General features: G+C 47.5%; 1 protein-coding gene across 1 annotated transcript; it reads left to right on the top strand.

The window, feature by feature from the left end:
- Positions 1-219: 219 nt before the first annotated feature.
- SDC1 (syndecan 1) lies at positions 220-26,007 on the top strand. The gene is made up of 5 exons (XM_050893060.1): positions 220-450; positions 21,207-21,288; positions 22,338-22,831; positions 23,053-23,182; positions 23,743-26,007. The coding sequence occupies exons 1-5, from the start codon at positions 394-396 to the stop codon at positions 23,907-23,909; spliced, it is 930 nt and encodes a 309-aa protein (XP_050749017.1). The 5' UTR covers positions 220-393; the 3' UTR covers positions 23,910-26,007.
- The last annotated feature ends 34,941 nt before the right edge of the window (positions 26,008-60,948 follow it).

The following is a 60,948-nucleotide window of genomic DNA, read 5'->3' as shown; positions in this document are numbered from 1 at the left end:
CGCGGCGGCAGGAAGCGGGGGCGGGCGGCAGGGCGTGCCGGCCGGGCCGGGGCCGGGGCCGGGGCCGGGGAGCGGAGCCGAGGGGAGGGGAGCGGAGGCGGAGCCGGAGCCGGCCGGGGGTGGCCGTAAGGTGAAGGTTGTTGCAGTGGGTTCATTAAAAGACAGAGTTCAACTCGCCGCCGCCGCAGAGCGCTGCTGGGAGGCTGGGTCGGCGGCTTGCGAAGGGGGGAAAAGCGGAAAAAAAAAAAAAAGAAGAAGTAAAAAGAAAAGAGAAAAAGGAGAAAACCCGCAGCTACCTAAAAGAATACTAAGAGGAGCGGGGCGAGGGCGGCGGAGGGAACCGCGGGAAGAAGGGGCAGGCTGTGCGCTCCCGAGGCCCGGCGAGGAGGAAGGATGATAAACGTGGTGGCCGTGTGGCTGGTAGCCCTTTGCTTCCAGGCTGCTGTCCCGGTGAGCCCGCTGCGGGGGGGGGGGGGGGGCGGCGCGGTGCACGTGGGGCGGCGGGGCCCGGGCGGCGGCGCGGGGCCGGGGTCGGGGGGGCGGCGGGGTGGGCTGGGCTGGGGGCCGCCGCGCCCCGTGAGCCGCCCGGCTCCCCGCCGTCCGACGGGTTCTTGCAGGGGAGCGGTGCCCTTGCCCTACCCTGCCCTGCCAGGAGGGCTTCGGTGGCCTTTTGTGCTGGCGGCGGGCTCCAGCCCGGGCTGCCCCGGCAGCCTTAATTCAAACCAGACCCGCTGCGGCTGCTCCCGACCTGCCGGCGGCTCCGCCCCGGTGCGCTGCGGGGCGGGCGGCGCTGCCCGGTAACCCCCCGCCGGGGCGCGGGAGCCCCCTCGGTGCGCCCAGGGAAAGGGGGGGGGGGGGGGGGAGATGCTTACTTCCTCCCTCCGGCGTGGTGCGCCCCGGAGCGGGGTGAGCGGTAAGTTTGGGCGAGCGCTTGCATGTGGCCCTTTGTGGTTCAGCTGTGGCCGGGGAGCCCTCCCCCGCGTTCCGCGGTCACGGGTGGCTTCTGAAACGGGAGCGCTCCTGCCGTGCCCCTGGCACAACCCCGCTCTGAAGGGAGCTCGGGGTCGGCTGCTCCCCGACCGCCTTTGTGCCCGGAGAGCATGGCCAGCAGAGGGTACGCCCGGATGCCTTTTATTTCTGCCCGCTAAAAGAAAAATCCTGGTGGTCGACTCGGCGCAGGAATCCTGCGGCTGCCGCGGTGCCTGTGCTCGGCAGCAGCCCTGGGAAACCAGCCCCGCTTCCCCTCCCTGGCGGCGGCGGCGGCGTGCGGGCGGCCGTCCCGGCGCCTCGCCGCTGCCCCCAGCCCACCGGAGCCGCCCGGGCAGGGCTTCGGGGCCGTCCGCTTTCTCCCTCCTCACCGCCTTCCTCAGCTCCGCACTCACTGGTTTCGTGCGCTCCCCCTGAACACGGTTAACACTGCGATGGTGAGGCTTGCACTTTCTCAGAACTCCGGTGTTGGGGGAGAAGCTCCCGCTCCCTTGGGCTGCGGGGCAGCCTTTCAGCCTCGGAAAGCTCTGCTTCCGCGCTGCAGCAGCCGCCAGATGTCATCCATGAATAGAGCATGGCTCTCCCACCGCTCCCTGCCTCTGCTCTGCCTGTGGAGGGCCTTTCCACGGAAATCTGGCACCGCAGCCTTGTAAAAATGCTTTGCTTGGTGCTCCAGGTCTGTGCTGGGGGCCTGGGCTCTGCGTTGTCCCCTAACCTCTGTGTGGGGTTAGCGAGGGTGGGATAGGAGGCCTTGTGGCCACCTGTCGAGGGGCACAAAGCCCGAGTCGCCATCCCTTTCTCCTCTGGTGAGGGACACTCGCTCCCTGTTTCCCGTGTGCGTGCACCAGACCTGTGTGCGTGTCACTCGTGGAGTCTTCTCCTTTGGATGAGTTAGAAAGAAAAAGTGGAACATGAGGCCTTGTGTGAGCAGGCAGGATCATCAAAATCAAAATGGGCATTTTTTTCTTTCTGAAAGGGAATAATTGATTTGAAACTTGTCTGGATATGAACTACAGCAGTAGTTGGATAAGGAGTGGCAGAACAAAGTGCACAGCAGGATCTAAGCTGCTCAAAAATACCTCCAGTTTTGCTGTACCGTTTTGTCTGTGAACTCTACCTGTAGAACTGGACACGTACCTTCTAGCCCACGTGGTAGTGAGTAGTTATGAGGTGGCTAAAAATGACAAGCATGTGAGCATAATCAACCCTGTTTCATGCGGAGAGGGCTCTGCTTACAGCTTCTGAATAAGCTTTCTACTGAATAACGTGGAAAACCTGCAGTTAATTTGCAGCCTCTGCAGTGCATTTGGATAAAATTCCCCTATGATAAATAATCCTTACTAGAAATGATAAGGACATGAAGTAAATGCTTGTCTGGAGTTTTCCTGTGCGTAAGAGACACGCAGGCCTGGATCACACCAGATTGAGGGGTTTCCTGGGTGAACACATGGAGGAGCAGAAGTCCTTGGGGCTCCCCGTGGTGACTCAGTGCTGAGGCTGTTTCCCTTCTGGTGATCACGTGGCCTTTTTCCCATGTCGAAATGTCAGTGACATGGACTAAGCTGCCTTTCCCACCCATCTGGAATAATTATGCTTTTGCATCAAGTGGCAGAAAACCTCTTGTGTTGGGCACAGAAAGCAGAGTGACCTTACACAGTCCTTTGCATATGCCAGATCACAGTGCTATGGGCACTGGCATGGTTGTGTTGCGTTCTTGGTGGTCTGATAATTGGAAAGCGTGCCACTGCTGCTGGCACATCACTTGACCCCTTGGCTATGGCTCCATGACTTGACTCGTCCATGCATGTTGTCGTAGAAGTAATAAGCAGGAACAAGAAAGTGGCCAAACGATAGCTGTTTTCTTTCTGAGTACTCTAACCCACAGGAATGGTTGGGGAGGTTCCTGTTCTTCTTCAAGGTGACACTTTATTGCTCGAAACACCATGTATGAGAGTAATTGCCCTCTGTTGTTATGATGGGGGCATTGATTTCTTTGAAATAAGAAGGCTGATGCATCTTAATGGATTAACCTAGTTATTCTCTCGAATGGAGACTTTTGGTATAAAGACCAAAACATGGTATAACCCTGCCATGAAGCCAACTGAGCCAAGATGCATAGCCTGCTGCAGGAGGGCAGTGGACAATCCAGCCTGTATCATGTGGGAAAACAGGGTTTTGATTGTTTCATCTGGTGTAGGTGCATACTGGTGGTTAACACAAGCTTAGCAGAGAAGGCAGAACCTTTTTCCAAGGGTGATGTCATTCCTATCTGAATGTAAACTAATTAGAAGAAATTAGGTAGTCCAGCTTGCTTATTAAACATGTAGGCAGTGGATAAGGAGGAAACACTTCATTCTATAGTACATGCAGGGCAGTGTCACATTATTTATCAAGCACTATAAACAGCGCTTCTCCACCTGAACACTTGCTGGTGGCTACCTCGCAGTAAAATGGTGACTCTGTTGTATCTGGTTGACTCTGATTAGAGCAGAGACAAACAAGCTGTAGTTTATATCTTGTAACGGGGCCCTGGTGCAAGTTTGTAGTCTTTTGTTCCAGGTTTCTCTCAGTTTCAAGTGGCCAGAAGAGCTAACATTTTTAATGGCAGCACTCTGAAACTTCTGGAAACCCAACAATCCTCTCTAACAACCCGAGACAAGTTACAGCAAGTGCAAGAAACCTGTAAGCCTTCTAAAATTAAGCTAGTGCACTAACCTGAAATGTAGGCTGCTGTTTTAGCAGCAAAATTGGTCCATTTTAAGTATGTGTTTTGCATTGCTAGTGCTTAGATGTCTCCAGGTGGCCTGTATAGTAGCACTTGGTCCTAACCTTGTTTGAAGTGGCTCTTGTGTCCAAGAACCATGCTGATGCCTCTGGGAGGGACATTCCACGCTGGTTTGTGTCATTTGGCATCTAGGGAGCTGGGATTTTAGTAGGGCCTGCTACAGGGAGGAGGGAGCTTCTTGGGAGAGAGAAGATAGGACCCCTTTCCTGAGGAGGTGCTGTCAATGATAAAATTGCAGTGCTTCAGCATTGCAGCGTTAGTATTTTCGTCTTAGATGTCTCCTGCTCTTTATTAACTCAGAGCTAATAATACAGCATTCCAGGACAGCTGGAGATTGATGCACTCGCTGAGACATAGGGTACTTCAAATGGCACTGTTCCCTCAGGACAATGTTCAGGTGTTGTTAAGGCACCTAAATGTAGGTGTCTGTGTGTGTGCTAGGTGCCTAAGCTCTCATTATAGTCATGGTGATGATGTAATCAGTGGAGCCAAAGAGAGCGATTATCTGACCAGCCCCTGCACGTCTGCTTCAAGGTGAGTTGCTTTGTCGGGGCTTTGTTGACTAGATCTCATTTTGCCTATAAGGGGAGCATAGACACCTTTACTTTAGTGTCTTTATCTGAGAGCAATTTAGCTCAACGTGGTAGTCTTTTTATTTGTTAAACTTTTATGGTAACTCTCTCCATAAACAAACAGGACTGGACAGGTGCTGTTTTGTGCCAAGAGAACTAGCAAAGCAGTGGGAAACATCAGCTTTCAGCTGGAACAACAGCTCTCTCCTGTTCTAGTGCAACTGGATCAGTGCCTCCAAACAATACCATAGTCTTGCTTCTGCTAAAGGCTGTGGAAGAAATTGGGGAGTATAGTTGGGTCCGGTATCAGCCTTCTGAAGTGAGGAATATGAGCAGAAATGTAAGTGGTTGTATTTTGGGGGGGGGGAGGGGGAATTGTGAGCTGTTGAGGAGGCATCAGAGCATTTTAGTATTTAAAGGCACTGTTTATTTGTGGATTAGAAGTGAGGAACCTTTGTTACTCCCTAGACTTTGATAGAGGCAGTGAACTTGCAAAGTAGAAGTTGTTTTGACCAACAGTGCAAGGACTTCTGGTGTTTCTTATAGGTTCACTTCTCTTCTGAGAAGATACCATATGCTCTCTGCATTTTAGAGTGTCTCCTTAGGAGTGCTGAGTGTCAATTTTGTTAACAGGTCTCTAAGTTAGAGTTGACTAGCGTACTTCATTTGAACTACTGCTCTGCTAGACTACTGGTGTACCACAGAAATGAGCTTTATCTGGCCTGGCTAAAAACCTGGGATAGTGCATTTTCTACTATGGAGATGCTAGTGGAAAAGTTACTGCACTGTGAAGCCTTACCTTAAGGTGAGATAACACTTGGACCTCCTACAAGCAACTCTTGTGGAGCAACATCTGCTAATGTGGTGGTTTCCCAACCTCTCAGTTTCTCAAGCAATGCTTGGCTGCAGTCGACGTTCTGGGTCTCGTGGAACCGGCATGGGTCCAATGGAGTCTGTTAGCTTGGGCTCCTTGCCATGCTTGACTGTAATGTTTGTATCTCATTCATGAGACCAGTCTCACCAGTAAGGCTTGCTTTGCTGGATGGGAACCAGTGTGTTAGTGGGATTTGGACGGAGTTGGTAATAGAACTTCCCGTTGAGTCACTGGAGCTGCAGTTACAACTGAGTCACAGAGGTGTTGGAAGTCATGGCTTTCCCTGCTAGGCTTCTAGTTTGAAACTCCTTCAGGTATTGATCAGTTGAAGAGCTCTTGCTGCTTCACTTCTGCGTCTTGCTGCCGTGCTCTCTGGCAGAACTATCTTCTCCATAGCCCTTGTTTTTGCAATGTGGTTCTCTTTATTGTCCACTCATTTTGCCTCTTAGTGTTCAGGGCTTTTCTAGTAACTGAAATGTCTTCAGGATTGCTGTTGCAGAATGACTCCTGACTAAATCAAAGGCACTGATAAAAGATAGGGAACTGCCTGCCAACCAGCTTAAAATACTCATGGGTATCTTGCCTTTCATGGAGGCTCTGTGTTCTTGTCATACTCCACCCTGTAACTTTTCTGCACTGCCTGTGCAGTAATAACAATGTCTTGTATGCCCGTCATGGAAACAAAAGCTGCCAGTCTTGATTTTTGGCTGTAGGCGGTCCCAGGCACATACTCCTGTCAACCAGCCTTCTGCAAAGTACAGCCAGCCGGTTCATGCAACAACTTCTCTGAGTGCCCTGGCTTCATCACCTGAGTGTACACAAGCCATAGCTAGAGAACAGGGGTTGCTCTTTGTCTGCCTGTGCCACGTGATGAGGAGCTTATTGCCTCTTAAATGGAAGGAAACTTGAACTCCATTCCAGTTGTAAGGGGAGTGTGCTGAATGCTTTCTGGGCAGCACTGCAGACCATGACTGTCCTGTGCTGTACACAGGAAAGCTCTTCTAATTAGTTTCTAATGCTGATGGCAGTACACATCCTGGTCAGAGACAGTCAGCAGCTCCAGTCCAGCCCCTTGCATCTAGGGACTACTAGACGAGCAGACTGTATATTGAAGCCGGAGGTGGGCAGGGGAGAGTGGAGCCAGTCTACCATCTGGAGAGCAAGCAGTGATTAACGTAACGATTTCCAGATGAGAGCTCTTGTGAAGCTCCATGTCGTAGCAGTGGTACTGCTGTGGCTATGTTGGTAGGGAGCCTTTGTATGTTCCCTGGGGATCAGAGCTGGCAGCTGTAGTGCTGTAGGAAGAGACTACCTGGCTCTTTCTTGTCCCAAAACAGGACCCTATTGCTGCCTTATTGTATGCTTTGAGACCAGTAGAGTGGAGAAATATAAATATAGGTATGTATATATTTATAGAGAGAGATATCTATCCCTGTCGTGCTATTTGTTGACTAGCTCACAGCAGGGTTTGGAGGCTGTGTGCCCTGACCCCAGGATGGTGATCTGGGAAATTTGATGCCTGTGCTCTGCGCAACTACAGGAGCTCAGAGCAGCCTGTCTATCTACCAAAACATCAGTCTTGGGTAAGAGCATCTCTCCAGAAGAGAGAACCTGTTATCCCATTGACTAGGTAATAGGTATCTTCTTCAGGGACAGAGCCCAGGCTTTCTTTGGTCAAGAAGTTAAGGGGTAAGAGGAGTAAAAGCCCAAACTAGAGGAACCACAAAGCTTGCTTGAATTAATCTCTAACACAAACACTAATGTATGTGATATTTTTCACTCCCCTGCTGTGCTGTGTGCTTATGAAACTGTAATAGAGACTCTCACACGGGCAGATTTGATGGCCAAATGAGATTTGCCCACCTCACTGGCTCTAACAGGGTGTAAGTGGCACCTACGTGCAGTGGAAAAGAGGTAGTGAGGCTTGCATCGAAACTTGCCTAACAGCCTGCAGCTAGACAGCTTTGACTTCTAAATCTCTTTCTGTCCTAACGGAGGAATCATCTAGATCGTGACTACTTTCCCATCGGTGAACAAAGCACCTGACAAAAGAGGCTGACTCTGGCATGTCTGGGCAGTGGCAAAGGAGTGCTCTGCTATCGTGCGCTTACATCAACTGACTCATGGCCTCGAAAAGGAAAGCTGCTAGCTTAATCCTCCAGCAGCGTCGGCTCTGCTCTGAAGCGTGTTTAACTTGCAAAAAGTTCCTCAGCCTGCATCTGGAGTCGCACTGAGCTGTGAAATGGTGGTGAGCATCTCGCTACAGAAACTGGAAGATGCGATTGTGAATAATTAGAAGTTATTAAAAGTGCTAAATGCTCAGTATGCCCCCACCTCCCCAGCATGCAGGCAGAAGGGGTTAAAAAGATCCACCAAACCTCCTTACACTGATTCTAGTAAGTAAAACAGGCTGGACACGAGTTGTCCTGTGGCCAACTTAAATGCTGGAGTCCCAATCGTATAGCAAACCTTATTTTCTGACCTATCCTTTAACACTCCCCATCCCACCAGATTGCCTGCTGGGGAACCTTCCCATGCGTTATTTGGGGGCATACCAGTTTACCAGTTGGCAAGGCGTGAAACTGTGCCAGAGATCATTCTAATAATTTGATGGCATAGATTGTGTTCCAGTGCCCGGGGACGTTCCCTGATGTTGTTTAATTTACTAGTACGGATGTAGCCAGTGGGTCTCTGGCAGCAGGCCCAGAATGCTATGAAATTGTGAAATTGTGAAAACTGCAGTATCCAGTAAAAGAGTGAAAGTTCATAATAGGAGATCACGACTCTCTCATTGAAAACTGAACCTTTTTGGATGCTTCAGAAGGATAAGCAACTACAGTTGCATGAGAAGTCTTGTGTAATCAATCAGCAGAGGTTTATGAGGTGAATATTACAAACCTGGAACAGCAAAGCATTCAGTGTAGTAGTGATGGTGCTGGTACATGCCAGTGATTCAGCCTGTGCTTTTAGAATTGGCCCATAAGGTGGTCCTTCAGCATTTTATGCTCTACTTTCTTTAGAGATATATTGTGCTGACTAGAGTTGGTAGTCAGTGAGTAGACCTGGAAGTTTAATTGTATATGAAATGTCTTTAACTTAGTGATGTTTGAACTGTGTCTTACAAGTTTGATCTATTGTTATGTAGCATTTAGCTATCCCAATGGTACTCCTTGCCAGAAACTTGTCTGGACTAAGGGACGTGTTTTGCTAGGAGTAACTTGGTACTAAAGCACTTCACCTTGCGTTGCAATTTTTAGTACTGTTTTATTGACTTGTCTTAATGCCTGACAGTCCATCAGAGGTGGCATTAGTGATGTCTCTTGTCTCTTCACGGTATTGATATGTAAAACGCAGGAATGTCCAAATCACAACTTAAGTCCTACAATTGCCCATATGAGGCAGGAGAGCATCTAGACTCCACAAATATGGTAGCATCTCCCCCTAAACTCTAACTTCCTCAATTGATTTGGTGACTGCTCTGAAACAAGGCCATGGGGAAGACAGGTGAACAAGCTGTATACCCAAAAATGAAGGCATGAGGTAGCTGAAGTTAGTATCTGTTACAGTGAGACTTGGATAACAGCCTGGATCAAAGGGAAGCTCTCTGATTTATCCTGTCTTTGTAACAGCCCCTTGTTCAGGGCTCCGCTGTACAGATGTGGTACTAAACAGTGCAACTGGGTGACTCTAGGTTAGAGTCGATTAGTTTAATCCACTAGGTGTTTGGTCAAGAAACGCCTAATGTTCATTTCTGAAATGAGTAGAACTATAGGTGACTCGAGTGCAATTGCAGCAGCAGTTTTTTTAAGACTGTTTCTGATAGGAGGATTTCATTTGATGCTTCAGCATTGAAATGATACTTCAACACCCTCATGACTCAGCTTGGAAGTACACCAGCCAGCTTCCATAATTTCATTGAGGTGTTGCATAATTTAACTGTAAACGGGGCAGTAGTAAGCAACTGCTGTCAGAACTTTGTCTTACATGCAGGATTACCAATGCTTTTGTAAACCTGAACACAGGTTTACAACATTAGTGTCCTAGGAAGAGGCATTGAGAGCTTGATCTCTGCACCATTTTATATGAGTAGATCACTTGTTGCAAGCTCCAGTGGTTATGAGCACGCATATTTCTCAAAGGGAGTTCATGCAGTCTGAACTGTGTTCTGCGTTAGAGTAATTCAGTGAAATGTGGTCCAGTCTGTGCCCAAAGACCATGTGGCCTACTGCTGTTTATTCCAAGGAGACTAGCGGTACCCGAAACACTTACATGCTGCTTTTCTTCGGCACCTGCACTCAGGAGCTACTAAGACTATGTGGAAGGAAGGGGTGATGCTGAAGTGCCTCTTCAAGAAGACTCTTGGGATGGGGGAATAGGCTATTCGTGATCTGAGATGTGGCTCCTGCATGTGGTGGGAGATGTTTGAGTCCTTTTGTGCATGGCTTAGTCATGCTGGTGTAACTGCATCTGTTTGGCAGGGATGACTTCTGCATTATAAACAATCTAGGCTTAGTCAACACTGTAAGATCCTGTGGATAAAACAGACCTGATAGCATGCTTCATAATGTAGGGAGAGACTTGATTTCTTCACATCCATGCTGATTTACTTGAAACTGGAAATGGTGAGGCATAGAAGCAAATGCAAAAAGTACACTTAACCATGTGTGTTAGTGTAAGACCTGCCCAGGCACAGGAACTGCCCTGCAGAACAAGAACAATCTAAAGCTGCTTGCATGGTCTGTGCGAGTCCAGCAACTGGCTGCTGATTGAGACTCTCAAGTTCCTTCTTAACAGACCGGCGGCTGACTGGTGTGAGTCCTGCTGTGCAAGAACAGAGTTTCTTAGAACTGGTTAAAGCTCAGCTATAGGGAGTGTGACCAAATCAGAAGGGAGCTGCTGAATGCCAACTGTTGGTTCATTTTGCTGCCCAAGTCTAACTTGCTTCTGCAGCTCCCTTGCAAATAGTCAAGGTCTTCTGTAGCAGACTGACAAATAACAGCACCAAGGGATCAGTTTGTGTTGTGTGACCGGTCCTGCCATCTGGTGTGCACATGTGAGATGGAGATTGGGACAGTGTCTGTTCAAGCCAGGCAACTCTTTCTGGATGCTTCCAATTCCCTGATCAGTCAGCTCTTCAGTGGGGCGTTTGCCTGAAAAGAGTTGTTGTTGGTGCTGTAACTAAGAAGCTGGGTATGAGATTTATAATGAAATACAGCATTCAAAGGTAACAGATTACTGGCATGTGTGTATGGAAAATACAGATTGTTAGCAAAAAACCATTTCAGAAGCCTTGGAGACTTCATCGTGTCTCCTTCTGGAGAAGATGTGGAGTTTACAAAAGCGATCAAGAAGGCCTTTTCTTGGATTGTTGAGTCTTGGGCTGGTTGTCATGATATGAAGGACTTGATATATGTCCTGTAGGGTAAACCACGAGCAGATCAGCTGGGAAGCTAAAGCAGAGTTTGATAGCAGCAGGCCTTAGAGCTGGCAGGTGTTGCTGACACTGAAGTGTCAGCAAATAGAAGGTAATTTTTGTTGTCTTGTGCATAGGCAGTTGCTATAGGATATATCCAGTTGCTATAGGCTATATCCTCCTATAAAACCTTAAGTCTGGGTGGTTCCACTGTAGCTTTATGTAACTAATCAGAATACCTTGTCATCTTTTTTGTTGTTGTTGTTAGGCTATTTGTAGATTTAAGTAGTCTCATTAATTTTACCAACTAACCTGCTTTAGCTGAGACCTTTAGTACTCCAGGGTTGTGAGTTCATCTTTCTGCTGAGGTTTAAATAACTTCCTATCTGCTAGGAACCAGAAGTACTGCCAGTAAACCCTTAGTTTGATGATACACTAGGGATTTTTAGCTGAAACTTGGATTTCACTAACCTAGCGTAGCACTGCAAGCAGTTTGCTCAAATTAGAAACATACATATGTATCACTAATAGAGTGAAAATGCTTCTGTGATCCTTCAAGAAGATCTTACAGCTTCGTCTCCTGGCTCCTTGGCATATCTTGCACTAGGTAATTGCTAGAGTTCAAGGAGGAGAAGAGGGAAACCCCTAGGATTGAGATAAGAACCTGGGTCTTCTCCTAGCCATGCGCCTGGATACCAAAGGCTGTTGCACTTACTCTTGCCTGATACTAATTCCTGGAGGCAGGAAGTATTCCTGGCTGCATGTTGGCTTCCCTTCCTCAGGTGAAGCAGAACAGCTTCTTTCCCCCCCAGAATACTGTCTAGCATGGTGACGAGGTTGCTTCTGACTTCTGGGAACGCATCTGCTCAGGTCACAGCACTTGTGCAGCTGTAGTGTTGCTTGTGGTAGTTTGCTGATGACACAAAAGTTGGCATGGAGCTCATTTGAAATGGGTAGTAGTTCCACCAGTCAAGTTGTATGGCATTTGTCTCCAGGAAACAGGCATCCCTAGGACCAGAGGCATACAGATGTTTTCCTGATGCTGCTGAGAGGCATCAGTGATTCATAGTGTGCCACTAGCCTAATTTGAAGACTTGAGACGCCATAGACCACATCACACTTTCCTCTGAGCTGGGACTTCCTGAGCTGAATGGCTGAAGATGAAAAAAGCAAGTTGTGCTCCTGTGGGACCAAAGTCCTTGAACTGCTTCTCTTGTGTCCTGACGTTGGTGTGCTGCAGGCTTGCACTCTGTTCCGCAGTGATGGCCTCCGCAGGAGGAGTGTGCAGGGTTGAGCCGCTTGGCATCCTGGCACATGGCCTACAGCTGCATGCTGGCCAGTTTGAGCTAACAGGCCTACTGGAAGAAGACAGTCTCAAATGGGACAATTGGAGACACTAGCTGCTTTGCAGCTCTTCCCTCAAACCCAGTCTTGGACTACGTTTATCAGTCTCAGGGCTGTAATGCTAACTGATCTGCTTTACTGGGAGCTGGGTTGTTTCTTAGCTTTATGGGGAGAAGAGACTGGCTTTTCCAACCCATGCGTGCTGTGAAGGAGCAATCAGGCGGTCTGAAGCCCACTGTTGCACTTGCCAGGAAGTCTTGGTGGTTCTGTAGCGAGTTTCACTCCAGTGACAGTCCTCAGTGCTGATCCTGTAAGACAAGGGGAGTGGGTGGTAAGAGATGGAGCAAAGAAAGGAATTTGCACCCAGATGGAAGCAAGACTGTTTGTTCATGGCAACAGAGGTCAATGCATGGATGGGAATAATTGGCTAAGGATAGGGACTGGTTTTGCAGGGACTGCTGTTGAAGACAAAGTCAATGTGTTTATATGTGTTGGAGGGCAACACTACAAAGTCCGGTCTCCATTTAAGTGGCTATAACTGCTGATGACTTGTCTGAGGTGAGTTGCTCAACTTCACCTGCCTGAACTCCACAGCAGGCGCTGTGTGTATGCTGCTGTCATCTTACATGTTGTGAACTAGCCATGTTGGAATACGTGGTAGCCAGGGGGCATGTGGCTGTGCTACTGCAGGGGGAGGAAGAGGCAGCAGGGACCTTAGATCCTGTCACTTTTAGTTTCTTTGTCTGTCAGAAGGGTCATGTTTATCTGTGTTGCAGTTACTAGTATGCATGGGTGGTGGGTTTTGGGCTACTAGAGTCCTTTGCTGGATGGGTTTCCGTTTCATGAAGATTTTCTGACCTGCAGGATACTCCCCTCTTTTAACCTTACTTTGTCATGGTTTCTGCGATTGGCAGCCCACCACTGGCTTTGGCTGAAACTAAGCAATTCCCTGTCTGTGCTTTTCTAAACGAGCAGATGAACTGGCTGTTGCTGTAAGACTGAATCTCCTCTGCTGGTTTCACTACGCTAGAAAGTAAGAAGTGCTCGTGACTTTAAGTCAGAGGGTTTTAAGACAAGTTAGGTTTGTCTGGTCTTGGCTTACGCAGCTCATCTCTCAAGCCAGCTGAAATAGTTGAAATTAATTCCCCAGGATGAACTGGAGCTGTTAGCTGTATGTATGGCCTCACTGAGCTGCACCTACTTTGCACAGCTCTTTGAGGTTATACATTGACTGTGGCTTTCTCGTGCTAGCTGAAGAAATGAATGCCTGAACTATCAATATGTTAAAAAGCTGCAGAGAAGGCTCTTTAAAGAAAAGCAGTTATAGCATAAAAGTGAACTGGCTGCTTCTCATGAGATTAGCTGCAGGGAAAAGAGCTTTCTCATTAGACTGCATCTTCAAAACACAGGCTGCCTTGAACGTGGGAGACAAAAGGTACCCCACTTTTGGCCATATTGTGACAACCCGCACCTGCCACTGATACAGAGTTAAGTTGAGTGCTTGTTGTGTGCCATGTCTGTGGATGTGTTGACCTGTCAGTGACATTCAGTCATTGGCCTGGGCTGTATTGCTTGGCTGGAAGGAGCAGGTTGGCATGAGTGAAAGCAGTGTGTAGTAACTTACTTGTTTGATATATCCTCTAGGTGAAAAAGCAGGAGCACAGACTCTAACTTGCTTCTCTGTATTGCTGAAGGACTGACCAGTCTTCTAGTGGAGCTGGCTGAGAGAGAACTGGGAGGCAGCTCAGCTCTTGTGCATGAGAACTGACGTGGTGCTCTGTACACTCCTAGCAGTGCGCACGAGTGATGTGTCGTCACTGATGCTGTGTATGTTGCATGGCCACAAGCTTCCCTGGCGGCAGCATCGATAAACCTGTTAGACTCCTGCTACCCCTGGCTTTGCTCAGCTCTCTCTTCTGAAGGACGTGCAATATACTTCTTGTCCAGTACTAAACTGCAGTCGCACCGGACCTCCTGTAAAGTTCAGGTGGCTCAAGACAAAAGCAGTACTACTGCTTTTCTGAATAAGGCATCTATCTAGCCTTTGCTACTGTGTTTAGGAGATCAGGGAGGACTCAAAAGCACTGTTGTCAGACTTCGGAACAAACCTTATCCATTGTGAACAAACAAACTCTCTGCAGAAGAGAACTCTCCCTACAACCCCTCTCCTTGCTCCCTTTTGTATAAACCTGCGTGGCTCTTTGAATCAGCCTCTGATTTGCATGTTGCCCGCAGTCTGAGGGTGGTGATGCGCACTTCCATAATGCATGGTGGTGGCAGGGTATTTTAGCTGCCCCTCTGCCGCAGGGTAGGTGAATGTGTGTCAGCATCCCGGGAATCCAGGCTGTGATTCTCTGTGAATTGCTTAAGCAGCCCTGGCTGCCGCGCTCTGCCCTGTGCCAATACAAACACTTGTGCATTCATGCACTGAGCAGGATTGGGGAACTGGTCCTGCTGGAAAATTCTTTGCATGATGTTTTCTCCCCACCCCCCACCCCTTTTTTTTTTTTTTTACCAGACCAGTTCCCTAATCTGGTTCACCATGAGACTGCATGAACAGCTATGCAGGAGATGGTCCAGGAAGCATGAAGTGACACGCTCTCGTGGGAGGTGGTAGTTTAAAGGTCCCCGCTGCAGAATGCAAAACCCAACCTGATGGTGACAGGCTGGTTCATTTTCACTCTTGGCATGTTGATTGCTGTGTTTCAGCCTTACTTAATTAAAAAAGTTGCCCTGTCACAGTAAGGAGAAAATGTAATGCTGGTTGGGCAATAGTGTGGTACTTATCAGGTGAGCCTCTACAAGTATTGGGACTGTAGCTGCTGTGCGTATGGAGTAGCTGGATGCTCTTCTTCCTCGGCCACTGCATCTTATTCAGAGGATCAGAGTATGCTTCTACAGCTGTGGCCACAAAACTTGACAGAAAAGGAGGATCAAAGCGTAGCGGACAGTGGGCAGAGTTTACAGTCTTGTCTAGTCTGCCCATAGCGAAACAGATCCTAAAAGCTCTCATCCTATTTTGAGGAGGCGTTGGAAGGTGTTTTGCTGCCTCGAGAGCCCGAGTGTCAAGAGGTAGCTACTGTGTGATGATCAGGTGGTTCATGCTTCAAACAAAAGCAACTGCTGTTGCAGCTAGGACCTCTCCCTCAAAGATAGTCCCCTTCTCAAGTCACCAGCCAAGAACAGAAGAGGGGGCCAGTAAGAACTCAATTAACCAAGACTTTCCAGATTTCTTTATACTAATAATGACGTGCTAGAGAAGCAGCCAGATTAACCGGCATACCTCTTGCTGCTAAAATGGTGCTTGCCTTGCTGAGCAGAAGAGCATCCTTTACTTTCCACTTGAGAGCTGCCTGACCGCTTCCCTTTGGAAGGAGCACCCTGTGAGCCACTAACCAGCCTTAATCCAGTTGATGTAAATTGATGGATGGAAGGGTGGGGATGCTGAAGCCTGTTGGTATGCAGCAAAAGCTCATTGAGGGAGGGGGGAAATGACACCATCTGAAATAGGGAGGGCAGACAGTTGTAATGCTTTGAATAGCCTTGATGGGAACACTAGCCAGGGATAAAAGTACTGCTTAAATGTAGGCTGTCCAGTCCATGAGCTGTTGTGGGACGGTTTGTAGCTGTCTTTCTGCTCTTTGGCCTGTGCTATTAGTCTGTATCTTTGGCTATTCTAGGAAGATAACTACTTCATTAACCTGCAGGGTCACCAAGCAGCACTGGTGCTTATCTTGAGCAGTGGAGTAATAGGAGAAACAACTGGAAGAGCCATTAGCCGAGATGGTGCCACACTGCTACTGACTTCTGATGTAGCAGACTTGCATGCAAGCTTCACTTCTGACTTGCCACATAAAAGCATCAATTCTGTTTCAGCTACTCCACAATTTATGGCTGACTTAAAATTGAAGGTGTGCATGGTCAACTTAATACTAGCAGTCTGTATGCCTACAGGAGGAGGGGGATAGGTGAGGATGCTGCTGTTTTGTTGTTTTTTTTTTTTTCCCGCCCCTTAACCATTTAAGCTGTCTGAAGACCATGGACATCTGGGACTAGAGTTAATCATGTGTGGGCTATTAACTGCAGAATATCAAGGTTTAACAAAGCTAAAATGTCTTTCAGCAGGTGGTTTTGTCTTCCCACACACTAATCAGTATTTTGAGGTTAGAAGCTCTTCAGGCTGCTCTGCCTCAGATAGCATTTCTGTTAGAGGAACTAGATCTGCTCTTCAATATATAGCAAAAGGTGAAAGACAATCCTTTTTGTTTGAGTTTATTTTAGAGCTGTTCAAATCCTTGTGAAAGTCTCTTTCTGGATGCTCCAGTGTCATATTTAGTAGGCAAACCAGAGAGCAAATGCTTGTCTTGTTCTTACATGTTTCTCTAAACAAGAGCAAGCCATTGGTTTTGCTTCCCATAAAGTTGGAATAATCTTGTAGGATGCTCAGGGAGGTATTTGAGGTGGGAAAGCTCATTACAGCTCATTCCTTTTCAGCTGAATAAGAAGGATTTATTAGGAGAAACAACTGTGCAAATTTAACAGCATTATTCAGATAATGCAGGATTTCAAGTGTTTTTGACACTGCTGTAATAGGTTGATCACTGACTAGGATTAATAGGAGTGGGATACAAATCATCCTTAATTTAGTTTAGGGCTTGTGGCAAAGCCAGTGTTTTTGCTTACCTCAAAGAGAAATTTGAAAAAAGCTGGTTCCTTTTACATATACCATGGCTCCAAATTAAAGAAATGTGGTTTCCAGTTTGGGCGGGGTGAGATCAACTAATAAACTACAAATCTCCCCTTCATCATGACAGAGTACTTCAGGTCTGTGCTCTAGCAGGAGGGAACTCTGTGGCAGCTGACAGGATAAGCACAAAAAGATTCATGTATTGACACTGAGACCAAGATGAAGACTGAAGAATAGTTAGAAATGATGCTTTAAAAAAAAAAAAAAAAAGGCTGGAGTATGTCAGGCTTCTGGAGCCAATAATACTGCTAATGAGTTGTGAAAGCCTAGCCCATTCTTGATTAAATTGAAGATGCCACTAAGCAGCTTTCTGGTTGTCCCAGCAGAACTGAATAACTATTGTTCTGCAACAATACAGTGCTCAGCAAGAGCAGAGGCTAACGGTCTCCCCAGGGTTTCCCCTAAACAGGCTGCTTTGATACTTGGGGAAGGGGGTCTTCCACTAGTTAATGGGAACTGGTTAATGCATATCAAAAATGCTGTTAAAGATTTTGCCCATCACATGCAACTGAATTCAGTGACACCAAATCAGAAGGGCTAGGCAAGTATTTCTAATCAGTTGTCTGAGCTGCTAAAAAAAAAAACCAACTAAAAAAAATGAGCTTGTTAAATGGTAAAAAAGCAACATGTTGTAGGTGCAGTATAAGAATTGAAAGTTTTTTGACTAGAATACATGAGATACCATCAGAGATCCTTCAAAAGATCCACCGCCTGAACTTAATGTGTTCATCCAGCCTCTCTGGCATCAATTACAATGTGAATGGTCCACAAATAGTCTCAGTGGATGGAAAAATAAACTGGATGATGATGGAAGTAATTTCTAAAATTATCCACATGAGCTAAAATATCCACATTAGCTGATTATATCTAACAGTCTGATAATAAAATTTTGAGCTAAAGTAATGCAAAGTTGTTGGTAGAGTAATCTTGCTTTAAGCTGATTATTTTCAGCTCTTTCGTATGATAGCACAACCTGGTGATTCAATCTGTGTTCTGCACCCCTAATCCTCTTGACTAATCAAAACCTTTCTCATTGGTGTAACTCAGCTGCAATGAAAGGTCATGGAAGAGCCTTGACCATGAGGTGTTTGTTGTCTGAACAGCACGGTCCATCTTCCTGATGCAAACCCAAATTAGTTCAATCCCTTCCGATGCTGTCCTGAGTCAGTGTTTTATGTTAACCTTGCTGTATCTGAAATCCTTCAGCAGCAGATCGTTATAGAAGCATGACCTTTCTGCAGTACTTGTATTGTGTGGTGCCATAAGGAAAGGTTACTGCCTTTCATACCTACTGAAGCTGTAGTCTGTGGAGCAAGAAGTGTAGTCTTTATATAACTGTACAGTTAGATAAATTAGGGGAATGTTCCTTAATGCTCATGTGTCATGAAATTGGATGATGCCATGAAGCTACATCACTCTGTGGACATTCTGACTGGTATCCACATCTGCATAATCCTATACTGTCCCTTGAGTATTTGGGGCAAAGAAAGTCCCTCTCAGATCCCAGGCCTCAAACTACCTGGTCAAAGGGAGATGCTGCAACTCCCAGAGGAGCAGCTTGGGACAAGACCCTTTGGGACAACTTGAGTGGAAGGACACATTTAGTGCAACTTCACTAAGTTCTCCTATAAAGCTGTGGAAAGCAGACTTTATTAATCCTGAATCATGTTTTCTATTATTCTCTTGAAGTACAGTAGCCAAGCGCAGGGGACAGGAACCAGTCTGAGTCTGCCTTCACGTTTGCAGGGTGGCTGCTGAGCAGCAGCTGGGCAACTCTACACTGGAACAGCGTGGGTCTCCATTGGTTTAGACTGGGCTGCACTGGACTTTCCTCCTGTGAGGAGGACCTAGCTATCCCTGCTAAGATACAGAAATCAAACTAGGAATTAAACAAGTACGTGACAAAGGCTGTGGAGAAGCAGAACATGCAGCAGCCTGGGAAGAGGCTAAAAGCTGAGGTGTGAGGGGAAATGTATAGGTAGGCTGGCTGAACACGCTGGATAACAAGGAAGCATGGCATGACTGAACAAGCCTCATCCGTTAACACCACAAAGGGAAGGGGTGCTGGCTCGGTAGTCAAGATCAAGAGTTGCTATTTCATTTCCTGACAGTCTGTGATCCTTTCAGGAGTGTTGCTAAGGTCTGCAGACCATCAAATCTATCCAGATGTTCTTGGAAATCCTGTATGAGCTACCCCTGAAGATTCAGTTTTGGGGGGAAGTTAGTCTTGATCCTAGATAAAGGTGTATGGTGACATGCCTCAAACTGTATTGGCAGTCCCTTTCTTCAATAAAAAGCTGGAGAGATTGCTTTCTAACTGCTTCAAGGCAGAGTCTTCCCACTGAGAGAACGCACCCCCCCTTTTGCACTCAAAACCAAGCTGAGTGGGAGAACAAAGGATTGTGCTGGCCACTGCTAGTGCAAGAAAGGAGGGAGAAAAATGGTCCCCAACCCCCCCATCAACCAAAATGGTGCAATTTCTGAAGTCTGACTTCATTTCTGAATATCCTGGAAAGGACGCTCAAGGGAGCAGAGTTGGGGAAGCCTGGCAGTTATTTCCGTATTCTTTATGCACCAACAGTTCGTACTCTTTAATATTTGAAGTGTAGTGAGATCAGCTTGTGTGAGTCGCCGACCTTCGACACAAGAAGGAGAACATACAGGAAGTACCTATCTGACCTACTTTCCATGGATGAGTGCAAAAGCACAGTGCAAACAAGCAGGGACAAATCTAAAAATCCAAATTACCTCATGAGATGCAGCTAAACAAAAGATTGAAGGGCAATTTCTTCTTGGAAATTACTCTAGAAATGTGCTTGCAGAAGCTTGAGGAAGTGATGTGTTTTATTTTGGTTTTTTTTCCAGTAGAGAAGTGCTAAAAAGTTTGATGTTTATATGAGGGTTTTTTTGTTCTTACTTTCTTGTTATTTTAAAAAAAAAAATATCTAACTACAATGATCACCTAGAAGGGGTAAGATCTTGGGCCTGATTAGGTTGGTGGCAGCTTGCATACTTGTCTTCAGAGAGGTGGAATCTAATGGGCTAGTTAACCACCCTGGAAACTAGTTGTTCTCTGGAAATGTGGGGAATGGATAAGGTATTAAGGACGAAAGAGAAAACTGGATAAACCTGATATCTTAAAAGAATGAAAAGGAGATAGGGCCAATAAATACAGCCATGTAAGTAATAAAGTGACAATGAGAGAGCTCAATTGCTTTGTTTGACAGATCATACTAGTGCTGGCTAACTTCTTCCTAGGATGAAAATGAGTGTTATATTCATTTTTAAGTGACACTGTGTTAATGCAAGCTAGAGAAATACAGCAGGCCTGGTTGCAAAGCTGGCAAGAATGTATGTTCTTCTTTTGACATAATAAAATGAGATTTCACGCTCCCGATAAAACCATGATCAGCTTGGATGATGCAGTGCAATATCTCCTAAACTTGCAGATGGGGTAGTGCTGGAAAGGGATGACGAGGGCATCTTGAGGATGGGATAGAAGTCAAAATTCTGGAAAACGGGGAACGTAGTTGGATGGGGAAAGATGAAATTCAGAAGAAGTGACTTACAGGGCTTTGGTTTGAAATCTGAGAAGGGAGAATGACTGGTTAGATAATGGTAGCCCTGCAGAAATAAACCTGGGGCTAGTCATGAGCTGAGAGTCAAGCACGTTGTACCGATAGCAACAGAAAGCATATACCGCAGAGGCCAAGATGCATGAAGTAATCACTCTGCTTTATTTAGTGTTGTCGTCTTTGGATATCCTGAACAGCTTTGAATGTTGTGTGTTATGACAAACAGGTGCAGTAGAACAGGGGTTTGGCCTCTTGTTTCAGCAACTGAACTTCTGTGCTGGTTAGTGTACTCCTTGAAGGACAAATGGAGAAAGCTCAGGGCTGTGTTCTCCTACATGGAAGGCTGGCTTCTATCTCAGGACTTAGTCTGAGTGCCCACACTTATAAAAAGGGAATCTCATTCTACTTCCAGTTAGATGCTGTAGTGTCAGATATGTCAACAGTGCTGGAAGGGCTCAAAATGGCAGAGAAGCCAAACTACTTTGTCTCCCCTTCTTTTCTGCTCGTTAGAAGTAATGCAGTAATTCACAGATTAAGTGGTTGGTAGATAGCGAAGACATGAGCAGTCAGAACCTGAAGCAGAATGGTTATGTTGTGTAACGACTGAGCATTGGCTGCTACCAGGATGCAGCTCTGAACGGATTCCTTGCTTTCTTCTTTCCCAAAGCAAGTGCAGCCTGGAAGCACTGCAGAGAAGGGAGGCAGCAAGACTGACGTTTCCAACACCAAATAGACTAAATAGAACTACTCTTTTGGGGAGGAGGGATGGAGTGAAGAAAGATGAGAAAATGCAATCTGAACAAAGAAAGTTTGTGTAACCTTCAGGAGCCCTTAGAGGACTCTGCGCAAGCCACATGATAACTTTAAGTAATCTCATCACTAACACACCTTTTCCCCTTCTCTTTAAAGCAAACTACAAATCTGAACCTTCCTCCTGAAGATCTTGATTCATCTGGTGATGACAATGATGCATTCTCAGGTTCAGGTGCAGGTGAGTTATTAGCACTTGTACTGTTAGTGCTTGATCCTTCCAGAATGTGGCAATCGAGATCTTGACGAGCATCCAAGCTAAAACGGGGGGAGGGAGGAATAACACACACACCCCCGCCCCAGAATATGAGAGCTGGGAACAGAGAAAGAGCCTAATCTATTCATCTTGTATTGCTACAGATACTAACAATTAGCAGAAAATGAGTTGTAGGAAGGGAGCAGAAGCAGGTATACTCCATGTGGCTGCTGATATGAGATATTGCATGAAGAATGTTATTAAACTGGAGTGATTCTTTACTCATGGGGAAGAGAGACTGTAAGAAGGGCCTTTGTCCTCTTTTACAAGCTGGTAGAGATACTGTTTGAGGGTTTGTACACCCCAACCTGCCAACGTACATCAGGTGCAGATTTTATCTGTCATCAGATGTGCAAGTTCCCATGGGCCGTAATTTTTTAAAAGCGGAATAAAGGGGTTTTAGGGTGGGGAAAAAGTCTTATCAGAATGATTACTAAACTGCATGATAGAGACCTTTGGTGTTCAGTGCTGAAGTTGAGGAGATGCTACTAAGGAAAGAGCAAGCTATTGAAAGCTTGGTATCCTTCTGCTTCCTTCCAGCCACATGCTTGTATTTTAGATTAAATTCTGCAGGAATAAGACCCTGAAATGAGCGCCAAATGTGCCAGTGATTAAAGATGTAGAGTATATGGGTGACTGCTCTGAATCAAATAAAAAATATTTATGGGAAAAGAGTCAGATAACCATCCTGAGCAACCAGTGTACTGAAAGCAGACATCCCCCTTGTTGACCTGGCTGCAGACAGACTAGCACTTGTGCCTTGGGCATAAGCAGATGACTAACAAAGTATTGCTGAATAGCGCATTGGTCTGTCCCTTCCTTATTCCACTGAAAACGATAAGGAATTACAAACCGAACTGCTGTTACTACGAAAATTGGCTATGCAGCTTAGGCATCCTCCTTAGACCAGCGTGCTGAAGATACTATTGATAGGTCTCTAAACTGGCTAAGGATAATATTTTTTTGTTTTGCAGGTCCCCTGACTGACCAGTCTCGCACCTGGAGAATCCCAGGAGAACCGACTAATTCCTCATTACTGGCAACACCAATGGATTTCAACGAACAGGCATTTCCCGGGACTGAGAGCCGAACTGAAAAGGAAGTAATATCTCCTTCTGCAACTAGTAATGTAGTGACAGAGGAGCCAGTTGTAGCTGTGAAGGACGAAGTACCCATTATGGGCTCACCTGATGAGAAACCAACAAATGATGCAGTTACAACAACAGTGAGAAGCCCCACTACTCACTTTCCTTCAGTGGTTCATGTAACTCCTTCAGAAGCCTCAGGCACAGTCCATGAGCTCAAACCTAAAATCCCTAGCTCTGATGTGCCAGACACTAAGGACGTGCCTGAGCCCCACTCTACCATCCATCATGAGGGAGACATCACTGCCACCCTCACGACGACAGCTCCAAAGGACATTGTTCCTACACATGAGGAGGTTTCTGAAGACGGCTCTGGAGACCCGGTGAGGACTAATAGCTTTGAAACCCTTTCCAGGGAGATGGCTTTAGTAGTACATAGTAAGTTGATTTTGCAGGCAAGAGTGGTAATTTGTCAAAAACAATGATTGATTTTAATAGGTTATATTGGTGGAGGGTTTTAGATGAGAAAAAACAAAGCTGTGGAAAGTCTCCAGTAACAGACATGATGAGAAACATGAATAACCTGCCTTGTATGTCCCAACAGGGAGACTTCATCTTGACTAAAGATGAGGATTTGGTCCCCACCCAGAACTCAGAAGTGCCAGCTGACTCTGGGAGGAATGCCAAAGCAGCAGGAGCCTCAGGAATTATGGACAGAAAAGAAGTTCTTGGAGGTACCTGATATTCTGGATTTCTAGTTGGTAAAAGCAGACTTATAGGAGTATTCCAGGCAGCAGAAGCTGCAGTTCTGCAAGTACATCTCTGAGCGTGAAAGCCAACCTTTTACATTAGACCTCTGAAATGAGGGTGGTGATTCATGACTCTGTGTTGTCAAAACCCTAACGGGGCAAATATTAATCTGCTAATAGCAAAGCAGCCACTGCTAGTTAGCTGGAATTTTGTGTTTAAACCTATTCCTTCCCTTCTCTCAAAAATTACAGTAAAACTGCTCTAATGCTGCCTGGGTCAAATTACTAGAGTTGAACAACGTAGCCTTGCGTGCTTTGCAGCATGACGCGGTGGGAGATCTGTTTCTCTAGGTTTACCTCATGTAGATGAGCAGGCTCTTGGTAATGGCAGGATGACTGGGCTGGGAGGGGGCAAAAGGACAAATTAATTTCTGGAAGTCATGAAGTCAGGGACCGCACAGTAAGGAACAATCTGGAACTTACAATCATACTAGCATTATCTGGTGTGGCATGTAGAGTAATTTGTGGCTTTTTCCCCCTTCTAGGTGTTATTGCTGGAGGATTAGTAGGCTTGGTGTTTGCAGTGTTTCTAGTTGCATTTATGCTGTACAGAATGAAGAAAAAAGACGAAGGCAGCTATTCACTAGATGAACCAAAACAGTCTAACGGAGGATACCAAAAACCACACAAACAAGAAGAATTCTATGCATAAACACTGATCTTCAGGACACTTCTTACTCCATCTTTCTTGGACTCTTCTCTCCCTGCACGTGGACCTCCTAGTGTGCTTTGCATTAAACTTAAGCCATATGATCATTGGGTTATTTGCCCTTACCACTTTGCCATTGGAAATTTTATAACTACAAAGTAGATCTGGATTCATGGAAGATTCCCCGCTTTCTTGCACAACTTTATTTTATTTTTTTTAAACAGAAGTGGGACTACAAGTTCCTAAACTCACTTTGGTTTATCTAAAGACTGCTGGGGCAGGCGGTGGGGAGAAGATAAGGGAGCACTGTATGTGTAAACCTCTTGATATTTAGGGAAAGGGCTAGCAAGAATAAACAATTATCAGTGCTCGAATTCTGTATAGCAGGGATCCTTCCTATTTAACTCATAGATGTGTTTTAAGTGTAACAAATGGCTGCACTGGGCAGACGTTTGGTACACTGCAATCCTGTAGCTCTTTCTAACTGCCGTATTTGGAGCACTTAATGCCTATGAAACATCAAGCTCAACGTGGTTTCTAGTGAAGGGAGGTGTGAGGGGCAGGGTAAGCAAATGACTGTCACGTGGTTTAAAATAACTTATATTTTGGAAGCATTATCCCATACTCAGAACCAGCTCCTAAGCAGTTGGTGCATACACTAATACAAAACAAACCCCAAAGACCCCAAAACTAAGTGGAGAGTTCATTTTAGCAATAGCGTTGGACTGTGCCACTACCCTCTTGCTCTTTCTAGGCTTAGGTAAGAGATAGAGTTTTCTAAGCAGTCTCATCTCAGACATTCCCTCTTCTTAGGTGCTGAATCTAGGCTGGACTGTCATGCTGCAAATACTCTTATCCCATGCTACTGTGTAGTCGCCAGGTGACTGATGGCGTGTTGTAGCACCTACCTCTCTGTGCACTGTTTACAGTGGTTGTCTCGGAACGTGGTCTGCCGTCTATGCCACAGAATACCTTGGCACACAGGGGTGGAAGGTAGAAAGCAGCATATCATGACTTCGCAGCTAAGGAGTAGAGAAGCATAGCATCTGAAACAAGCCTGTTGAAGGCTAAGTGTAGGTGGCCTTAAATACATACAACAGTTAGTGTGCTTGACTTGACTCCGGAACAGCTCTTCGGAAGCTGTTCCTGCACTTTGGAGAGAAGCAACTCCAGGGATGTCAGACTAGTAAGGGCCGAAAAGCACCTCCTGAGGAAAGTCTGGATGCCTGAAGCTGTTGGTGGTCAACGTGCTGTCAGATGCGAGGCACTGAGGCCTCATTGAGGGTCTGGAGTTCTCCAGAGTATCTCAAACCGAGTGAGAAGAGAAGCGTGGTGTTCTGCACAAGCCTTACTTCTGCTCTGCCTTTGGTTAGCTTGTTGCAAGTTCAGTTCCTCATCACTCAGTGCAGAAGGTATGGGGTAGGTGGAGGAGTGTTTACAACTGATGTAAATATTTGTACTGTTGAGCCAGAGGGAATGATTGGAGAATATTGGAGAATATTGCAACAGTTGGTACAAATGTTGCACATTAACAGTAAAACTTAAAAACCTGTGTAATTTAAATGAAGTATAAAACACTCCTGAGCTGCTACGCAGCTAAAATTGGTGCCTTCTCTGCAAACCCAAGAAAAAAACAAAACACTTCTTGATTCCAAACTCTTCTTTTGTGCACAAGGAAAACTTGTGCATACGTGTAGCTGGCTGTTTTAAAGTAAAGCTGCAAAGTCCATTATGTCTTTTTTTTTTTTTTTAACTGAATTGAATTTTTATAGGTTAATGCAATGACCAGATGGTGTTAATTTCAGCTGTAATTCTTTGCTTTGTATAGGAATGTAGAAATGTTGTTCGATAGGTTTATCTATGAAAAAGTTCTTGTAAAGCACAGGAAGATAAAGTGGTAGACTTCAGTTGTACCTCACAACCTTGCTAGGGGGAAAGGAAAAAAACTGTATATTTTGGTAGTCTAAACTGACAGTTTGTGAAACAAACATGACATTCTGTGTTATTTAAGTGGTACAAATGAAATACGAGTTCTAACAGAAGATGCAACATTTGGTTACCTGTATGCCATGTAAAAGTATACTGCAATAAATGGCATTTTGGCAAGGATGTGTCTGATCTGTGAACATTGCTCTGTATAATATTTCACAAAGTAGATGTGGTTTTTAAGACTGCCCAGCTCTTTAAGGAAGTTGGATTCCAAGTATGAAATGTGAATTTTGGTGCTAGACATATGGAGGTTCAGCTCAGAATTTGAAGGGTATGAGTGTGGCCTGCTTCCCTCTTACCCTGCCCTGGATGTCTGGGTTGCAATGAGCTGTTCTACCCTGAGGCAGTGGTGTGGGATATGAATGGGCTGTAGTGGAGACTTAAATGAAATCTCTTTGTTAGAGCCCTGCAGCATTTCCTGCTGGTTCTGATTTTGGGAGGTCTCCTTGCTTGTGTAGTATGTCATCATCCCCAAAAAGGTGAAAAAAGTTGTAAATCTTCCACAGGGCTCCCTCTTGCTACTTGTCTTCTGCCTCCAGGAGTTGGAGAGCAGGGAGGGCTGCAGGAGGGGCAGCTCCAAGTCTTTCTATTAAAACATGCTTCCCAAGACAAATTTGTAGATTGTACCTCCAGGGAGGGAGAATAGAGCAGGCTGGTCCTAAGTATTCTGCTGTACAGCATCAATTACTCTGGGGTGCTACAGCTTGTGTGGGAGGAGACGGAGCAAAACAGAAGTAGAGGAAAATGTCCTTCACAAAATAGGGAAGTCAAAAGCTGCTGCCTGCCTGGGTGGGTCTTACTGCAGCTTATACAATTATTTTCTTCTACAAGGCTTTGAGCTGTAAGAAATTTACTTTTTTTGTTCTGTAAACTAGCCACTGTATTTTTAGTTTATAATCTCCTCTTGCTTACACTGGAACCATGTGGGCTGTGTGTTTCCCATCAGAAAATGTTTGGACGAATCTTGGTAATCGGAAGGTTTTGAGATCAGGCAAAAGGATCGAAGGATTGAGTTTAGAAGACTTCCATAGCTTCCATAGCTAAACAAAGCTGGAAAGTGCTTTCTAACTGCATGCCAGCTTTGCCAGTCCCTTAAACTGGGTAAAAGAGTTGTGTAAGATCAGAGTTGACTGTTTTGCAGAGCAGTGTCTTACCTGCTATGAATTCTCTTCCTTGGGGGTTCCCGAGACTTTTGCTTCCACCTTTCTAGTCAGTGATAATGTGGGAAGTTAAGGCAGCAGGGAGGGAAAAAATGAATTGCTGAGGGAAGTGGGAAATTTCTATGTGAAAACCCTTATAAGTGAAACACAGTGTCTGATCCTCAGTGTGCACTTAAGAGAATACTTGTACTAAGAGAGAATAATATACAGAAGGGACAGTCTGCCTCTATTCTGGCACAGGTTTTCCTGAGTCATGTTTCTGTTCACTGTGCTTCCTGACTTTCTTCTTCATCCATGCTGGAGCAATTATCACATTTGCTCTTGTTCACAAGTGAGTTGCACAGAATGTGGCTGGCAGAAAATCTGACCCCTTCTTTGTTCTGCAAAAATGAGCTGGAGGGTGTAAATGCACCGAATATCAAGGAAGGCAAACTATGAGAGGAGGAGGACTTTTCACAATTCTCGCTTTGTCAGGTTGCATTAGACCCTATAAAGGAAGCTAAAGCAAATCTAAAAGGCTGTATAATCTTGTAATTTAAATAGAGAACAGGAAAAAAGGAGGGCCACTCTACGGGGGTACTGAGAAGAAGAGCTATTTCAGACATTTCATAAATGCCTTATCTGAGTCTTCATCAGGACTAGTACGTATATTGATGAAAATGAGTAGTGGAATAAAGGTGCAGGGTGAAATTTGCTCCATTTGAGGTAGCAGCAAAACTCAGAAAAACTTTAAATATGCAGATGAGATAGAGGCTCAAAACCAAATAGTTACTTGGCATTCTGGGGTGGTGGTTAGCTCATGAAACTGGAAGCCTGATGGAGAGCATTTTTAATAAGCTTGTCAAATTAGAGGACAGCAATTTTACTGCAGAAAATGAAGTGCAGTATCTGTACTGAGGAAAGAGGGGAGAAAATATATGGCCTCAGCATTATGCAGGATCTTAGAAAAGGATCTGACGGATAGAAAAATTGAAAGATAGGATGCTGATACATGGGGTAAAATATAAAATAGATTTACCAAAAGTAGATTGTGCCAGACTAATCAGATCTCTTGCTTTTTGATAGCAGTTTTTTTCAGTCAAAGGCAATCTAATTAATTGAACTTCAGTAAAGCAATTTATCAGTGCCACACAGAAAATGAATAATCAAAAGGAGGAAGCTGGGGATTAGTGGAAGAACTGTGAAGTGGTGAGGCATGGGCTAAGGAGGAGCCTGCAGCAGGCTCTGCAAGACAGGAAGTTAGTAGGAAGAAAAGACCTCATTTTGGGGACATCTTTCTAAATATTGTCTGAAATGGAAGGGAATACATGGAATTACATTTGCTGTTGGGAATTTGGGCAGCCTTAACAGCGTGGAATATCAAGAGCAGAATGTTTTAATGTTCTGACAAGTAACAATTAGGATCAACTTCAATAGGACAAGGTCAGGTGTTGGAGGGGATAACAGGAATTTCTGCTCTGACGTGGGAAAAAGAGAGGGGAAGAAAGGGCTAGGTGAATTAGTTGATTTTAGGATAATTACGTGTGATTCAGCTGTAAGAAAGGAAAAAAATAAATACAGGATGTCATAGCCAAGACATTTCCAGCAAATAGAGGGCATTTTCAGCATCGTGGGTATCATTATACAAAGAACTAGTGAGCCCTTCACTTACCATCACCTACATGCTCTAGGATTAATTCATACTGGGAAGGAATAGAGGAAAAACATTAAAATGATGTGGGAGTACAGAGTCTCTTCCCACAGTAAACTAACGGTGTTTGGTTTGTTCAGCTTGGGAAAACACAGACTGACAGGTCCTACAGTTGCTGTCTGCATGCTTGTCATGGTACAGGACAATACAAAAGATGGAGATGAGCAATTTATGCTAAAGAATAATATGGGAGCAAGAAAAACAAAGAAGAAATTGGCAAGTATAAACATTGAAATAATTAAAAACCGTGAGAATCCTTCCATTAATGGTGGGAGCAAAAGATCAAAATGGATTGAATAAAAAGTTTGATGTTCAGGAATATTATGGTATGAAATGTTCCTGAGCCAGTAGGATGTTTTTCAGCCAATAGTCTATGCAAAGAATACAGAGACCAGTTAAAAACCCTTCCTCTCTTACCCTGTTTTTCCTCCTAACAATCTCTAGATCAAGATTGGAGTTTTTCAGGCCACCTCATTATGAGCTGAGAAGAAAGTTCTTTGTCTAATACAGACAGGATCAGCTGAGCCACGTTTCCAGGTGGAGGTTTCTGGAAAGCCACCTCTTTTAAGAGACTAGACTAATTAGGCAAGTCAGTGTCACTTCTGTTAGGAGAAGATGTGAAATAGGTCTTCCTCAACCTGTTTCCTCAAACTGTCTATCATTAAACTTTCCAAATTACACCTCTCTGGAAACACTGCCTGAAAAAAAATCCTGATTCAAACTTCAAACCATCACGTTTCTACACTTATCATTCCTCATAGCATAGTGCAGATAAGCCAGGCTGGGATTCTAACAAGATTTAGCCCCACTAGCATAAAAGCAGCAAATGCAAGAGGAAAATGTGGGGACAGAGAGAGGTGATGCAACATGTAGCCATCTGGAGCAATGTGCTTCTTCAGGTATCAACACTGCTGGGTTTCTGAATTGCCCTTTAGTGTGCTCTGTTGTTCCACACATAGACAGTCTCATCTTACCCCAGTGTCAATGGTCTGCTCTTACTTGTCACATATTTTATTTACTCTAGTTTACTACTCTCCTTCCCCTAGTGTGCTTTAGCATGGGAAAAGCAGATGGGCAGCCTTCTGGACCATTCTTTGAGATGATAACAAAAAGTAATTGGGACCAATGTGCTCTGCTTTGTGTGTGCAAACACACGTGTATATATGTACAAGTGCTTCTGTGTATGCATGCGCATGCACACAGAAGTATGTGCTAACTAGAAATCAAAACAGGAACTAGGTAAGGGCAACCACTAAATTTAAAAAAGTCAGAAAATATGAAGTGCTTTTAGAAGTAGAAAATCCTACTTCAAAATGGCATAAAGCAAAGAATAAATAGGCACAATTTAAAAATAAAGATTAGCATTTGGATAGATAGTGGATCTCAGAACACAGCCGTTCCAGTTTAGCTAAAGCCACGCGACTGTTGTATAGGAAGGTCCTCAACATGAACCCCTACTTGGCTGAGCCAACCATGAAAGCATTCCTGACCCCCGAGAACCTGTGTATGGAAGAGCTGTACGCTTAAGATGCACGGCCAGTCCAGGTGTCCTCAAACTGTGGCACACGTACCACTGTGGTATGCAATGTATTTCCAAATAGTATGCAGAAAAAAACCAAAAAACCAGCCTCCAAAAATCCACCATCAAAACCTGTCACACCTGCCTTATCTCTGGAAGTGATAGGCAGGAGCCAGCTAGATCCCTCCTTCCGTACACAGAGCTAGGAGCTGCTGCAGATGATTAAGATGTCAGGGGGGACGTTGAGGAAAGGACTGGGGCAGCATGGAAGAAACTTCTGCTGATGCCACCAGTGCATTTCTCCCTATAAACAAAGCCTGGGAACTTGTGTCTTAGGTGACTGGCTAGCTGTTTTCCTAGGGTGGTAAAACAGGTTGCATTCCTTTCTGAAAGGCGAGGATTTGAGTGCCAGCAGAAGCTCAGCAGTAGCTAAGAAATGCAGCTTATGAATAAGATATCTTTCTTTTCTGCAAGGCAGTGGCTCCTGACTGCCATCAGATTTGGAATTAGTAGGTGCTGAGAGCAAGGGGCTGCTCCTCCGGGAGATGCTCCAGGCTTCTGTGGCTCCCTAAGCATGAGCATATGCTGTTCATAAACCTGCTGCTGCCCTGCTTAGGTGGTGTGCTGGATGCCATCCCCCGCTGCATGAGACCAGCCAATGTGTGACCTAAAGGAATCACATAGGTTTTTTTGTTTTTCTAACAGATACACCCAGACTTCCTCATGCAAAGCTTCAGCTGAGGAAAGCTTAAAAGTGTTAAAACTTAGGATATTCTCTGTGCAGAACAAAATCAAACCAACCGGAATTAAGGCTGAAATAATTTCAAAAGGCCATAGAAGAACATTATTGTCTTTTCAAAAAAACCCCACAGATTAGAAGCCCTCAAAATAAAGTAGAGATTGCATAAAAAGAGAAAGTTTGCCTGTATCACAATCGAGTGAGCAGATGGCCCACCTAATTACTTATCCATCCATACCTGGAGGGTATCTGAAAAGCTACTTTTGCTGGCAATCAGAAATCATCTTAATCATCCATCCTCTATGGTCAGAGGCCTTCACAGCCCACCTCTGAATGGACACCACAGTTTGGCCAGCCCTTCAGGGACTACCACGTGAAGTGAGCAGGACTGCACGTGCAGCTACATGCAGCACACAGCCCGGCTGGTGGAGGAATCAGTCCTTTCTCATTCAGTACATCCAGACCTGAAGTTGACTTTATGAATAACTTCAACTAGCAGTTGAGTGTTCAATCTTCATGACCCAGAGCAATGGGTCAAGAAGGTCTTCTTGGAGTTTTATTGTTCTCAGGGTGGCACAGGGGAAAATAGGGTTGTTTGGGAGCTACATTACCTGCCTTTTATGCAGACTGAAAATGTGGCTTTATTATTATTGCTATTAATGTACCTCTGGAGGAAAAGACAGTTTGCATATGCTCTTGAAAATGTTGGTTGAGTCTGCTCTTCCTGCTCAAATACTGCTGTTAATGTTTGATAGCAGCTGCCTGAAAACAGAAGCCTTTGAACTGTTTATTGTTCTTGGGAGGTGGTTTGTCTTTTTTGTTATATATGTAAACTGGAGCCTAGCTGCAAGTTTCTTGGGCATGGCATAAATGATTAGAGCCCTGTTCAAAAGTGTTGTTGGTTTTCAGTATTCTTTTCGGATGTTACCATTTCTACTTTCAAACAAAACCCCTACTGCTGAAGCACAGCTCTGTGTGCTTGCACAGCTCTAGGAGTGGTTGTGTGGTTACTCCCCAGTAACGATTAGTCACACATTAACCACAGCTGTAAAAACATGTCTATGGGAAAATCACATCCAAACACTGAGGGCCTTTGAGTCTGCTGCTTATTACTGAGGAGGTGGGTTTCTGTTCGATTTTTCTTCAGCATTGTGCAACATACATCTGGCCTGTTTACTTTGCTATCATGATGCATCATAGCTTTTCCTCTGGCAGTCTTCTACCTCCCCCACTTCCATGGACCATGGTCTACTGAGGTGTTACAGGTATTGCTGAGTCAGCCAATGTTTCTAAACCAGCAGGTCTTGGCGTGGGGGGGGGGGGAGCACTCACACTGTTAACCGTGCTTAGCCACACTATTTCATTGCTACCTGAGGCAAAGCAGGTGGTGCCAAATGATGACTTAGGGCTCTGTGATTATAACAACTTTAGGCCCATAAGGAGCAAGGATACCCTTGCTCATTGCCAAGATGACAGCTAAAGGCTGTAGCAACTTCTCTTGCTTTTTACTCAATAGAAAACCGCCATCCATTACTGTCCTTCTCTCTACATGTCCCTACACCTCATTCTGCATAGGCCTTCAGCAAAATATGAATCCTGCACTCAATTTCCAAGGCCTCCTCTCCAGATCTTCTCAGAGGTAGTAAAGCTGAAGAGCTTAGAGGGGAAGGAGAAAGAGGACAGCATTCCCCCTTGGAACATGTGACTTGGTAGGGCCACTCTGCATCGAGCTTTGGCCTCTGACAACTGTTGGTGCTGCAGTACACACTTCAGGGCTTCCAGGAGAGGGTCCCAGATCATCATCAACCAAACATGGATTCTGTTATCCCCCCACTGCTGCTGAATTCCCTTGAAAGAATGACAAACCTTCTTAATGTGAATATTTCTGGGGGGGGGGGGGGGGGGGGGGCGGGGAAAGGCAGTGCAAATGAGAGATACACAAATAGGAATGCTCTCTCAAAAGCTGCTTTGGGCAAAGGAAGAAAAGCAGCACTCATGAAGAACATGTAATTACCATGTCCTCTGCCCCACCCTTGCCTTCTTAAGAGAAAATTCTCTCTTTATACATTATTCTGGCTTCTGAATTTACTGATTTGCTCCAGGCCTGTGTCACATGGCCCACTGCAAGTCAGCAACCAACAAAGTCTCTTTCACATAAATAAGTGAGGCTCCTTTAGACTCAAGCTGCTTGTTGAGTACATCAAGGAGAACTGAGCATTGGGAACAAAGCAGTGCAGCTTTCTGGTATTGCTGGAAGTGATGTCCCTGTATTTGGGGACTGAAGGTGGGAATCCTCAGCCTGCTTCTGTGGTTCCATTCTGCTTTCTGAAGCCATGTCCTCATCCTGGCTCCTGCCTGGAAAAGGCAATTTAGGCTGGGGTAGGAAGTTACGTATTACCGTAATGTGAGAAGCTGAACTGCTCTGAGAAAGTGGATGTTTTCTGTGCATTGAGCTCATTTCCCTTCTTACCAAGCACCACTGCCTCTAATGCCTGCTCCAGCTTGTCTTCCTGTTACCCCAGTGGCACATGTTTCAGACCGTCCTTCCCCTTCACTACCTACAGTGAGTAATGGAAGGTTGCCTCAGGCTCCTCATGTTTTCTTTGCATGGGGCAACATAAACTCCAACTTTGCCTTGAGCAAGGAGCCATTACTATTTATCTAGAAAACCCCTTAGAGAAAAAGGAAATCTGAAATTATCCCATGCAGTGGGTTCCTACACTGATCCCCAGTTTCGTAAATGGGAAAATAAATCCTGCACAACACAATTCCTCTGGCCAGTTAGGACACTTTGCATGTTATTTTACAACTGTCTCTTGAGAAGTTTGCTTGTGTTCCCATCAATCCTCCAGCACCTTTCCATTGCATTCACGCATGTGAAATGACATAAGACCAATGAGAAACACCACGGCACAATCTTCACAGGGCACTGCTACCTCTTCACCTCCAAAGGCCAGTTACACAGCCTTCTGTGCTGTGGTTAATGCCCAGCTCTTGCTGCTTTTTCTTCAGGCATGCAAGGACTGTATCACAGCTAGGGAGCCAGAAAGTATACTGAAGTTTCAGGAATGAGTGTTTAAACCTCCCCCCCGCCTTAACATTAATGACATTCTTGGAGCCAAATATTCCCTTGTTTATTCCAGAAAGCAAACATATGTTTTCAGAAGTCCTTGTACTATATGTACATGGGGTCACTGGCCCAGCTGAAGCAGAGAGTGCCACAGTCCCACTCCAGGGCAGGCCTGACCCTGGCCCAGCCCAGAGACACTGCTCCAGGACAGCTTTGACTTGGGGCAGGGGCAGGCACTGGCCCAGTCCCAGTTTGGGCCCAGGTTGGAGGGGGAGGTATCCAACTAGGTGCTGGTTGGGGTGGACAGTGCCCAACTGCCAGCATGGATGGGTCAAGGCTTGGGACATCCCAGGCCACCCTCCTGGAACTAGCATTGCTACCCAGCCCCATTCCAGGCACGGGGGAAGCCCCAGGTCACAGTTAAAATGGTTTTCTGCTGCTCTCCTCAGTGTTCCCACCCAGCACAGGTCATCCATAGCCACAGTCCCTTAGGAATGTGGAACACCATCATGGTTCTCTCCACTGAGACTGCCAACACAGGTGCCCACCTTTCCCATGCAAGGAGGACTGAGAAGTGAACAGGGGATGAAGGCGGACCTGCAAAATTATTCTTGCAGAAAAATGGTACAGGTATTGGGAAACAAAGATGACAAACATTTAAATGCTGAGCGAAAATGCCCCCCACCCCAGGCTCAGCCTGCACTTCTCTGCAGACACCTCTCAGCCCTGCTTCCTGCTTGCCACCCCCACAGGCAGTGCGGTGGGCTGCACGCCATCCTGCCATTGGGCAGCCCCTGCTGCTCCTCCCTCCTGCTGCTGACCGCCCTGCCTCAAGCCTGTTCTCTAGGGAACGGATGGACTCCGCTCATTGGCTCAGAGCCGCCAAGGTCTCCCCTGACTGGCTGAGCTCTGACAGGCCTTGCATCCATTGCGGAGCCTTCTGGAAACATCTGGAACCGTCTGTGACCGGCACAGGGCAGCCCCGGCCTCCCCTCACAGAGGCCTCCCCAGCAGCCCCACCACGGCCAAAACCTTGTTGTTAATGCCCAGTGCAGGCCACCCCTCGCCCCTGCAGAACAGAGATCAAAGACCTGCCGCTGGAGCGGTCGTTCGTGACAGCCTCTGCCCTCAGCGCCATCACCACCTCCACAGACTCGTGCTGTAAGCGTGACCCGTCTCTTGTGGGGAACAGGGGTGGCCGCAGGGAGAAGGTGTCCCTGCTCCCAGCAAACCTTACCCCCTGCCCTTGCAAGGCACCGAAAGGCAGAGGGTTGCAGCAGGTGGATGTATTGGGTTTGCATGGCAAGGTTTTGGTAGGGGGGGGGGCTACAGGGGTGGCTTCTGTGAGAAGCTGCTAGAAGCTTCCCCCATGTCCATGCCAGCAGGCTCCAAGACAGACCCACTGCTGGCCAAGGCCAAGCCCATCAGCAACGGTGGTAGTGCCTCTGGGATAACATATTTAAGAAGGGCGAAAAAAAATCTGTGGCAGAACAGCAGCTGGAGAGAGGAGTGAGACTATGCGAGAGAAACAACTCTGCAGACATCAAGGTTGGTGAAGAAGGAGGGCGAGGAGGTGCTCCAGGTGCCGGAGTAGAGATTCCTCTGCAGCCCATGGGGAAGACCATGGGGAGGCAGGCTGTCCCCCTAGCAGCCCATGGAGGTCCATGGTGGAGCAGATATCCACCTGCAGCCCGTGGAGGACCCCACACCGGAGCAGGGGGATGCCCAAAGGAGGCTGTGACCCTGGGGGAAGCCTGCACTGGAGCAGGCTCCTGGTGGGACCTGTGAACCTGTGGAGAGAGGAGCCCACGCTGCAGCAGGTTTGCTGGCAGGACTTGTGACCCCGTGGGGGACCCATGCTGGAGCAGTCTGTTCCTGAAGGACTGCACCCCATGGAAAGGACCCACGCCGGAGCAGTTGTGAAGAATGGCAGTCTGTGGGAAGGACTCAGGTTGGAGAAGCTCGTGGAGGACTGTCTCCTGTGGGAGGGACCCCGTGCTGGAGCAGGGGAAGAGTGTAAGGAGTCCTCCCCCTGAGGAGGAAGAAGCGGCAGAGACAACGTGTGATGAACTGACCGCAACCTCAATTCCCCATCCCCCTGCGCTGCTCAGAGAGGAGGAGGTAGAGAAATCGGGAGTGAAGTTGAACCCAGGAAGAAGGGAGGGGTAGGGGGAAGGTGTTTTAAGATTTGGTTTTATTTCTCATTATCCTGCTCTGATTTGATTGGTAATAAATTAATTTGCCCGAGTTAAGTGTGTTTTGCCCGTGACAGTAACTGGTGAGTGATCTCCCTGTCCTTATCTTGACTGACGAGCCTTTTGTTTTACTTTCTCTCCCCTGTCCAGCTGAGGAGGAGGAGTGATAGAGTGGCTTGGTGGGCACCTGGAGTCCAGCCAGGGTCAACCCCCCCCAGTGAAGCATCTGTTCATTACAAACTTCACCTCTTCTCGCTACGAAACACGCATCCCAGATCACCTCCAGCCGTTTGAACAGTCCAAGATCAGAGGTTTCACGCTTTGTCCCTCCCAGGGAGCAGCTTCTTGGCAGAAACTGCAGGATCGGTGCATGGCTCCGCACACCCCTCTCTTAGCCGATGCCAAAGCCTCGCTCCCTCCCACGGGGCAGCATTGACGTGCGGCAGAAGCCCCCAGTATACCACAGCCAGGTTGTCTCCAGCCATCGGTTGCACCCCAGTGGCTCCAGGTTCCCAGCACCACCACAGGCGCTGCGAGGGCATCTCCCTGGGGCAGTGGCTGCAGGCAGTCCCGAGGGGCTCTGTTCCACCTTGCTTGGCAGAGAAGGCTCACAGCACAGGAACAAAACCACTTTCAAGACAGCTGGAAGGTGTTAATTGAAAGGCGGTAAAAGGAAAAGCTGCATTTTCACTGGCACAGGTCATCTCTGCGGCACCCATGGTCCAACGTCATCTCTGGTGTTCCAATGTCCTGTCACAGTCTGTCTGGACCTCTTGATTTTACAGGACAATGAACTCTGTTGGTAAAACTTTATTTTATGAGCTCATTACAAAAGAAAACAACCAAAGATGGCAAACAAGGACTCAATCCCCTTTACACAGGCAATCTAAAGTGAATTCACTGATTCGTCACTTAATTCACGAGGTTTCTGACTCACAATTCTGTAATTCATAACTTGTAACTGTAATTCATAACTTGTAACTTGCAACTTGGAACTTGCAGCTCCCAACTCGCAACTCCCGACTCCTGACTCCCAACACTCAACTCCCAGCTCTCACCTCGCAACTCCCAACTCCATCACCCGACTCCCAACTCCTGGACTCGCAACTCGTGACTCCCTGCTCGCAAATCCCGACTCACAGCTCCTGACTCGTGACTCCCAACTCCCAACCCCTGACTCCCAACTTGCATCTCCCAACTCACAACTCATGACTTGTGACTCCCAACTCTCAACTCGTGGTGACCACCTCCCAGGTCCCAGCTCCTGACTGCCAGCTCAAAACTCCCAACTCATAACTCGCAACTCCCAAAACCCGACTGCTGACTCCCGACTCCTAACATTTAACTTGCAACTCACAATTCATAACTCGCAGCTCCCAAATACCGACTCCCGACTCCCAACTCCCAACTCCCAATTCACAACTCCCAATTCACAACTCCCAACTCCCAAACCGTAACTCGCAGCTCCTGACTCTTGACTCCCGACTCCCAAATCCCAAATCGCAGCTCCCGACTTGCAACTCCCAGCTCCCAACTCCCAACTCCTGACTCGCAGCTCCCGACTCCCAACTCCTGACTCCCAACTGGTGATTTGTAACTTGTAACTTTAACTCGTAACTGCCAGGCTTAAGAGGAAAATAGTAACATTACCTACCGTGAGAGAGCTCATCCTTCCTCCTCCATGACAGTGAGGGCATCCCCTGGGTCACACCGGCAAGCCCAACAGCCTCAGGAGTCCAGCTGCTGTTGGATCCACTTTCTGCGTAACCTGACGGATTTATACCTTCCAGTGTGGACCTGCAGACTATACCATTTCTATGAGTTCGTACATTCTGAAGCACCTACCAGACAATCAATACGTAAGCGTGATGGCTGCAGGACACAGCAAGCTGCAGGTGATAATGGCTGCATAACGACATTTAGCCCTTCCTGGACACTGTGTCCTGCTCCCGTGTTGCTCTCGCTTTGACATAATGGCGCTATGCCCAACATCATACATCAGGCCTTAGCATGACCTCCACGTTAGCCAAAATCAGAGAAGGACTTCAGTGAACAGTCACATGCCCTCATGCCAGATGCTGGGGCTCTCAGACACCTGGCCTGATTGCCCCCGGGGAGCTCCCTCGCTCTGCAGCAGTGCCCACTCTGCCTGGCCAGAAGGGGAAGGACCGTGCGCATCCCCTTGTGGCCCAGGGCCCTGCTCCTTCCCATCAGTGCCCAGCAGGGTCTCCTTGATGGCCGTGCTGCTGCCGGCCGTTCTCCCATACTCCCTTTTGCATGCCTCCCCATCCTCCTGAGGCATCTCCTGTGCCGCTGTCAGGAACGCTGCAGGCCCAGAGTGGACTGGAGCCTGCGTCCCTCGCGGGCATGTGGCCACAGGGTCTGCAGACTCTTCCTGTGGGCCAGGGGGCTGCTTGTCCCCAGGCAAAAAAGGCTCCCATGGGCTCACTTCAGAAGAAACACATTTATTGGGAGAGCTCTTGCTCCTGGTAGGGCCTGGCGGGGATCTGCTGCTCACTGGGTCCATACCCCGCTGGGCCCTGCTGCCCCTGGACACCTGCAAGAGGCAGAGCATTGTCATGTTCCGAGGGTTGGGCTGCTCTGCATTCCCAACTAGCAGCATGTGGACAGGCTCCCCACGGGCAAGAGGAGCTGTTGTCCCCAGGACTGCTGCCGCCACCTTGCTGTCCCCTGGCCTCGCTGGCACCATGTCCGGATGGCACCTGTCTCTCCCACGGAGCAAGCTTCACCCCGAGATGCCACCGAGTCCTTCCCCATCGCCTCCTAAGCTGGTCACAGGCTTCCGCTTTCCCCTAGGAGCCCAGACCATCCCCAAGCCCCACAACAACCTGTGACCAGCCCCACCCACCCAAAGAGCATGGTGCCTTCAGCCTGGCACCTGGTGGGCACTGAGGCTCTGCTTCCCATGCCCTTTGTCCTCTTCTCTTGTGTCTCCTCACCTCTCCTCTCTTCTGCCCCAGGACTCCTGTGTCTGGCTGCTCTCACGAGGCCATGAGCCTGGCGGGAGCACACTACGGCGGAAGCCACGCATGCCGAAACAGAGGGATCCGTATGGTGGACCCACACACACAGACCCGCTGCGATTGCTGGGCAGCAGCAGCCCTCTTCTGGCCCTGCTGCCTCTTGGCCCTGTCCTCAGCTGGACACCTTTCTCCCACTGCCCCTTCCCTTCCTGTGCGTGGGGCTGCAGCATCAGGTGGAGCCCAAGTCTGGGAGCCTTCACTGCCAGGCAGGCTGTGGCGCGGGGCTTTGCTGCACTTGGGGCAGAGTCTCCTGGAGCCGGCTCTGTCCTGGGCACTTCCCTTGCCCTTCTCTGCTCCTCTCTGGCCGCGGCGCTGCAAGGCACCGGGGAGCTCCGCTGCGCGGTCTGTCTTAGGGCGCCATGCGTTGCCTGGGTGCTGCTCCAGCCGTAAAGCCAGCAGCTGGTTCTGCAGGTCTTCAGCAGCTTGGCTGGCCCTGGAGTAGTCAGTGAGGGCTGCGAGGAGCTCTTCCAGATGGGGGAACCTGAAGGCCAGTCCCCGCAGAGTGTGGAGACGGTGGCAAAGCTGAGGGTCACTCCTCACAGGAGGGGCGTTACATCTGTGGGGAGCAGCTGCTTGCTGGCAGAGCTGCCAAATGTGATGACAGCTCAGGTGTCCCCACGGCCTCACTGGAGCTAGTCTGGCCTTCCAGGGGGCGGTCTGCTTCTCCCATGGGGACGCTCTTCTCCCAACAGAAGCTCTGGTGGCCCCATGTCCCCGTAGGAGATGCTGGGGCTCTCAGACACCTGGCCTGATTGCCCCCGGGGAGCTCCCTCGCTCTGCAGCGGTGCCCACTCTGCCTGGCCAGAAGGGGAAGGACCGTGCGCATCCCCTTGTGGCCCAGGGCCCTGCTCCTTCCCATCAGTGCCCAGCAGGGTCTCCTTGATGGCCGTGCTGCTGCCGGCCGTTCTCCCATACTCCCTTTTGCATGCCTCCCCATCCTCCTGAGGCATCTCCTGTGCCGCTGTCAGGAACGCTGCAGGCCCAGAGTGGACTGGAGCCTGCGTCCCTCGCGGGCATGTGGCCACAGGGTCTGCAGACTCTTCCTGTGGGCCAGGGGGCTGCTTGTCCCCAGGCAAAAAAGGCTCCCATGGGCTCACTTCAGAAGAAACACATTTATTGGGAGAGCTCTTGCTCCTGGTAGGGCCTGGCGGGGATCTGCTGCTCACTGGGTCCATACCCCGCTGGGCCCTGCTGCCCCTGGACACCTGCAAGAGGCAGAGCATTGTCATGTTCCGAGGGTTGGGCTGCTCTGCATTCCCAACTAGCAGCATGTGGACAGGCTCCCCACGGGCAAGAGGAGCTGTTGTCCCCAGGACTGCTGCCGCCACCTTGCTGTCCCCTGGCCTCGCTGGCACCATGTCCGGATGGCACCTGTCTCTCCCACGGAGCAAGCTTCACCCCGAGATGCCACCGAGTCCTTCCCCATCGCCTCCTAAGCTGGTCACAGGCTTCCGCTTTCCCCTAGGAGCCCAGACCATCCCCAAGCCCCACAACAACCTGTGACCAGCCCCACCCACCCAAAGAGCATGGTGCCTTCAGCCTGGCACCTGGTGGGCACTGAGGCTCTGCTTCCCATGCCCTTTGTCCTCTTCTCTTGTGTCTCCTCACCTCTCCTCTCTTCTGCCCCAGGACTCCTGTGTCTGGCTGCTCTCACGAGGCCATGAGCCTGGCGGGAGCACACTACGGCGGAAGCCACGCATGCCGAAACAGAGGGATCCGTATGGTGGACCCACACACACAGACCCGCTGCGATTGCTGGGCAGCAGCAGCCCTCTTCTGGCCCTGCTGCCTCTTGGCCCTGTCCTCAGCTGGACACCTTTCTCCCACTGCCCCTTCCCTTCCTGTGCGTGGGGCTGCAGCATCAGGTGGAGCCCAAGTCTGGGAGCCTTCACTGCCAGGCAGGCTGTGGCGCGGGGCTTTGCTGCACTTGGGGCAGAGTCTCCTGGAGCCGGCTCTGTCCTGGGCACTTCCCTTGCCCTTCTCTGCTCCTCTCTGGCCGCGGCGCTGCAAGGCACCGGGGAGCTCCGCTGCGCGGTCTGTCTTAGGGCGCCATGCGTTGCCTGGGTGCTGCTCCAGCCGTAAAGCCAGCAGCTGGTTCTGCAGGTCTTCAGCAGCTTGGCTGGCCCTGGAGTAGTCAGTGAGGGCTGCGAGGAGCTCTTCCAGATGGGGGAACCTGAAGGCCAGTCCCCGCAGAGTGTGGAGACGGTGGCAAAGCTGAGGGTCACTCCTCACAGGAGGGGCGTTACATCTGTGGGGAGCAGCTGCTTGCTGGCAGAGCTGCCAAATGTGATGACAGCTCAGGTGTCCCCACGGCCTCACTGGAGCTAGTCTGGCCTTCCAGGGGGCGGTCTGCTTCTCCCATGGGGACGCTCTTCTCCCAACAGAAGCTCTGGTGGCCCCATGTCCCCGTAGGAGATGCTGGGGCTCTCAGACACCTGGCCTGATTGCCCCCGGGGAGCTCCCTCGCTCTGCAGCGGTGCCCACTCTGCCTGGCCAGAAGGGGAAGGACCGTGCGCATCCCCTTGTGGCCCAGGGCCCTGCTCCTTCCCATCAGTGCCCAGCAGGGTCTCCTTGATGGCCGTGCTGCTGCCGGCCGTTCTCCCATACTCCCTTTTGCATGCCTCCCCATCCTCCTGAGGCATCTCCTGTGCCGCTGTCAGGAACGCTGCAGGCCCAGAGTGGACTGGAGCCTGCGTCCCTCGCGGGCATGTGGCCACAGGGTCTGCAGACTCTTCCTGTGGGCCAGGGGGCTGCTTGTCCCCAGGCAAAAAAGGCTCCCATGGGCTCACTTCAGAAGAAACACATTTATTGGGAGAGCTCTTGCTCCTGGTAGGGCCTGGCGGGGATCTGCTGCTCACTGGGTCCATACCCCGCTGGGCCCTGCTGCCCCTGGACACCTGCAAGAGGCAGAGCATTGTCATGTTCCGAGGGTTGGGCTGCTCTGCATTCCCAACTAGCAGCATGTGGACAGGCTCCCCACGGGCAAGAGGAGCTGTTGTCCCCAGGACTGCTGCCGCCACCTTGCTGTCCCCTGGCCTCGCTGGCACCATGTCCGGATGGCACCTGTCTCTCCCACGGAGCAAGCTTCACCCCGAGATGCCACCGAGTCCTTCCCCATCGCCTCCTAAGCTGGTCACAGGCTTCCGCTTTCCCCTAGGAGCCCAGACCATCCCCAAGCCCCACAACAACCTGTGACCAGCCCCACCCACCCAAAGAGCATGGTGCCTTCAGCCTGGCACCTGGTGGGCACTGAGGCTCTGCTTCCCATGCCCTTTGTCCTCTTCTCTTGTGTCTCCTCACCTCTCCTCTCTTCTGCCCCAGGACTCCTGTGTCTGGCTGCTCTCACGAGGCCATGAGCCTGGCGGGAGCACACTACGGCGGAAGCCACGCATGCCGAAACAGAGGGATCCGTATGGTGGACCCACACACACAGACCCGCTGCGATTGCTGGGCAGCAGCAGCCCTCTTCTGGCCCTGCTGCCTCTTGGCCCTGTCCTCAACTGGACACCTTTCTCCCACTGCCCCTTCCCTTCCTGTGCGTGGGGCTGCAGCATCAGGTGGAGCCCAAGTCTGGGAGCCTTCACTGCCAGGCAGGCTGTGGCGCGGGGCTTTGCTGCACTTGGGGCAGAGTCTCCTGGAGCCGGCTCTGTCCTGGGCACTTCCCTTGCCCTTCTCTGCTCCTCTCTGGCCGCGGCGCTGCAAGGCACCGGGGAGCTCCGCTGCGCGGTCTGTCTTAGGGCGCCATGCGTTGCCTGGGTGCTGCTCCAGCCGTAAAGCCAGCAGCTGGTTCTGCAGGTCTTCAGCAGCTTGGCTGGCCCTGGAGTAGTCAGTGAGGGCTGCGAGGAGCTCTTCCAGATGGGGGAACCTGAAGGCCAGTCCCCGCAGAGTGTGGAGACGGTGGCAAAGCTGAGGGTCACTCCTCACAGGAGGGGCGTTACATCTGTGGGGAGCAGCTGCTTGCTGGCAGAGCTGCCAAATGTGATGACAGCTCAGGTGTCCCCACGGCCTCACTGGAGCTAGTCTGGCCTTCCAGGGGGCGGTCTGCTTCTCCCATGGGGACGCTCTTCTCCCAACAGAAGCTCTGGTGGCCCCATGTCCCCGTAGGAGATGCTGGGGCTCTCAGACACCTGGCCTGATTGCCCCCGGGGAGCTCCCTCGCTCTGCAGCGGTGCCCACTCTGCCTGGCCAGAAGGGGAAGGACCGTGCGCATCCCCTTGTGGCCCAGGGCCCTGCTCCTTCCCATCAGTGCCCAGCAGGGTCTCCTTGATGGCCGTGCTGCTGCCGGCCGTTCTCCCATACTCCCTTTTGCATGCCTCCCCATCCTCCTGAGGCATCTCCTGTGCCGCTGTCAGGAACGCTGCAGGCCCAGAGTGGACTGGAGCCTGCGTCCCTCGCGGGCATGTGGCCACAGGGTCTGCAGACTCTTCCTGTGGGCCAGGGGGCTGCTTGTCCCCAGGCAAAAAAGGCTCCCATGGGCTCACTTCAGAAGAAACACATTTATTGGGAGAGCTCTTGCTCCTGGTAGGGCCTGGCGGGGATCTGCTGCTCACTGGGTCCATACCCCGCTGGGCCCTGCTGCCCCTGGACACCTGCAAGAGGCAGAGCATTGTCATGTTCCGAGGGTTGGGCTGCTCTGCATTCCCAACTAGCAGCATGTGGACAGGCTCCCCACGGGCAAGAGGAGCTGTTGTCCCCAGGACTGCTGCCGCCACCTTGCTGTCCCCTGGCCTCGCTGGCACCATGTCCGGATGGCACCTGTCTCTCCCACGGAGCAAGCTTCACCCCGAGATGCCACCGAGTCCTTCCCCATCGCCTCCTAAGCTGGTCACAGGCTTCCGCTTTCCCCTAGGAGCCCAGACCATCCCCAAGCCCCACAACAACCTGTGACCAGCCCCACCCACCCAAAGAGCATGGTGCCTTCAGCCTGGCACCTGGTGGGCACTGAGGCTCTGCTTCCCATGCCCTTTGTCCTCTTCTCTTGTGTCTCCTCACCTCTCCTCTCTTCTGCCCCAGGACTCCTGTGTCTGGCTGCTCTCACGAGGCCATGAGCCTGGCGGGAGCACACTACGGCGGAAGCCACGCATGCCGAAACAGAGGGATCCGTATGGTGGACCCACACACACAGACCCGCTGCGATTGCTGGGCAGCAGCAGCCCTCTTCTGGCCCTGCTGCCTCTTGGCCCTGTCCTCAGCTGGACACCTTTCTCCCACTGCCCCTTCCCTTCCTGTGCGTGGGGCTGCAGCATCAGGTGGAGCCCAAGTCTGGGAGCCTTCACTGCCAGGCAGGCTGTGGCGCGGGGCTTTGCTGCACTTGGGGCAGAGTCTCCTGGAGCCGGCTCTGTCCTGGGCACTTCCCTTGCCCTTCTCTGCTCCTCTCTGGCCGCGGCGCTGCAAGGCACCGGGGAGCTCCGCTGCGCGGTCTGTCTTAGGGCGCCATGCGTTGCCTGGGTGCTGCTCCAGCCGTAAAGCCAGCAGCTGGTTCTGCAGGTCTTCAGCAGCTTGGCTGGCCCTGGAGTAGTCAGTGAGGGCTGCGAGGAGCTCTTCCAGATGGGGGAACCTGAAGGCCAGTCCCCGCAGAGTGTGGAGACGGTGGCAAAGCTGAGGGTCACTCCTCACAGGAGGGGCGTTACATCTGTGGGGAGCAGCTGCTTGCTGGCAGAGCTGCCAAATGTGATGACAGCTCAGGTGTCCCCACGGCCTCACTGGAGCTAGTCTGGCCTTCCAGGGGGCGGTCTGCTTCTCCCATGGGGACGCTCTTCTCCCAACAGAAGCTCTGGTGGCCCCATGTCCCCGTAGGAGATGCTGGGGCTCTCAGACACCTGGCCTGATTGCCCCCGGGGAGCTCCCTCGCTCTGCGCGGTGCCCACTCTGCCTGGCCAGAAGGGGAAGGACCGTGCGCATCCCCTTGTGGCCCAGGGCCTTCCCATCAGTGCCCAGCAGGGTCTCCTTGATGGCCGTGCTGCTGCCGGCCGTTCTCCCATACTCCCTTTTGCATGGGGGTGTCTCCCCATCCTCCTGAGGCATCTCCTGTGCCGCTGTCAGGAACGCTGCAGGCCCAGAGTGGACTGGAGCCTGCGTCCCTCGTGGGCATGTGTCCACAAGGTCTGTGGGCTCTTCCTATGGGCCAGGGCGCTGTCCTGCTGACTCCCTGGTCCGAGCATGCCTGTCCCAGTTCCAGAAGGGGGTCAATAGGGCAGATCAGTGCACGTCTGTGGAGGTGGAATCTGGGCAGGTTTTTATCCTGGGAGAGGGTCTGCAAATTTCTTTTCCCCAGCCAGGACCCTTGCTGGCAGCCCATATCGCTGTTGTATCTGCATTTTTGCAATGTGATGCTGCGGCTGCCTTTTCACAGCCACTTCCAGGAGGTGCCTGTCCTGCATGATGGGAACCAGCATCACGTCAGGTTCTGCTAATTGCTGAGGTGGTGGAGGAGCTGAGGCTGGGATATCCTGCAGGGTTCGTCCACTTTGGATGACAGGCCCAGTTCCCGCTCCTGCTTTGTTTTCCGTTCGAGGCCCTCCAAGGTCTCCTGGCCTTTGTGGTGGTGATGAGGCATCTCCATTTCCCTAGAGCGGGCATTGGGCACTTCTGGAGGTGGGGTGGGAGCACCCAGCTGTGTCTTGAGATGTTGCTGGTTCTGCTGCATGCTGCCCACCCTGAGGCAGCTGTCTGCCTCTTCCCCCAAGCTTGGATGAGTTACTGGGCCTTGCTGCGCCTCCAGGAGAGCCCTGGGATGCCCCAGCCAAGGCTGGACCCTGGAAGCGTGAGCCAAGTCTACTCCATCCACAAGAGAGGGGAGAGATGTCTCTGGAGAGGAGCTGGCTTCCCTCACCAAGATGGAAGAGAGGGAGTCATCTCTCCAAGTGGTCAGAAATATCTCTGGAAACAAGCTGGCTTTCCTTGCTGAGATGGAAGTCCAGGAGTTGTCCCTGCCCTCAGGTGTCTCCCAGTTGAGCCTGAGTGGTTGCTCCCAGCCATGCCCCCCCTTCCTGTCCCCATCCCCTCCTCAGTGGCATCTCATGTCCAGGTATCTGATTAGGTTCTCAAGGCTCCTTTTGAACTGATGGGCTGTTTTGTACACACCATCCATCTCCAGGTGTACGGGGCAAGTACATCTATATTTATTGGGTAGTACACGACTAATCCATTTTGGATCTCCTATGCGGTAATGCTGTTCTCCACCAGGGTCATCACCTGTGTATCTAAGATCTTTCTCTATTAAGGGAAAAAAACCTGTGCCGTACAGTAACGATTTAAGTGTTAGTACAGAGAGGGCTAAAAATTTTTTACCAGCACACAGCAAAAGTCTGTATATATGCATATAATTTATAGAAAGAAGGTATTTGTTTGAAAGAATCTGTGGTCAATATTAAATACAGTCTCATCTGTTGGCATTACTGCTGGAGCAAAAAAGGGAATGAGTGCCTGTTCCTACAAGGATTATTCTTTCGTTACCAGCCCCACATCTGTGGTCACTGTGAAATAAACAGCTGGGTTTTGGTGGAGTCATCTTCCTGCCCTTCCTCCTGTCCACAACAGAGCTGAGGTGCTTGGTCATCCTTGGAGATGGCTGACTTTGACCAGAATGGGGCATCTCTCAGATGCCCCATCTTGTGTGTCCTCAGAGCGTGAAAGTTTCTAAGGGGCTTGAACATCATACTTCTCTTGAAAAAGAAGTTCAGCTCTACCCTATCTGGTGTTTACATGAGCCACAAACATAGAAAACAAACAAGATGCTATAAATACATAGATGGAGGTATCCACACCAGGACAAAAGTTTCGTGGAACTTACTGAACCTGAACCAAATGCCATTTTCTTTTCTTGAGAAATGAGCAAATAACGATTGTGATGGGCCATAACCAAGAGAAAGGAATGCAAAACCTCAAACCAGTCACGCTCTGCTTGCAGTGTCTTTTCCTTTGGCTTGTTTGGTTGAAGTCTTGTGCTGTTTCATGCACTCGGGGTGCATCACCTGTGGTGTGAGGTCTGACCCCATTCAGATGTAGCAAATGCTCACTTCTCAGGAAACATCACACACCATTGTGTTGTACAACAAATCTGCCAGCACTTGTTGACTTTGTTACTAGAAACTGAAGAATTTTTACAATAACCTTTGCAAAACAAAATGTATCTGATTAGAAAGAAAGAGAAAAGAAAAAGCAATAATTGAAGTTCAAGATGGATCTCCTCTACTGCAATAAGCTGAGCAGGGCCACCAAGCAGGACAGTGCATGAAGATGTGAGCAGCTGGTGGTGATGAATCAGAAAAAGGCAGGAAAGAATCTGCTGAGGGGGCAGGAGAGCAGCCTCACGCCAGCAGCCACCACACTTGGTAGCATTTCCCATCTGTCTGTCCTGCGGTTGCTGTGTAGCGCATGGCTTTTGATGTCCAGAGAGCTCAGACTGAAGGGGCCTGTCCTATGCAGGTTCTCATGTTCCTGTTATTCTTGCATGGTTCTGCTTATGCAAGGGAGGAAGGCCAAAAGGTTGTCCCAAGTCCTTCAGGAGCAAGAATCATGGTGAAATACACCACCAGCACTGAATGTCTTAATTGCTGAAACCTGTGCCTTTTTATGCTTCCTTGGGAACAGACCTCTGGAGGCAAAACCTGGCTAATGGAGCCACGTGTGTGTCTTCCTTCCTTCCTTCCTGCTGGAAAGCCAGTCCAGAGGGAAGAACCAGCTGGACTCTGAACATGTGCAAAATAGGGTGTATTTTTTATTATTGACACAACCAAGTTTCAGCTGCATTGATTTGCAGGACAGCTGTAACAATTTCAGGATTCTAGTATGGTTTAGCAGCTCTTCTATATAATCCTGGCTGCTAACATCAGATGAACACTGTGCGTGCTTGTTATGTACAGAAGCACTTTGGGAGGTCCTCCTGCACTGACTAAGATTAGAAGTATGGCAAAATGGATTAAATTAACATGATTAAGAAATACTCCTTTTCTAGGGAACATACCCTGACTGTCGTGGTAACCTAGTGTTGATAAGCTGAGTCAAGTACAGTACCTACACAAAACCTTGCATTCATATGGACAGTTAGGAGCCAGTAGTAGGTAGCAGTTGCAAAGAAGATCTTTATTTCCCATGGGTTTCATAGCAATAGGAAAAGAAAGCAGATCCCATTAGTGCCTGTACTGAGGGAGAGGCTACAGTCTGGGTTCAGCCCATATTAGATAATTGAACGAAGAGAGAAAGAGCTTTGTAATGAACGCTTCAAACACGGGAAAAGACCAATTAATCCCACTGCTCACAGAACAACTTGTTTTTCCTGTCAACACTCAGAAGATTTCTAACACAGAGAGACAGGAATGATTTGTAAAGATCAGATAAAACCAGCAGGCAGGTTAGACTCTAGCAACAGAGCTAGCTCTGCTGCAGACCTGGTGATGGACAGTATCGATACGCACGGTCCCAAGTAAGTCCTGCGCTGTGTTTCGCAGAGGCAGCCCAGAGGTGACATGGTCTCCAACACCAGTGAGCCAGGTAAGTGGCTGTGTTTATGGCAGATTATGGCAGCACGCAGAGCTCCTGAAGCCTCCAGCTATTTTCTGACCACCTGCATGGAAGGGAAAGCAGGAGCTCAACAGGGGATGCGACTCCTGGGGAACCCACATGGGGAACTGAGGGGCAGCTTATCTCTCAGCTCCTCTGAGAGATGCCACTTTAACTAATACAGAAAAAGTTTAAAAGTTGACTTCTGGGGCTAAAATCGCGATGTCCTGCAGTTCAAGCTAGTGTGACCAGGCTACAGATGCTCCTATTTTTCATTGGCACAGGGAGGGCCTTGTATGAGATACTCAGAAATCAATGGCATAGGCTGTGAATTACATGAATTATAATCTGGCTCTTCATTCTTTTTGCCAATTAAATAAATAAACTACTTTAAAACCTGCTTCTGCCACCAGTGTATAATCCATTCACTATGTGGGATGCCAGCCATATTATAACTATATAAATTCAATAAGGTTGGGGTTTTTTATGAATGAGAATTACACAAGTAATGACAGATAATACATCTCCAAGCTTTCAGCCCTAGTAATTCCTGAGTCCTAAAAAAGGTTACAGCTAAGAACTAATAGAGATACACTCAACACTTCAAGTATCTATCACTTGCCTCAGGAGTAATGCAGCTTGTTAATTGCTTGCCAGGCTACAGGTGAATAAATCCTGTGGAAAAGGTTTTAAGCAGAGTAGCATTTCATTTCTGCTTTGCTAATTGCTTCCTGAGAGCCAGGCAAAAAGCCTTACAGTGCTCAGTCACCATAGGAACCTGCCTGTGGGCTTCAGCTGCACGGGGTTGCCTGGCAAAACCTGGCAATGCCACCTGCCCACATCCCCATTCACACCGTGGCTGAAGCTATCCAAGACATGAAGGTGTTTAGTGAAGAATAAATAGCAAAATAATGGTCTCTGTGGGCTTTATTTCTTCCTGACAATTTATCAAGTTTATCTAGTCCTATTAAAGAAACTCTTCCGGTCCTTGACCATTGGAGGATGCTGATTAGCTTTCTTGTGCTCGAGGATGCTGACAAGATCACTGATGAAAATTAAAAAAAATTATGATTCTGTAGAGTGAAAGCATCAGTGGCTGTGTGGGTTTTAAATTTCAGGGTGACTTGTATTTGGTCAGGTTTTCCTAAACCTTGTATTCTGAGTGTACTCTGTCCCCTAAGCCATCTGCCTATGTATTTCTTCTGGTCTTTCTCACCTTTGCAGATGCAGTTCTTAAACTTTTTCGGGCCAAGTTTGCACAGCTTGACACCCTGCTTGACCATGCAGTACATAAGTTGAAAATTAATCAGATAAATCATGACATAAATTAAATAAAAATTTCAACTTTTTCCATCCATGCGACTTAGGAATATATACTACCAGTATCTAAAGGGTGGCAGGATTTAGAGAACTAAAACTGGACGAAGTAATTCTCACCAAGTACATCTATACTGGTAAATAAAATGAAGCTGGAGTGGGGGTTCAGCCATGGGCACACAATTGCAGGCATGTTCAGTTGTTAACATGCACCCTGTTGTTGTTGGCTTGTACCAACCAGCACTGTCCCAACAACACCTCGGCACCGTCTGGGGTACACCACGGACCAATGACTGTTCCCAGTGGTTAGTTTTCACTCAGCCACAGTGCATAGGGGCAGAGAGAGAGTTCAGCTATATGGATGTGAGCTGCGCTGTGCCACTTTGCCTCGGGGCTAGCAAATGGTCCGTGGCCTATTTTATTTATTAATAAAGGTTGAAGACATAAGCCAAAACTGGATGCAATCTGTTAAGTGATTTTAAAATTGAAGTAATTTGTAAACGTGAAATTGGGTATTTAAAAAATACTAAGTGTAAATTATTTCCATCCTATAGACATGATGAAGGAACTGGGGTGGACACACCTGTGCACATGTTTTGGCGGAGGACAAGCACAGTAGGGATAAAAGTTAAGAACGCAACGCTCCAGAGACATCCTTTCATTTTGTGACTGGATTCATGAAAGCTGTCTGCCTAGTGGAGCAGGTCGTGGTGCACTGAAATGTCCTGTCCCCTGCTGTGACTATGGGGCAGCAGCTGGATGGTGGCACAGCTCCGCACTGGGGTCCCCACTGCCCTTCCTTCCTGTGGAAACGAGGGTATTTCCAGGACACATCCACCTGGGCCCAGGAGATCAGGGGCATTGCCAGCTTCACCAGCTTACCTGAAGCCAGAGCGATCAAGGGAGCATTGAGTGAGTTTTTAAAGCAAAGACAGATTTTCCTTTTTAAAAAACGTTGTCCACTGGCTTTTGTGGTGCCTGTTGAGGGGCTTTTTCATCATATTTTAATGCGGTAGCCAGGCTGCAAAAAACATGCTGGGCCTACTTATCTGCCCTTCTATCTTCCGTAATAAATGCAAGCCTCGTCTTTCCAGCAGCATTGTTCGGAAGAGGATTTTCTTTCACAAAACTCAGTTAAACATCTTTCAATTAAGCATCTTTTCCTCAGTATGAGCAACTACAGAAAGATGTGCCATCAGTCTGCAATGTGCCAGCAGATAGATAGGTGTTTAGCGGGTGGGAAGACTAAGAACATCAGAAAAGGAGTGACAAAAAGCCTGAGGGATGAAATGTTAGCCCAGGCAATTTTACTGAGGCAGTGAAGTGGGAAGAAAATAATGTACTCTTTTTTCACACGCTTCCATCCATCCCTCCACAATTCCCTCTCTGTAGCACCTGCTTGAAGTGTGCCTCGGTGAGGAACGGTTTCCTGTGACCACTGCTCCCCTTTTTTCTCCTGCTGGGACCTCAGCCATGAGGATGGGATGGTGCCCCAGGGCAGGAGGGGGGAAGCTGGTTCCCCAAGGGTGTTTCCATGGTCCATGCAGCGAGGAACAGGAAGGCCTGGGGCAGGCAAACCACCGTGCAGAAGAAGGGCGGGAGACTGGAGATCTGAGATCACCTTCGGCGTCACTTCTTGTGCTATTTCCTGGGCCAAATCATGGATCTTTGTCTAATCCTGGTGGGGTTCAGGCCCCTGGGGTTCTTGTGCTGCAGCCAGGCCAGTTTGCGCAAACACAGCCCAAAGGGCTTCCAGAGTGGATGTCAATAACCGTCCAGCCTTGGTGGAGTTTTGTTCCCAGGAAGCTGCAAAACCTGCCTGAGAAGATGGGTGAGTACCCGGGCCCCAGGCAGCCCAAGTGCTTCCTTAAAAGGCTTTTGGAGACGATCCATGAGCAGTGTAACACATGTGATTTTGCAAAGTGCTCGTCTCCATCCTTAAGTCTGCTCCTTTTGCAGTCACTGGTGAGTTTTCACTGAGGGTATGGCAATACCTGAGCGTGAATCACACAAAACCCCTATATGTAAAAACTTCATGGCCATTATCTCAGGAACACTGCGCCATCGCTGCCAGTCCAGACGTTCCCGCAGCCTGAAGCAGCCTCACAGCTCCCTGGAGAGTTCCTTGCCTTGGCGCTTGAAGGCAGAGCAGAGGGCAAGTCCTACTGCTCCTCCTTTCGTCTAATGCGCTGAGCATGGCGCAGGGTGAATGCCTCTCAGAAATGACATCTGGTGTCAAAACAGCAAATAACAATCTATTATTTATTATGTATTTATTGCTAACCTACTGTTTGTCTGGGTTCATGGGAAAATGAGCTGCTAAAGGACTTGGTCAGTGATTTTCAGTTAGCACAAGTTTGCACTGATTTTTCTTAAGACCTTCAGAGAGTAAAGGGTACTAGGTATATAATTAATGGCATTCTGTCAATGTATGGACTGCATTATTTTATATACTGTGTAACAGAATATAAAGGATACTATATTTTATGGTATGTGTGGAGGCAGGATTGAGGTAGCTTCCAAGCTCACCATCTCATATTCAGATCAAGAAATTTCTGCCTCACTGCTGCATTGTTTCTAGCTGTGTATATAGATTGACAGCAGAAATCATTTTGACCATTAAGAAACAGCATCTCCTTCTGAAATGCAGCCAAGCCCTGAAATGAAAAAGCAAACATTGGCAGTGTATAATCAGGCTCCCAGCAGTTCAGGAGAGGAAGTAATAAATATCTCATTTACCTGGAACTGCAGGAGGAACAGAGCATGCTGCATGCAAGGACCCATCTGGGCACTAGGAAGGAACCTCGAGCGAGTTCTCCCAGTGCAAAAAATAAGCATAGGTGCTTCTATGACCACAGCACTTGGGCATAATTTTCATGTTTCATTCCTAAAACTTTCGCTTTGGCGAAACAGTGCATTTTCATGGTTTATGAGTTCATTAGTGACAAAACCAAACCATTATCAGCCCAATTCCCCCCCTGCAGCTATCCCTGATCGTTCTGTGGAGCCAGGGTTACTTGGTTAAGTTTTGCTGAAATCAAGCAGATGTTTTTCCCAAGAATCATTCACCAAGAAGAGCTGTGCTGAGTCCAGGTGTGGAAGGAGCCACGTGATGCATGTGACTACCGACTCTTTAGAGTCTAGTAAAAAGGCTGGGATCTCTTGCAGGAGCACAGGTGACACCATGTCTCAAACCATACTGGAGAACAGGCTCCAAATCCAGACCAAATCTCCTATTTGATAGCTTTGATTATCTCAGGAAATCTCACCCCAGGACTGTGTATCTGAACTACATCTTTTAAAAAGACTTTACTGCCTACCTAATAGGGTAGGAATTCAACGACCGGAGTTCGTCACTCCCAAACCCACATTCCAACTTTCTGGTACGTAAATGTGCCTCAGTTTAATTCTCAGTTTAATGTGTTATGCTTTTTTGTTGCTTCAACTTTAATAAAATACTTACTGCTTATAATAATACTGAGTCTGTAACATAAATGAGCACTACATGACTGTTTTATTTCTAACTTTAAATAACGATGAAACATTTTTAAATAAGGTATATACTACATTCTCATATACTATATACACTATGCTCACCTTTAAAATGTGTTTTAATGTATTAGTATACACATTTTATGATGGAAGTTGTATCATGGCCAATTATTAAAGATGCTGCAGATCTGTAGTTGCCACTGATTGGTAGAATCACTTGTGCTCAATGTCTCTTAGGACTTGGTCTTCAAAGGTCATGCAGTGCATTAGTGAAATGAACATCAAATACTGGCCTGCTCTTACTCCTTCTAACTTCAGTGGAAATATGACTGACATCAGTATAGTCATGTGTCAATACATTTCATTGATAAAAAACATTATGTTCAAGATTCCTTCCTTATTTGTGGCTAGGAACTCAGTTTTTGTATTGTTTGCATAGCTGAAAAGCAGTATAGTGTAGGAGTGACTCATGAATGGAAGTTAAATACATTACAGTGGGCGATAATGCAACCTGAAAAGATTGGGTAAATATAACCCCCAGAAGGGAAATTTACTATATTTTTTCCATGAAAGATCAGCTGAACTTTGTGTTTATCAGTCAGGAACGTAACAAGTTCTGGCTGGTTCCTACAATTTAGAAACTTTTCACCATGCAATTTTGATGCTTTATTTCCAGGCTCCCTGGGAGAATTTCATTTAAAGTTTGACTTAATCTGGATTCTATTATAATTTCCTCGGATAGAACAAAAGCAGAACTTTTATTTCAATGTGGTATGTTTTTAGGTTTTTTTCATGAATAAATCACATGATGAAAGTGTAACTCCAAAGTGCTACTTCTCAAAGCTGCACAGCGCTTCACATCTGTCCTGACTTGCATAACCTACTCTAAGCATTGAACAACCATCTTTAATGAGGGAGCTGTTAAAATGTGCTATGTTCCCGTAGTGAGATGTGTGGTGAAGAAGAGGAAAGATTTTCCTTTTGACATTCCTAAATGACAATTTTCAATTGTCATTAAGAGAATTCTGGCTTCCTCTGACTTATTGTCTTTCTTTATCTTTTAAATTTCATATAATAAACCCCTTTGGCTGCTTTTAGGAAAACAGATCACATACCCATCCCCCTCTTTTTATTTCCTTATGTCTCTATGACTACCTGCTTACAAACATCCTCTGTAGGGGGGAACAAAATAAACAAGTAGATTCCTGTGCCATGGTCACTTTTGGTTTGCACTTTGTCCCAACCAGAATATATCTGCACACATTTATTTTCCTGCGTGTGCGTTTATTCAGGTAGTGGTATGTCGTCCACAGAAACACCCTTCCCAGGGGAAGATTTTCACTCTTCAGAGTAAAAGAACACCTGGATTATCTATGTGCATCTGGGAAAGCTGTTGCATTTATTCTCCCTTTCTGTTGCAGTCAGCCTTGTGTAATGTCTCTTGAATCCTCTGTGGATGGAGAGGTGAAGAACCTTAATTTGGCAGCATGCAAGAGGCTGGGAAATTGGTGCTATTTACAACTTGCCAGACATTCTGCACAAGAAAATGTAAAAAGAAAAAAAAACCGTAATGGGCAATAATTACACTTGTCCCTCCTGTATAGTTAACTGCAAATAATAAAATTGCCTATAATTGAATAGTCACACCCAGGGAAGGTAAAATGCTACTGTTTGTCCTCCCTCATGCATTACATTGAGCTTTACATGAATACAGGTGTAATAGCCACAATTCACATTCCAAAAGGCTTTTTTTCCCCTATTGGGGGAAATAAACCAATCAAAGGTATTCAAGGGTCTTTGTGGTATAACAGAGTACACTGTATATCGTGGCATGAATGTTGTCTTCTGTGGTGCATCAGATGTCAGTTTTGCAATCAGATTTTCAGGGAATTATAGAAAAAAATAATTTGGAAGCAAGCTCTGGAGATATCTAGCCCGACCCCTGCTCAGGGCAGGGCTAGCTTCACAGTTAGATGAGATTGCTTAGAGGGTTTGTCCAGACAAGTTTTGAAAAATCTCTAAGGATGGAGACTCCATAACACCTTCACATTATCCAGGTTGTAAGTTCTAGACAAAAAAAAAAAATAATAATCCTGAGATGATCCCAGAGAAATATTTGGAAAATATGTAATTAATTAACTCTTATGTGTACTAAGTGTGTATTTCTGGTATAGTGTGGTTTTTTACCTTAATTTATTGTTATTGTGTCTTTACAGAAATGTGTTGTATTGCGCTCTGTTGACACTGCATAAAGGTAAACACATGAAAAACATGAAGAGGTGTGATGAATGGTTGAGATAAGCTGGGAGATCAGGAGGCAGCTGAGAATTTCACTCCCACTAAGCAGATGGGTGATGTTTTGCAGGAGAGAGGTCTATTTCTTCTTCCTTTCCTCTCTGCTGAGCAAGGTTAGATTTAGATCTTATCTGAATGCAGACTCTATATTGCTTTAATGACAGACACAATCCCTGGGCTGTGAACACAGTTATAAAAAGAGTTTATTTCTTTATACATTAAAAATCAGCAGGAAAGGGAATAAACTCTGCCGCTATACAGTATTTTAATAGTGGGGATAATATAGGTATATTGATGAAAAATAATACATATGTAAGTGGCATTATGACAGCAGTATGAAAATGCTGGATGAGAATACAGGTATATAATTATTCATCTTACCAAAGCAAGTAGAGATCTACACTTAATTATTTCATGGACAATAGAACAGTTTCAGCCAGAAAGGTTGAGGGAGGGTCATTCCAACCATATAGGCTGATGGTGCATTTACCTGAGGGGAAGACAACAGAGGTTCAGCTGAACAAAGACATTTTGCTGTGAAAAAAGTTGCCCTGTTCCTTGAAGAGGGACAATTCCCTCATCACTGCACAAGAGGCAGGCACAGCGCTGTTTGGAGAGCTTGGGAAAAGTGGCAAACAGCTGCCACCTCAGCATTCCCATGAAGAGTGCACCTCCAATCCATATATACGTACATATATAAATATATATGTAAATATATATATGCTCTCTAACTAGACTTCATAGCCTCCCTTTCACAGGAGTCGATCAAGGGTTACTTTGGAAATAATCTTGATATCTTCCATGATAACAAAAAATTCCTGTTGTTCCCAGATCCCAATCCACTGCAAACACTTCTCACAATCTCTGAGTACTCAAAACCCTTTCAGTACTTAAAGTACATACCAGCCACTGTAAGGTATCCTTAAATATCACATGCAAATGTAAACATTTGTGGAAACTAAGTTTCTGCTTCTTCTTTCTTCCTATCTTGGTCTCACAGCCACTGAATTCTTGTGCAGTTATTGATAGCGCTCATTAACACAACAGTTTTATTGTGAGCCCATGGCTAGAAAACCTGTGATAAACACTGTGCTGATCCCTACCTGCTTTAGGTACTTCAACATGGGCAAGAAGTGTCAAGTTAAGCTCAGCCCACCTGCCCAAGCTGGGCAGGACATCTGTGGTTTTGTGTGGTTATTCATAGCGTGGGGTGCAGCTTCAGTGGGCAGCTTTTTTAATAATGTAATCCAAAAGTGAAAGGGTAATGTTTACCAAACCTGTTTCAAAATGGCTGATTAATCAAATAAATGGGTGTTTATTGAGGCTGTTGCTAGGTACTTACTGTTATTGAGATAATTGTATGACTCAGCTAAGCCAGACAAAGAGCTCTACTGTTGCTCTAAAGTACCGACTGGCAAAGTTTGGATCATGACACTAGAGTAAAGGGAGAAACTTCGCTCTTTCTTCTCATTTTTTTCACAAGGCTAATCACTTAGTTCATTTATCGTCACATCATCCACTTTTACAGCCAGCTTCAAGTGCCTTCCTCCCATAAATCCAAGAAACAAACACTGACCCTTCTGCAGAACCCCTTCATCCGCAGCACAGTGGTGATGGGTTTTCATTACTGACACCAAGGTTTGGGGACAGACCTTTCTTTTGTGTCTTTTCTATATTATTATATTATTATATTCGTGTCTTTTTTTCTATTAAGCATCTGCATGAACCGTAAGGTCCTAGCCATTCCAAGCACTTGTTTAGTGAATAATTGGGGCAAGTTTTGTGGGGAGAGGTAATCTTTTATAAGACCAAGTGATAAACATGGAAATGGCTGACAAGCTTTCAGGCACACAAGCTCTTCTTCAGGTCAAACTTGTTGCTTGAAAGCCTCTCTTCTTTTCCAACCAGATGCGTGTTTTTTCCAATAAAAGCTATTGCCTCTCCCTGAAATTCTTGCTTCACATATTCTTAACTCTCACGGCTACAAAGGCTACTAATAAACAACAAGCAGTACTTGATTAGGTAGGCTATTAATGGAGATTTTATGATAGAAATTACATCATACAACTCATACCTCATTTTTCATCGAAAAAATTGGAAGCGTTTTAAAAAGATAGCTACTAATGAGTATAATTATAGAAAACTCTCCTCACTTCTTAGAGGAAAGCATGAAGTACCTGAAGTCTGATGTACAGAAAGAGATTTATATCTGCAGATTGGGGGGAACACTAAGAACATATACCTGCCCTCCAGTTAAACTCCCTCTCGCTTATATGTTGGTTTTATTATTTTAATGTAATAGGCTTTTTTTCATTCCAAAGTAGCGTGTCTATGTTCTGCTGATGGTAGTTTGCATAGCTGAGTGATAAAGGATATTTTAAATCATAGGGGCATGTTTACTTCAAATGTTTCCAGTCCATCAGTCTCAAGTTGTACCAGTCCAAATTTGGAATAACCCTGTCAGCAGTAGTGTTATAATCAGATTTACACCAATATATCTGAGAATAGAGGTTAATCCCAGCTAGTCATATTTTGTAGCAGGGTTGGTTTTTTTAATCTTCAACAAAATAAATGATCTATTGTAATGAAGCAGGATTTCACTTGCTCAAGATTGTACTTTGATTAGAAAATCTTCTGGTATATGTCAGAGAGATCACTGCTTTTTAGCAACAAACACCTTCACTACCTGGAAATGCTCAACATTTATTCAAAACACTCCACCAACACTTTCTTTGCTGTAACATCCAGTCATAACTGATAAAATAAAGTCTACCATTTTAACAAATTCTGGAGGCTTATAGACCAATGTCTGAACTAGACTTTGAACCAGGAAGCGGGCTTTGTTTGAACTGCCTAACCCTTGCATTTGATTTCTTGAATTAATGTTTTACCTGTGACTAGAAGTGTTTTCACTGAAAGAAGAGAGCGATCCTGCTGCTGATTTAACACCTGTTACACTTCCAAATATGTTATTGAAAAAAAGTGTAATGCCTAAGGTATCTTTTTGCTTTTACTGGTCATGAGCATAAATCACATTAAGCACATATTGGAGTCTGGAGCCAGCCTCCCAGATATGATACTTTATTAATGGGTCTTCGTGGATATCCAGAGTGAGAAAATTGGGAGAAATATCACCAGAATGAGCCACTGTACAGAGGCTGGTTTATAAGTGATCTGTGAGTGTTAAAGGACAGTAAGTAAAGGGTGGAGCAGAAATCCCCTCCCAAATTCTGCACGTGGCCCAGGGAGGAATAAATGATAGCATGACCCCAACCCTCTCTGTCAACCCTCTCCAACCTCTAGGATATAACCTCTAATTGTTATACTGGTACAATCAAGAGCCAGTATTTTTTCTCATATCATCACTTTGTGAGGCTGGGGTGGTAACGCTCCGCCCGTTGGGAAAGGGGAGGATTGTTTCTGCTGAGATTGTTGATGGCAGTGAGGCATGAAGCACAGTGGGAAAACTAGAAGTGGGTCAAGATCCAAGGTCTGATATTTATCTGATTTTCTCCAGAGGGCAGAAGGACTTTTCAAGCCATTAGCTGTCTCAAATGATTCAAGAGACTCTTTTGCAAGCATATGTAAAGTGGCCACCATTGGAAGATAATAATGGTGTTAATTTGAAAAGATATTTTCAATACTAGAAAAGGTTGAGAGGCAGCAGCTCTTCATGGGGATGTCCCTTAAAATGTCTCAGAATTGGGCCAGTTCAGCTCCCTGCTGAGAGGGCAGCAAGAGCATTTTCAGGGTCTCTTATTCCACGTCCCTGCTGTGGGGAGTAGCAACCATGAACACCTTTCTCCCCTGCAGCTTTGGGCAGGAGAGAAAACCATCAGCCTTATTGATATCAAATTATTTTACAGGCCAGATGCTAAATATATGTAACGCTCCTCCCCCAATGTCTGCTAACAACCTTTTTTGACAATGTAATTTACTAGCAAGTTCAGTAGCAACAACTTCCCCTCAGGTAGAAAACTGGATTTTTAACTAAACTATTCTGTTTTTTTTTTTTAAACCCTGATTTTGATTACATTGCATTTTCACTGAAAACAGAGGGAAACATATTTAGTGGAGGGGGTCTACATACTGCAAATACTTAGTCTTTCAGCCCCTTGAGGTTTGGAAAAAAATTACATACTTCAATTTATAGCTGATTCTTGTTCTAAATTCCCAAGGTAAGCTTTTTTTTTTTTCCTTTTCTTCTTTTTTTGTTCTGTTTGCAAGCAAACAGAATGAAAGATGCTTTTTTTTCTTAACAAAAAGTTTCCGTTCTCCCAGCTACATGCTTGCATTCGCCTCTTATACGGCCCAGTCAGACCTTGCTTACAGACTGGAAATCCTCAAGGGATTAATTCTACCAGAAGACACCAATTCTTTTCATTCCTTTTCCATTACCAGTTCCTTGGACAGTGCTAAACAGAGCAGGAATGCAGCTGCACACCCTTGGTCCTCCTGATCTATCATTTTCCCAGGGGCAAAGCAGCCTGTTTGCAAGTGGTACAAATGCTACCACCTTCAATATGAGCAAGCACGACTGGCTGAACTGGTGAAATTGTTTTGGATTCAGGCTGTCTTGTAGCAGCCTTATTATGCCACACCTAGATCATCTACAATATGAACTGTCTTGATGAAGGACAAATTGTTTATTTTTGTTTTAACCATGTAATCCGCTAATGTATTTGCACAATTTCAAAAAGTGGGTGGGAAGGAGGGGGTGTATGAAGGGAAAGCTGTATCAAAACTTTACCGTTGCTGAATGACTTGTCTATTGAATGTATTTACCAGAAATAACAGGAGTCATAGGAAAACAAAAAACAAAGTATCTGGCATTTGATGCCATCTGATCCATAACCTGAAGTTGGAAAGGCAATTTCCTAGTCTTCTCTCAAGGTAGTGTATGCATTCATATTGTTTGGATTATATTTGGACCATTAAGCATCCCATCCAGGAGCACAGACCGGCTCTCCACTGACCCCAACCTGTTTAGACACCTCTGTGCTCCAGGGAGCACCTACACATGCAATACAT

Source organism: Gymnogyps californianus, chromosome 3 (genome assembly GCF_018139145.2).
Source record: "Gymnogyps californianus isolate 813 chromosome 3, ASM1813914v2, whole genome shotgun sequence".
In the NCBI taxonomy this organism is placed as follows: domain Eukaryota; kingdom Metazoa; phylum Chordata; class Aves; order Accipitriformes; family Cathartidae; genus Gymnogyps; species Gymnogyps californianus.
The sequence above is the reverse complement of the archived record's forward strand: the minus strand, read 5'-3'. Positions and strand labels throughout refer to the sequence as shown.

What these genes read in the sequence shown, in the direction of transcription:
- SDC1 (XM_050893060.1), top strand. Translation starts at nt 394, where the DNA reads ATGATAAACGTGGTGGCCGTGTGGCTGGTAGCCCTTTGCTTCCAGGCT. An exon ending in GCTTCCAGGCTGCTGTCCCG is followed by an intron (nt 451 to 21,206) that starts GTGAGCCCGCTG and finishes TTCTCTTTAAAG; the next exon opens with CAAACTACAAATCTGAACCT. An exon ending in AAGACGGCTCTGGAGACCCG is followed by an intron (nt 22,832 to 23,052) that starts GTGAGGACTAAT and finishes ATGTCCCAACAG; the next exon opens with GGAGACTTCATCTTGACTAA.